General features: G+C 38.3%; 1 long non-coding RNA gene across 1 annotated transcript; it reads left to right on the top strand.

Moving 5' to 3' along the window:
- Positions 1 to 23,270: 23,270 nt before the first annotated feature.
- On the top strand, positions 23,271 to 66,248 carry LOC114680434 (uncharacterized). Its single transcript, XR_003732660.2, has 4 exons — positions 23,271 to 23,404; positions 48,825 to 48,887; positions 50,574 to 50,639; positions 66,035 to 66,248. It is a non-coding gene; the product is annotated as an uncharacterized LOC114680434 (long non-coding RNA).
- Positions 66,249 to 72,089: the final 5,841 nt, after the last annotated feature.

The raw sequence follows: 72,089 nt of genomic DNA, 5'->3' as shown, positions 1-72,089 counted from the left end.
TATTGGTTTGTTCAGGGATTCAGCTTCTTCCTGGTTTAGTCTTGGGAGATGGTATATTTGTCCAGGAATTTATCCATTTCTTCTAGATTTTCTAGTTTATTTGCATAGAGGTGTTTATAGTATTCTCTGATGGTAGTTTGTATTTCTGTGGGATCGGTGGTGATATCCCCTTTATCATTTTTTATTGCATCTATTTGATTATTCTCTCTTTTCTTCTTTATTAGTCTTGCGAGTGGTCTATCAATTTTGTTGATCCTTTCAAAAAACCAGCTCCTGGATTCATTCATTTTTTGAAGGGTTTTTTGGGTCTCTATCTCCTTCGCTTCTGCTCTGATCTTAGTTATTTCTTGCCTTCTGCTAGCTTTTGAATGTGTTTGTCTTGCTTCTCTAGTTCTTTTAATTGTGATGATAGGGTGTCTATTTTAGATCTTTCCTGGTTTCTCTTGTGGGCATTTAGTGTTATAAATTTCCCTCTACACACTGCTTTCAATGTGTTTGAGAGATTGTGGTATGTTGTGTCTTTGTTCTCATTGCTTTCAAAGAACATCTTTATTTCTGCCTTCATTTCGTTATTTACCCAGGAGTCATTTGGGAGCAGGTTGTTCAGTTTCCATGTAGTTGGGCAGTTTTGAGTAAGTGTCTTAATCCTGAGTTCTAATTTGATTGCACTGTGGGCTGAGAGGCAGTTCGTTATGATTTCTGTTCTTTTACATTTGCTGAGGAATGCTTTACTTCCAACTATGTGGTCAATTTTGGAATAAGTGTGATGTGGTGCTGAGAAGAATGTATATTCTGTTGATTCAGGGTGGAGAGTTCTGTAGATGTCTATTAGGTCTGCTTGGTGCAGACCTGAGTTCAAGTCCTGGATATCCTTTTTAACTTTCTGTCTCGTTGATCTGTCTCATGTGGACAGTGGGGTGTTAAAGTCTCTGAGGACTTGCTCTATGAATCTGGGCGCTCCGGTATTGGGTGCATGTATATTTAGGATATTGTTGAATTGATCCTTTTACCATTATGTAATGGCCTTCTTTGTCTCTTTTGATCTTTGTTGGTTTAAAGTCAGTTTTATCAGAGACTAGGATTGCAACCCCTGCTTTTTTTTTTTTTTCCATTTGCTTGGTAGATCTTCCTCCATCCCTTTATTTTGAGTCTATGTGTGTCTCTGCATGTGAGATGGGTCTCCTGAATACAGCACGCTGATGCGTCTTCATCTTTTATCCAGTTTGCCAGTCTGTGCCTTTTAATTGGGGCATTTAGCCCATTTACATTTAAGGTTAATATTGTTATATGTGAATTTGATCCTGTCATTATGATATTAGCTGGTTATTTTGCTTGTTAGTTGATGCAGTTTCTTCCTAGCATCGATGGTCTTTACAATTTGGCATGTTTTTGCAGTGGCTGGTACTGATTGTTCCTTTCCATGTTTAGTACTTCCTTCAGGAGCTCTTGTAAGGTAGGCCTGGTGGTGACAAAATCTCTCAGCATTTGCTTGTCTGTAAAGGATTTTATTTCTCCATCACTTACGTAGCTTAGTTTAACTGGATATGAAATTCTGGGCTGAAAATTCTTCTTTTAAAGAATGTTGAATATTGGCCCCCACTGTCTTCTGGCTTGTAGAGTTTCTGCTGAGAGATCCACTCTTAGTCTGATGGGGTTCCCTTTGTGGGTAACCTGACCTTTCTCTCTGGCTACCCTTAACATTTTTTCCTTCATTTCAACCTTGGTGAATCTAACAATTATGTGTCTTGGGGGTCCTCTTCTCAAGGAGTATCTTTGTGGTGTTCTCTGTATTTGCTGAATTTGAATGTTGGCCTGCTTTGCTAGGTTGGGGACGTTCTCCTGGATAATATCTTGAAGAGTGTTTCCCAGTTTGGTTCCATTCTCCCCATCCTTTCTGGTACACCTATGAAACATAGATTTGGTCTTTTCACATAGTTCCATAGTTTCTTGGAGGCTTTGTTCATTTCTGCTTACTCTTTTTTCTCTAGTGTTGTCTTCTTGCGTCATTTCATTCATTTGATCTTCAGTCACTGATACTCCTTCTTCCACTTGATCAAATCAGCTACTGAAACTTGTGCATGCATCATGTAGTTCTCGTGCCATGGTTTGTAGCACCATCAGGTCATTTAAGGTCTTCTCTATGCTGTTTATTCTAGTTAGCCATTTATCTAATCTTTTTTCAAGGTTCTTAACTTCCTTGTGATGGGTTTGAACATCCTCCTTTAGCTCAGAGAAGTTTGTTATTACCTGTCTTCTGAAGCCTACTTCTGTCAACTTGTCAATGTCATTCTTTGTCCAGCTTTGTACTGTTACTGGCAAGGAGCTGCAATCCTTTGGAGGAGAAGAGGCGCTCTAGTTATTAGAATTTTCAGCTTTTCTGATCTGGTTTCTCTCCATCTTTGTAGTTTTATCTACCTTTGATCTTTGGTGATGGTGACCTACAGATGGGGTTTTGGTGTGGATCTCCTTTTTGTTGATGTTGATGCTATTCCTTCCTATTTGTTAGTTTTCCTTCTAGCAGTCAGGACCCTCAGCTGCAGGTCTGCTGGAGTTTTCTGGAGGTCCACTCCAGACCCTGTTTGCCTGGGTATCACCAGCTGAGGCTGCAGAAAAGCAAATATTGCAGAACAGCAAATCTGGCTGCCTGATTCTTCCTCTGGAAACTTAGTCTCAGAGGGACACCTGGCTGTTTGAGGTGTCAGTTGGCCCCTACTGGGAGGTGTCTCCCAGCTAGGCTGCTCGTGGGTCAGGGACACACTTGAGGAGGCAGTCTGTCCATTCTCAGATCTCAAACTCCGTGCTGGGAGAACCACTGCTCTCTTCAAAGCTGTCAGACAAGGACGTTTAAGTCTGCAGATGTTTCTGCTGTCTTTTGTTCAGCTATGCCCTGCCCCAGTGGTGGAGTCTACAGAGGCAGGCAGGCCTTGTTGAGCTGCAGTGGGCTCCACCCACTTTGAGCTGCTTTGTTTACCTACTCAAGTGTCAGCATTGGGGGACACCCCTCCCCCAGCCTCGCTGCTGCCTCACAGTTTGATCTCAGATTGCTGTGCTAGCAGCAAGTAAGGCTCTGTGGATGTGGGACCTGCCAAGCCAGGTGCGGGATTTAATCTCCTGGTGTGCCATTTGCTAAGACCATTGGAAAAGCACAGTATTAGGGTGAAAGTTTCCCAATTTTCCAGGTATCATCTGTTACAGCTTCCTTTGGCTAGGAAAGGGAATTCCCCAACCCCTTGCACTTCCCAGGCAAGGCGATGCCCTGCCCTGCTTTGGCTCACACTCTGTGGCTGCACCCACTGTCCAACCAGTCCCAATGAGATGAACCCAACTGAGTACCTCAGTTGGAAATGCAGAAATCACCAATCTTCTGCATTGCTCATGCTGGGAGCTATAGTCTGGAGCTGTTCCTATTCGGCGCTCTTGGGATATCAAGAATAAATGTGTTCTGAAGGATAATTATTTGGTCACCTGATAGACTTTAAGCCCTGATGATATGAATGTATTATCATCTTCTTACATCTTTGTACTGCCTGACTCAAGGGTAGCCTACACTTGCCTCTATTGTCCTACACCACATTTATTACTCTTGAGTTGCTTAGAATTTAGATTCCATTTCCACCAGTTTATCGATGTCTTTAAAATTGCTCATACTCACAACGAACCATTAGTATTTCTTTTGTTCCTTTTTCTTTCTTTCCTTTTTCTAAATGTGTAAGCCCTCCATATTGTTTACTTCTGGTTGATTTTTTCTCCTGATTGGATAAAAAAAAGCTAATATTTGAAGACCATTTACTATGTGCCAGATATTGCACTAAGATCATCATTAGATGCTACTTTGAGTTCTTTCCCAGCCCAGATGAGAGCAAGGGGCCCTCTAGGTTTGGCTGAGGCAGTTAAGCTGATTCACTTTCCCTTGAAACCAATTCCAGGTGTAGTTCCATAATATAAAAAAGAACAGAGGAGCTTGCTTCCACAAGGAAAATCATTTCAATTATGCATATTAGATGTGTTGTTTACTATAGAATCACATTTGGAAATTATATGAGGAAGGAACATCTTTCATAACAAAGTATATGCCCTTGACTGTTATTAATATTTGCCTCCTTTTTCACCCTTCAGCTCAGTGTGAAGTGGATTTTTGGTCATCTGGCAAAGAATACTTTTGGCTTGAGTCATCTACTTATCTGTCCAACTGGTAATATTAACCAAACAATTATCTCTGTGTTGTGTAGAACTGAGTTAAAAATACTTTAAGAAGCGTCATGAAAAATTTTGCTATTCCACTGATAAAGGGAAATTTATTAGAGGAATTCAAAGACCACAAATATGGAAGGTGTAAAAGTGTTAACAAAAGACTTTTTTGTGTGTCCACTTCAGTGTACCCAAGGTTTGAATTGGAAGAAAGTAGGGACAGAAAAGGTGAACTGACATTCTGCCCAAAGACATGTGGTCTTATTCCAGGATAATATTTTAACTCAGTGTTTCATCTTCTGCCCTCTCTTGCCTCCAAGTTTCAGAATTCTCTGTCTTCTTTCTTCTTTTTATCTTTCTCCCATCTTCCCTTTCCCTTTCCTCCATTTTGCTTTTCACTGTCATTGAAGTCAGAGCAGAGCCAGAGTGTTATGACAATAGGTTAGAAAGAGAGAAGAGAGGTACACTGGTGTTTTTATTCCAACTCTATATCTTTTTTCACTCTCCCTTCCAGCAAGTGTTGAATACACACACACACACACACACACACACACACACACACACACACACACAGAGCCTTATTCTGTGCCAGAGCAGAACTCTGAAAATTGCTGCCAAGTGGCCGTCACCCAAGAGACCATAGAATTCCTGGCACCAGGTAGAATCTGTGGCTGTGGCCAAGTGATTGTTGCTGAACTTACCTGTGTCGAAAGGTCAGCCTTGCAGTGCTAAGGCTGGGCACAGGCACTAAGGCAAATTGGATTGTGAATGGAAGCCCTGAGGCATGTTCTGCACTTTGCAACTGGTCTGGCAGGCTCCACTCCTCCATCTTCTAAGTCTGCCACAGGCATGGGAAACACCTGGGCAGTGACAAAGGTGGTTAAGGCAGCTTCGCCAAGGTACAGTATCAACCACCTTTGCTTTGCACAGAAAACGTACAGTAATGACCACAGTCTTAACAGGTGATTTTCCAATATAGTGTCTTGATGGAAAAGCCCTAAATCTTTACATGAGACATTGACTTCAATACTGCCACACTAAAATCACATGTTATTTGAGTAGATACTTTACCCATTTTTAACTCAAATATAAATGTTACCAACTTGAGAAACTATTAATGAATCAGATTCAGATCACAGCCTGGAAACTGTTTTGTGTGCATATTTCTCAGTGTGTATGTACCTGTGGATTATGAGTGGGTTCATAGATTAAAAGAAGAATCATGGATTATCAAAAGGGATACATACAACCAAAGTTATTTAACCATTGACCATTTTTGTCCCTCTGTTTCTCCAAATGGAAAATGGATAAAAGAAAAAAATCCTGTTTAATTTACAAGTCAGAGGAATGAGTGAGAGAGTAACTTCTTCAGGAATAAAATAGAAGCCATCAGATTGGAACTCCTTCAATGTCCTGTGATTGATTCAGAGGCCAGGTCTCCACGCTCTTCTTCCCACTTGCTGCTGTGAATGATAAATCCATCCTTTTCATTGTATCATCAAAGCCTAATCTTACCACCATTCTTCTAGATCACCTATCTTTTTCCCTCCTCTGGAATTGTATTCTATTGCACTCTTCTTATTTATGTAACTTCAACATGCTTCTTAAGTATTTAAATGTGAACGAGTTTTTCTGAACTTCCAGGAAAACCTCCCTTCATTCTACGGCACCTTCCAACTCACTTTTATCTTTCACTGCCAAACTCATTTGAGTGTCGGGCACACTTACCATCTCTCCTTCATTCCCTCTCATTCTTTTCTCAGAACACTGAAATCTGGTGTCCGCAGTTACCATCCCACTGAAATGGCTTGTGTTAACCAGCAATTCCACTTGCTCTTATGAATGATTTCCATGACTCTCAGCCCAGCAGGGCATTTTGAATTTTTTGCTTATTTAATCATTCGGCATCACTTGCTCCTAATGACTATTTGTACTATTTGAGGTATTTCCTTTCTTGGATTGTGTGACATCACACTTGCAAACGTGTTTTCAGCCTCTCTGGACCTTTCTTCTTGGTCTCTGTTGCATATGTAATAGAAAGGTCACTCAGGTGGATTCTCAAAGATCTAGTATAATTATTGTAATCTGTTTTTCATAAGAGGATTAATATGATTATCAGTTAAGATCTTTGGGGTGCGAGTAAACTTTTGATGCTGAATTTTAAAGTCAGTTTATTATCATCATTAATTTATAGTAGTCTATGGACCTAGTAGGACCTATTGTTTGACTCCAAGCCTATTCTTGTTTCTCCCCACACCCCCCAGGAAATTCTGATTGCTTCCTAGCACTATTGTTTTTGTCTAATGTGATTTCTTGTGGAACAGTCACAGGATCACATCTAAGTTCATTTTAGAGTCATTGTAACAGCCTCAGTATGAAATACTCAGTTATTTTTAGTTTACATTTATTGAACACCTGCTATGTGCCATGTATGTAACATTTTCAATTATCTCAAGTTTGTTCTGGTAAAAGATGGAATATAGAAATAGCCATTCACTATTCTAGTCCTTAGAACAAGTCTGGTAGAGTTAGATAGTCTTATCTTTCAATAGCACATTGCCAAATGTGGGATTCACTATCCTAATAATATCCTAAAACCATGTTCTTTCTACTGTGCATACTTACGTTCTTTACTATAAAGAGCTTCACATTTCAAGATTGTCTAAATAATTAACTTACATAGACAATGGCTAAATAGTGGCTTCTCATCTGGTCCTTTCTGTCCCAAATCATGATTTTAAATTGCTAGAGATGAAGTCAACGTTAAAATCCTCAGACTCCAATTAAAAAAAAAAAATCGATTCAGGACTTCAGAGTTACCAGAAATGTTTCCAGGATTTCTTTTCTGAATTTCTTTCTCCCATATTGGTTATTGGATTCTGAGTCTGGCATGTCTTGGTACACACTGCCTATTACATCACTAAAATGTACTGCGAAAAGACAGCACACACTGATTGTTGTCCCCGGGGGCTGGCATGGTAATGAGATAGCAAGGACTGATGTGAAGAAGCTACAAGAGAAGAATAGGGAGAGTTCACTTGACAATTAGGCAACTAATTGGCTGGAGGTGGGGAGTGATTTTACCCCCTAGGAATATTTGACAATGTCTGGAGATATTTGGTTGTTACAACCTGGGGAGTGGATACAGCCACTGGCAACAAGTAGGTAGAAGCCAGGGATACTGCCGAACAGAGTAAAATGCACAGAACGACTCTAGCCTTCCTTACCCCAGACAAAGAATTTTCAGCCTCAAAATATCAATAAAGCCGAAGTTGAGAACCTCTGCTGTAGAGAAAGAGGAAAAAGGAAAAGGAAGGGTGACTTTGCAATTCTACATCTCTGTGACTCTGGACATGGAGATTTTGTTGAGAACAATTAGGAGCCCAGAAGTTTCTCTGAATTACTGGATAAGGGGATGAATCATTTCAACCAGCTTGAGCTTGAGGTTAATGGGAGAGACACAGCTGGCAGAACCAGTAGGCAGAAACGCTGTTAAACTAAAGCAAGCGCAAGAGGAAATGTGAATATAGAACTAATTCACCTTGGGGTGATAATTGAGACCACAAAAGTGGTTGAAATGTTCAAGGACATGTGGGAAAAGAAGAGCAAAGGCATTTTACTGGTACTCTGGAAACATAAATCCTTCGCATAAATGGTGAATTTTTAAGTGATATACTGTAGGAATTATTCCTGTTAAGCCCATCTGTTTCAACACAAGGAATCAAGATTTGAATACCAATCTTTCTAAAATAAAGGTTCCTGGACAGATTTGATTTTACTTGTGTTAACAGTTTGCTTCTTTTACCTCAATACCACTATTTTCTATTTGAAGCAGAGGTTATCAAGTTTAGTATTTATTTTTGCTTAGGATTTCCATATAAAGATTATAAGGTGTCGCTGGCAAGAGGGATTGAAGACATTTCAGCTGTAAAATCAAGACCAGAAAAAAAAGGATATCTATAAAGAGCGTGTAATCTAGGCTTATTTTAAGTTTGTCTTCTTTCTGCGTTGGTTAAAAAGTACTTAATAGTTTCAGTTTATAATTGCTAAACATGAAAACATTGAAACACCACACCCTTGTGTGACTTATAATAGTAATAAATAGTGCCTTTAGTACAACTATATTTTTATCAAAGCACCTAGAGACAGCCAGCCACACCGATTACATTATTAATCAATTACCTTCTAGCCCAGATTTACTTTGCAGAAGTTGTGGAGTAGGGAGTCCTCAGTTAAGCAACTTGCAACTGAATTATTTTAATGACCCAGCTGAGGATCACTCCATTGCATCCCTTCCTCCCTCCAAAGCAAGACTCATAATTATATTAAGAAGTTCTTATTTATGGATGCTTGTAACTTTATCTGATCCTAGAAAACTAGTGGTTTGTTTGGAAATGTTGCTACTGAAGAATCTGGTGTGGGCAGAGAGTACACCCACTGGTTCTGCAGAAAAATGAGTTGGCATCAACTGGGTCTCTCCAAGGTCTTCAGGCACAGTGAGGTCTGGAGTTTCACAGATTGGGGGAACCAGTTGGATTTGTCTTAGCTCTCTTATAAAAATTTCTTCACTTTATTACTTGTGTATGGTGAGTATTCATGGCTTCATGTGCTCCGTCTTTGAATAATATTTACAGCTTTGTTAGCCATGGCCTTAAAAACAGTTTTAACCTTATTGTTCAAATAGATGTCTCATAATGCTGAATAATGCATGACCCACACATGCTAAGAATACACTAGATAGTACCATGAAATCTTCCACCCACATTAATGGAAATGTATGGAATGCAAAACTGGAACCCAGCTGCAAAGTTTTCTGCAGGGATGGCTCTTCGTGTTGGTAGAGGAAGCCACCTACTCATAATTCATTAGAGGGTTCCGAAGTGTTTGTGTGGAAATTTCTCCCTCAGGCCTGCCATTGCATTTGAGATTCTCACCATTACAGTGAATTCTTTGCCTAAGACGTCATTTGAGTAAGAGCATATTTAAAGTGCATAGAAACATCCTGCAAGGGTAGGAACACTCATTTGAAATTTATTTTTATTTTAGCACAGATAAGATTGTCTTTTTTTTTTTTTCTAATTTTTATCCCTCTTTCTTAGAAAGTAGAGCTCTGAAAAAGTAGGAGTTAGGGAAATATTTTACCAAGATATGAAATCAGAAATGTTCAGGCATAATGGGCATTGCTAGTGGGGCCCATTGTGATAGTGGTAGATGGACGAGGGGGAAGAGCGTTGCTGTTGGTTCAAGGGTGCTACATGAGGAAGCATGCCTTAGGGACACGGCCTTTAGAGACCTATCCTTGAAGACATTAATGTGGCTCATTTCTAATAATAGCAACATGAATGGTAATATCAATAACTTCAAGTACTCTCCACTGGGTGTTAGAACCTAAGCTACATGTTTAACATTCATTATCTAATTCTCACAACAACTACAGATGAACAAGCTCAAAAAGGTCAAATCTTCTTAAGTATGAAGTTAGGTAGTGGAATTGGGATTTGAAATCAGGTTGATCTGATTCCAAGTTCATGATACTAACCATGATTCATATTGCCTCTTTACTATTTCTCCCTCTTAGCACATCTCCTCATCATCTCTTCAAATTTATGCTTCAGCTGTGTGTTCTTTTCCTTGTCTAGAGTATCTTAATCCTCTTTTACATCTGCTAGAATATTTTTGTTTTTTTTGATGACCAGGCTTCATGGTAGAATATCACCTCCTTAAAAATTTGTCTTTAATGTATGATTGATTGCATTAATTATTGTTGTTATTATTTTTATCAACTTTGATTTTAAGTTCCATGGTACATGTGCAGGATGTGCAGGTTGGTTACATAGGTAAACAAATGTCATGGTGGTTTGCTGCACAGATCAACCCATCACCCAGGTGTTAAGCCCAGGACCCTTTAGCTGTTCTTCCTGATGCTCTCCCTTCCCCCACCCTTGTGGACAGGCCCCAGTGTGTCTTGCTCTCCCCTATGTGTCCATGTTCCCATAGTTCAGCTTAACTTGTAAATGAGAACATATAGTATTTAGTTTTCTGTTCCTGCACATTAGTTTGCTGAGGATAACAGCTTGCAACTCCATCCATGTCCCTGCACAGGACATGACCTTGTTCCCCTTTGTGGCTGCATAGTCTTCCATGGTGTGTATGTACCACATTTTCTTTATCCAGTCTACTGTTGATGAAGATTTAGGTTTATTCTGTGTCTTTACTATTGTGTATAGTGCTGCAATAAACATATGTGTTCATGTATCTTTATAATAGAATGATTTATATTCCTTTGGGTATATACCCAATAATAGGGTTGCTGGATCAAATGGTATTTCTGCTTCTAGATTCTTGAGGTATTGCCACACTGTCTTCCACAACGGTTGAACTAATTTACATAACCACCAACAGTGTAAAAGCGTTTCTTTTCTTTTTCTCTGCAACCTTGCCAGCATCTGTTGTTTCTTGACTTTTTAATAATTGCCATTCTGACTGTCATGATATGGTATCTCATTGTGGCTTTAATTTGCATTGCTCTAATAATAAGTGGTGTTGAGCTTTTTTTCATATGTTTGTTGGCCACATGAATGTCTTCTTTTGAGAGGTGTCTGTTCATGTCCTTTGCCCACTTTTTAATGGGGTTGTTTATTTTATTCTTGTAAATTTGTTTAAGTTCCTTGTAAATTCTAGATATTAGACCTTTGTCAGATGGATAGATTGCAAAAAATGTTCTCCCATTCCGTACAGTGTTTGTTCACTCTGGTGATAGTTTCTTTTGCTGTGCAGCAGCTCTTTAGTTTAATTAGATCCCATTGTCAATTTTTGCTTTTGTTGCAATTGCTTTTAGTGGTTTCATCATTAAATCTTTGCCTGTACCTATGTCCTGAATGGTATTGTCTGGATTTTCTTCTAGGGTTTTTATAGTTTGGAGTTTTACAAATAAGTCCTAATCCATCTTGAGTTAATTTTTGTATAAGGTGTAAGGAAGGGGTCCAGTTTCAATTTTCTGCATATGGCTGGCCAGTTCTCCCAGCACCATTTATGAAATAGGGTATCTTTTCCCTATTGCTTGTTTTTATCAGATTTGTTGAAACTCAGATGGTTGTACCTGTGTGGTCTTATTTCTGAGTTCCCTATTCTATTCTATGGGTCTTTGTTCTGTTTTTGTACCAGTACCATGCTGTTTTGGTTACTGTAGGCTTGTAGTATAGTTTGAAGTTGGGGAGTGGCTTTCTTCTTTTGCTTAGGATTGTCTTGGCTGTACAGGCTCAGGCTTTGTTCTTTTTGCTTAGGATTGTCTTGGTTATCTGTGCTCTTTTGATTCCATATGGATTTTAAAATAGTTTTTTTTCTAATTCTGTGAAGAATGTCAATGGTAATTTAATGGGAATAGCATTGAATCTATAAATCGCTTTGGGCAGTAGGGTCATTTTCACAACATTGATTCTGCCATGAACATGGAATGTTTTTCCATTTGTTCGTGTCCTCTTTGATTTCGTTAAGCAGTAGTTTGTAGTTCTCCTTGAAGAGGTCCTTCACTTCCCTTATTAGCTGTATTCCTGGATATTTTACTCTCTTTGTAGCAATTGTGAATGAAAGTTCATTCATGATTTGGCTCTCTTCTTGTCTGTTGTAGGTGTATAGGAATGCTTGTGATTTTTGCACATTGATTTTGCATCTTGTGATTTTGCTGAAGTTTCTTATTAGGTTAAGAAGCTTTTGGGATGAGATGATGTGGTTTTCTAGATATAGGATCATGTCATCTGAAAACAAAGACAATTTGGCTTCCTCTCTTCCTATTTGAATACCCTTTATTTTTCTCTCTTGCCTGATAGCCAGGACTTCCAATACTATGTTGAATAGGAGTGGTGAGTGAAGGCATCCTTGTCTTGTGCCATTTTTCAAAGGCAATGCTTCCAGCTTTTGCCCATTCAGTATGATATTGGCTGTGGGTTTGTCATAAATGGCTCTTATTATTTTGAGGTATATTTCTTCAATACCTGGTTTATTGAGAGTTTTTAACATGAAGGGATGTTGAATTTTATCAAAGGCCTTTTCTGTATCTATTGCGATAATCATGTGGCTTTTGTCTTTAGTTCTGTTTATGTGATAAATTACGTTTATTGATTTGTGTATGTTGAACCAGCCTTGCATCCTGAGGATGAAGACTACTTGATTGTGGTGGATAACCTTTTTGATGTGCTGCTGGATTTGGTTTGCCAGTATCTGGTATTTGGTTGCACAGCTCTGTGCTTCAGACCCAAGGCCCTGGTGGCATGGGCTTGCAAGATCTCCTGATCCATGAGTTGCAAGGATCTGTGGGAGAAGTGTGGTTTCCACAGATCGGGTCATAAAATTACTCCTCCCTTAGCTTGGCGTAGGGGTAATCCTGGTTCTGTGCAGCTCATAGATGGGCTGTCACTCCACTCTGCTTTTCCTCACTCTCCATGGGCTGTGTTGACTGTCTAGTCAGTCCCAATGTGAGAACCTGGATACCTCCGCTGAAGATGTAGAATTTACTCATCATTTTTTTCTTCTCTGTGAGAGCTTCAGACTGCAGCTGCTTCCAATGGACCATATTGGCCTACCAAAACTATTGTATTAATTATTACAACTAACCGGGGACACATTACTTTGTTCCCTGCCAGACTATGAGACAGTTGAGACAGAAAAGAATCCTTTTTTTAATAATGTTTGTAGCTCAGAGCCTAACTTTATCACTTGAACATACTAAACAATCAATAGGTGTTTGCTGAATGAATAAATTTGGTTATAAGTGTCCTGTAAAAATGGGAAATAAGCAACCTTTATCCTAAATTTAGCAAAAAAAGATTAAATTATGTCCACAGGAATCTGTTTTAGAAGGCAGGAAATGTACATAGCACTTTTAGAAATAGTTTCTTTTTTAAAAGATTTTCATTAGTTATCCACATAATTTTTATCCAGGTCACTAATTTTATTGTGAATGGATAATTGAATTATATTGTATGTTCCCAAGTGATGTAAAGATGGAAAAAAATTATATACAATAATGTGCTACATAATGTTTTGGTTGACAACAGACTGCATATATGACAGTGTCCTGTAAGTTTTTAATAGTGTATTTTTTTACTGTACCTTTCCTATGTTCAGATACACAAATAATTAGCATTGTGTTAAATTGCCTATGGTATTCAGTAAAGTATTATGCTGTACAGATTTGTAGCTGAGGAGCTGATATGTTTGGCTGTGTCTCCACCCAAATCTCATCTTTAATTGTAGTTCACATAATCCCCACCTGTAGTGGGAAGGACCCAGCGAGAGATAGTAATTTAATTATGGGGGCTGTTACCTCCTTGCTGTTCTGGTGATAGTGAGTTCTCATGAGATCTGATGGTTTTGTAAGGGGCTACCCCCTTCATTGGGCACTCATTCTTCCCCTTTCTTCTGCCATGTGAAGAAGGATGTGTTTGCTTCCCCGTCTGCCACGATTGTAAGTTTCCTGAGGTCTCCCCAGCCCTGTGGAACTGTGAGTCAATTAAACCTCTTTCCTTTGTAAATTACCCAGTCTCGGGTATATCTTCATTTGCAGTGTGAGAACAGATTAATACAGTAAATTGGTACCAGGAGAGGGGTACTGCTGTAAAGATACCCAAATGTGTGGTGGTGACTTTGGCACTGGGTAAGAGACAGAGATTGGAACCATTTGGAGGGCTCAGAAGAAGACAGAAAAATGTGGGAAAGTTTGGAATTTCCTAGATATTTGAAGAGCTCAGAAGACAGGAAGATGTGGTAAAGTTTGGAACTTCCTAGAGACTTGTTGAATAGCTTTGTCCAAAATGGCAATAGTAATATGGACAATATTAGGTCCAGGTTGAGGTGGTCTCAGATGGATATGGGGAACTTGTTGGGAACTGGAGTAAAAGTTACTCTATCTATGCAAAGAGACTGGCAGCATTTTGCTCCTTCCCTAGAGATCTGTGGAACTTTGAACTTGAGAGAGATTATCTGAAACTGGAACTTATAAACATAAGTTTATAACAAAAGGGAATAAACAAAAGGGAAGCAGAGCATACAAGTTTGAAAATTTTGCAGCCTGATGATGCAGTAGAAAAGAAAAACCCATTTTCTGGGGAGAAATTCAAGCCAGCTGCAGAAATTTGCATAAGTAACAAGGAACCAAATGCTAATTGCCAAGACAATGAAGACTATGTCTTTAGGAAATGTCAGAGACCTTCACAGCAGCCCCTCCCATCACAAGCCTGGAGGCCTAGGAGGAAAAAATGATTTCCTTGGCTGGGTCCAGGCTGCCCCTGCTGTGTGCAGCCTAAGGACTTGGTGCCCTGTGTCTCAGCCACTCCAGCTGTGACTAAAAGGGGCAAAGGTACAACTCAGGCCATGGCTTCCCAGGGTGCAAGCCACAAGCATTGGCAGCTTCCACATGGTGTTGGTCCTGTGGGTATGCAGAAGACAAGAATTAAGGTTTGGGAGCCTCTGCCTAGATTTCAGAGGATGTATGGAAACACCTGGATGTCCAGGCAGAGGTGTGTTCCAGAGGCAGAACCCTCATGGAGAACCTCTGCTAGGGCAATGTAGAAGGGAAATATGAGATTGGAGCCCCTACACAGAGTCTCCACTAAGGCACTGCCTAGTAGAGCTGTGAGAAGAGGGCCACCATCCTCCAGACCCCAGAATGGTAGATCCACTGACAGCTTATACCATTCACCTGGAAAAGCCACAGACACTTCATGCCAGCTAGTGAAAGCAGCTGGGAGGGAGGCTGTATCCTGCAAAGCCACAGGGGTGGAGCTGCCCAAGGCCGTACATACACCTCTTGTATCAGTGTGAGACATGGAGTCAAAGGAGATCGTTTAGGAATTTTAAGATTTAATGACTGCTCTATTGGATTTTGGACTTGCATTGTCGTCTAGCCCCTTTGTTTTGGCCAATTTATCCCATTTGGAATGGTGTCCTCCCATTGTATCTAGGAAGTAACTAACTTGCTTTTGATTTTACAAGCTCCTAGTTGAAGGGACTTGCTTTGTCTCAGATGAAACTTTGGACTTGGACTTTTGAGTTAATGCTGGAATGAGTTAAGACTCTGGGGGACTATTGGGAAGGCATAATTATGTTTTGAAATGTGAGGATGTAAGATTTAGGAGAGGGTCATGGGCAGAATTGTATGGTTTGGCTGTGTCCTCACCCAAATCTCATCTCAAACTGTTGTTCCCATAATCCCCACATGTAATGGGAGGGACCTAGTAGAAGGTAATTGAATCATGGCAGTGGTTACTTTCATGCTGTCCTCATGATAGTGAGTGAGTTCTCACAAGATCTGATGATTTTATAAGGGGTTTTTCCCCCTTTTGCCTATCACTTCTCTTCACTCCCACCAAAAAAGAAGAAAGTGTTTGCTTCCCCTTCTGCCATGATTTCAAGTTTCCTGAGGCCTCCCCAGTCATGCTGAACTGTGAGTCAATGAAACCTCTTTCCTTTATAAATTAGCCAGTCCGGATATGTCTTTATCAGCAGCATGAGAATGGACTAATACAGGAGCAAAAAGCTATACCATACGGCCTAGGTTTGTAGAAAGGTATACAATACAGGTTTGTATAAGTATACCCTATGATGTTTCCACAATGACAAAATTGCCTAACGACTCATTTCTCAGAATGCATTCCTGATGTTAAGCAATGCCTGACTGTGTACACACACACACACACACACACACACACACACACACACACATATTCTGATTACACCTTTGAGGATCCGTAATTATGAAACCTTTGCCAAAGGGGAACGTACCATAATGCAAACACTATAAGCATGAGGAAAATAAAACACTTGCCAATTTATTATCTGAGGAATCTATGAATAAATAATATAAATGTGTATAAAAAGATACAAATATGTATCCTACAGGTGGCAAAACACCTTATAAATAACTTTAAGGGAGACATATAGACATGCTGTAAGTGTGGGAAACACACCACATGTGATCCTAGAAACAGAATGTGCAATATCAGCGAAACAAGTGGTTGCTTTTTGTGGTCCTGGGAACTCAGAGATATGTGTGTATTTCTTCATTTGTAAGTTTTCCTTTGAATGCTTTAATAGTACTGAGCTCTTTAAAAAATAAAAACAAGATAAATATATTATTCCACCTATTTATACATTTTAAGACAAAAATTATGTCTGTTTTACATGTTTCAAAATCAAATATAAATTGTAAATGGAAATAGTTCTGAAATGGAGAAAGTTTTATCAGAGAGTCATCTTATCTTTATAGTTAAAGATCTAAAAGGGGGTCTGTGGGATGAGTTTTAATAATTCTGCTAAGTCAAATCAGCCAAACTGTGAGAGAGAAGGAGTGGGGGGGGAGAGAGAGAGAGAGAGAGAGAGAATGTCTTACTTTACTCTTTCTTAAGAGCCAAAAGTAGTTGATAGCACAATGAGAAGCTTAGGATAGAAACACAGATAGTCTGCATTAATGTGCAACTAAGTTTCATGCAACCTAGATTGCTTCCATGTGCAGGTCACAACAGGGTTCATGCTCCTATAGAATCTAATGCCACTGCTGGTCTGACAGGAGGTGGAGCTCAGGCAGTAATGCTCTCTTCCCTGCCACTCACCTCCTGCTATGTGCCCTGGTTCCTAAAAGACTATGGACTGGTCCTGGTCCACAGCCCAGGAGTTGGGGATCCCTGTGTTATTTGGGTATTTGCAGATTGCATGAAAAATCTTTGTGTTAAAAGCAAGTAGCACCAGCAACTAACCTGATCTCGATGGTCACCATCAACAGTCATAGCATGGGGCTTTCCTAAATGATTTCTAAGTCATTTGAAGGACCTTATATTTCTGATCTAGATGTTAGACAGGTAGAGATCACCAGATAGCATAAGAAACAGGCTCCAGTTCTCATTTTATCTGAAGATAAAACATGTAAAGATCCTAGTTTTACACCATTGTATGCACAGAGAGGAATGATTTGTCTGTTTCACTCTGTTTATCTGCTCTAATTTATGGGGCACTATTGTGTAATGATTATGCAGACAGCCTTAAAGCTGGACTTTCCATGTTCAGCACTTAGATCCACCATTTACTCACTGCATGGCTTCAGGCAAGTTATTTAACCAGAGTCCATTTTCTCAACTGTAAATGTAAAATAACAACTGAGAATAAGAGTATTGTGTGGACTTAATTAATTGATGCATGCAAAGTAATTAGAGCAGTGCCTGGTACATAGGGGTGCTATTATTACATTACCAAGTTTTTATGGCACTTGTTTCTGCTGAGCCCAAAGAAGACAACAGACTCCTTAATATAGCTCTCTGTAACCACTGCCAGTTGGTTGGATTTGGCATGTGAGGTGACATTAATTTGTCATCTTCATTCTATATAGATGTAAAAGATCTTTAGTTTTTACTATTAGTAACCTGCAGAGATGTCCTCTGAAAATTCAGCTCTAAGCAGTTTTGTGGGACATTGCTTTTATTAATCTGTCTACTGATCCTTTATTGGAAGGCACCTCATAACTCAAGAGTAGTATCCCTCTCGAAGTTATTTGCTTTTTAACAGAGACTTATTGAAAGTATACATGGTTTCATAATCTTTAGGTATAATTTTCTGATGGTGACTTTCCAGGCATCAGAATAAATAATGAGGGAGCTTGGACCTCCAAGGATGAGCTGAGACACTCAGCAGAGCTAAGTAGACCTGGGTCAGTTGCATCCCTGGCTATTTGCAGGAGCAAATCTTTCCTGCAGAAAAGTTTCCCCAGTTCCCAATGATGTACAGGAATTATGCAATTAAGATGAAATGAGCTCACAGTCAAAGATCCTTAAACGCATGAGGAAGCAGCCACTCTGATTTAGATTTCTAGGACCGATGGATAACAGATTTAGGCTCCTAAGATACTTGAGTTTTTCAGACATAGTATAGACATATAGTATATTACGTAGAGTATTCTATGTACCAACTGTATATGTAACGAAGATGTTAAAATGCAAAGAGTTTACTAATCAACAAAAAATTATTTAAAAAACACATTAAAATGAAAAATGAAAAATTCTAAATTTAAAAGATATTGTTGAAATAATAAAAAATAAAACCTAAAAGAGTGTTAAGTAGCTTATTAGACCAAGGCTATAATGAAAAAGTCTGACATAGAGAATGGAAAAGTAGTGATAATGGATGTGAATTATTAAAAAACTGATTAAACTGATTAAAAAACCCATAAATCCTCAGATTTTGAACCCATAATGTATCCTAAGAAGAATAAATAAAAATGAAATTCGTGCCTAGACACACTTTCCTGAGATTACAGAATGTTGAAGAAGAAAAAAACAACAACTTGAAAGCAACCAGGAAAAAAGAACAATTAAACTAAAACAGGAAGTGAAATGACAGCATCCTTGTTAGCAGTGGTAACAGAAGTAAAAAGACAATGGAATACTGTCTTCAAAGAGTTGAGAGGAAACGATAACTCTCAGCTTAATTTTATACTTAGCACAACTGTCATCCATTAGTGAGAGCAAAATAAAGATTTTTCAGAAAAATTAAAGTTAAAAACTAAATTTACTACCAAAGTCCACCAAAACCATGGTTTGCAGAAAACTTTAAAGTAGTGCTTCCCAAATATTTCGGTCTTTAGCCCTTTTCATGCACTTCGAAATTACTGAGGGGCCTAAAGAACTTTTGTTTATGTGAGTTGTATCTATCAATATTTACTATATTAAGTTTTATTTATTTACGTATTTTTTATTTTTTATTTATTTTTTTGAGACAGGATCTCTCTCTGTCACCCAGACTGGAGTGCAGTGGTGTGATCACAGCTCACGGCAGCCTTGACCTCCCTGGGCTCAGGTGATCCTCCCCCTCAGCCTCCTGAGTGGCTGAGACTACAGGAGCACACCACCATATTTGGCTAATTTTTGTATTTTCTTGGGCAGAGATGGGGTTTCACTATATTGCCCAGGCTGGTCTTGAACTCCTAGTGGGCTCTGGTGATACACCTCTGTTGGCCTCTCAAAGTGTTGGGATATCAGGCATAAGCCACCACACCTGGCCTACCATATAAAGTTTTAAAACTGAGAAATTAAAAATATTATTTATCAATTCATTTAAAATAATAGTAAACCTATTACATGTTAATTTAAATGCAATACATTTTTCTGAAAATTATATATTTTTTTAAAATAGTGAGAATGACATTGTTTTATATTTTTATAAAATAGCTTTAATTTCTGACTTAGTAGTAGACAGTGTAATTCGCATATCTTATTTACACTCAATCTCTTTTCATATCCTATGCCATGTACTTCTGGAAGACTTCATGAACAGAGTAAGAAGTGAAAAGGCAGATAGTTTTTGGTATTCTTATGAAAATGGTTTTGACCTCACGGATCCATTGGTAAGGTCTCAAGCACCCACAAGGTCTCTGTATCACACTTTGAGAACTTCTGTGTCTACCATATGCTCTGCAGGAAAAAAGACCATGATCCTTGAAGGAGATGTGATATATAAGAAGTAATACTAATAAGAATAAAGTGGCAAACATGTGTAAAACTTCAAATTAATATTCTAAAATATAAGAATAATGTTTAATTGGGAGAGTGCATATAAGCATGAATGATGTGTGTTTAGAATAAGGAACAGATAGTAATAATAATAACAACAGATGTTATTTATTGAAAACTTCAATGTGCCAGGTATTATGTTAAGCACCATCATTTAATCCTGACACTAACCTTGCAACATGGCTACTCTTATGATCATCCTTTTGTAGTTGAGAAAATCAAAACCCAGAAAAATAAAGCAGCTCATCTATGGTAACAAAGCCAGAAAATGAAAAGGCTGTGGTTCTAAATCTTGCAATCTGATTCTAGAGACTTCAGTGAAATAGAATAATGTCTAAAGTTAGAAAAATATTAATGGAAATGTAGTGGTTTAACTTTGCTAAGAGGATAAATTCATATTTAACATGTGCCTATTATGTGCTTAGTTTAACACTAGACACTATAGAGTATTTTAAAAGTCCCCATTCTAATGAAGTTTACAGTATTATGGCAATAAAACATGTTAGATGGAAATGTATACATTACAGTAAAAAATCGTGCTGATATAGCTATGGGCATTTCTAAGTAGTGACATTGTGGAAAAGGATTTGACATCATCTTGGAAGGAAAGTGGACTTGGATCAACAGAGTAGTAGAAAAGATTTCGGTGAACATCTGAGCCATGGAAAGTAGAATAATCATGACCTATAAAGGGAACCATATGAAACCTATTTGACATACAAAAAATATTTGTTTAGGGGAAGTTTAAGTTAGGCAACACCTAAGTTTGGATCAGACTGTGAAAGTCACTGAATACAAAGATGAGCTGAGCCTTGAAATCCACAGAGAGAAAGCAGAACTTGTGCAAAATCCAGTACTGCAAAAGTGGTAAATCATCTAAAGAAATAATTATTAGACAATGCTAAGTGATTTAATGTTGTAGAGACCATATTTGAACGATGAGTAGCCTGTCATGTGTGATATATAAAAATGAAAGTTATTATGGACAGTTTCAAAGTTTGTGTGGATCCTCTCCTGTGAACCCCAGATTCTTCAACTCTCTGGAGTTATAATAATCTCCCGCCTGTGTGGTCTTCTGTATTTTTTCCTCATTGTTATCAATTCTCTATATTCATCTGGTCACCAAATTTTCATGTGTGTCTTTGAGTTGGGTTTTACGTTGTTGAAAAATACTCGATGTTGCTGTCTTCAGGAAATAAATCCAGTGTGGCAAGGGAACAAATACTCTCAAGACCAGGAACAACAAGACTTTTTTTGACCACTCTATTGATTACACATGACCTGAATCAGCTCTTTAATTCTTCAATCTTTACATCTCTCAACTGGGGCGAGCAGCCAACATTAATACTAGATAATGTTGAAAAGCATTGACTCTTCCTGATAAAGGAGGATTATTAGAAATCATTGACTAACATCTCAAAACTTTGTATTGCTATTTCACTTTAAGCAGCACTGTGCCATACGTTGTATTTTAATTACTAACTAGATTGCTAAATGTAGATTGTAATTTGATAAAATATCTGTAATGTAGGCAAGCTACTATAGCTAAATACCCTTGCCATTTGCTTACACATATTGTATATATACACGTGTGCCATATGCACACATATGGTGAGTTGCTATGTGGCTGTAAGACTTGGACCTGTATTTTCAGCAGTTCCATTTGTGGAGGTTCAGAACAGTGTTTATAGTAGTAAGAAACTTTGGCAAGAATCGAAATCTACAACTTTTCTTCCTTAGCCATTTTAGTCACAGGCATTCTATTCCTGACTCTGATAATAGTCATAGTTCACATGGATATAGTGCTTTATTGTTCCTGAAACACTGTTGCATAATTTTCACTGGGATAGTAGAGCACTTAAGCATGAGAACAAGGCCAGTGTGACAACAGCACGTGAGCAGTGGGAGTGCTGTGAGGAGATATGAGATGAGTCTATGAGCTAGGCAGCATCTAGATAGCAGGACAAGTATTTGGTAATAAGGAGTTTGGCCAGTGTAATATATGCAATGGGAAGTCACTGAAAGGTTTTAAGCAGGAGAGTGACATAAATTAATTTACATATGTAAACGTCTCCCAGGGTGCTGCATGGAAATAAATTATAGGAGAATAAAGAAGAGTGAAAACACAGAAGGCAGTTAGGAAGCTACTAAAATAGCCCAGCTGAGAGGTGGTGGTGGCCTGGATGGGTTTATCTTGAAGCTAATGAAAGCCCCCTTGCCTACATAGACCTCTTCTTAGGCTAGGAGAAGAGCCTTAGTGATGTATTCATGGGTCATATATCTTTGTGATATTTGCAAAAACAAGACATTTTAGCTGCTAACTGTTAAGACAACTGTTCCTTTCTATTCTGACTCTGCCACCCACCCATGCTTCCACTTGGGTGGGGTGATAGTGGAGGGGTTGTGGGTATTTTGGGGATCCTGTCAAGGGGAAGGTGAGTCAGCCATATGTCATTGTAACTATGACTTGCAAAGATGCTATAGAACAGTTCCATGAAACAAATGAAGTGAACTCACTTGATAATCTTTACGTTTATTGGACAGCCAAAGAAATACAGATTGGGAAATAATGAGATATAAAACAAAGATATAAAACATTCAGAATTGAATTGTGTAACCCCAAATTTTCAGATTTCACTAATTCATTAAGAGGAAGAGATAAATGTTGAGAAGTACAGTCAATTCTTTTATCTGTGGGTTTTGCATCCACAGATTTACCAAACACAGATCAAAAATATTCAGGAAGAAAAACCAACAATAACAATTAACAATACACCAATAAAATATATTAAAAAATAAAACAATGTGGTATAACAATTATTTTCATAGCATTTACATTGTATTACATATAACAAGTAATCTAGAGATGATTTAAAGTATACAGGAGGATGTGTGTAGATTATATGCAAATACTATGCCATTTTATATGAGGGACTGGAGCATCCAGATTTTGGTATCTGAGAGGGGTCCTGGTCCCAATTACCAAGAGATGACTGAAACTGACAGTTCATTGATTGCTTGATAATCCAATTAATGAGGAGGAGCAGATCATATAAACATATTGGCAAAATATTTAAATTTTTTGCTATTTCACAAGATGAAAATAACATAAAACTACTAACACACCATTCTCAATTAGAACATCAACAACAAACTGCTTAACGAGTTTTGCTGATTCAAAGAGTATTTAAGATTAGTCATTTAAATTAGTCACTAATCACCTCTGTAACTATGATTAGTCATAGAAAACTTGAAATGCTCCTAAATCTTACAGCTCATCTACGAAAGAAACGAGCAAGTAGTCTTTCCAAATTTGACAAAAATCTCTAATGTTTGCATAATACTACAATAACATGTAAAGCTGAAATAAATACTTTAAGCTTTTAGTGATTGATATTGTTTGGCTCTGTGTTCCCACCCAAATCTTATGTGGAATTGTAATCCCCGTGTGTCTAGGGAGGGAAGTGATTGGATTATTGGGGTGGTTTCCCCCATGCTGTTCTCATGATAGTGAGTGAATTCTCATGAGTTCTGATGGTTTTATAAATGGTAGTTTTTCCTGTGCTCTCGCATGCTGTCTCTCATGTGCCACCATGTAAGATGTGCTTACTTCACCTTCTGCCATGATTGTAAGTTTCCTGAGGCCTTCCAAGTCATGTAGAACTGTGAGTCAATTACACCTCTTTCTTTTATAAATTACCTGGTCTTGGGTAGTTCTTTATAGCAGTGTGATATTGGACTAACATGGTGATTATCCTCAACTTGCCAGAAGAAAGATTGTATTATCTATTTTAAAAAGATAAAACAATAAGAAAGATTGTTTTATCAAAAGCTATTTTACAAAATTTTTGTCCTAAAGAGGTGATCAAAGAATGTGCAGCCAAAGCATTCAGGAAAAATTATGGAGGTGTGTGAACATGTCAAGTAATAAACACGGTGTATTATTTTTCTTTATTTTTATAAAGTTTGCAGTATTTCAAAACAGCTTTAAAAATTTGTTTTCAAGCAAGTACATAATGTTTTTTAACCTAATTTTGTATTCTTAGCTTTGTATGCCCTTTCTTTAAATGTGGCCTCCCAAACTGCACAACCCCTCAGGCCTCACAAAACCTGGATCTGCCCCTTAGACTTGGGTTGAGGCTGTGCAGATGGAAAAATTGGACACATTTAGGGTGGATTTTGAAGGTAGAATAAATGCTTATAGGATTGTCTTATTTGAAGGACTAGAGCCCATTTCTGAAGGGTGAATGAGTTAAAACTGAGAAACACAGCCAGTCTTCAAAAGTTATACAACTTGGAACTGGGTAACTAGGATTTGAATCCACATGTGTCAGGCTCAGATGCCTCTGCTTACTGTCACATGCAAAGCATCATTTTCCTTAGGGTGGTTCTGAAGATTCATTTAGACGAGGTCTACAAGGTGTTTCACGTGGCGTCTGGCATAGTGTTGAGTGTTCTTGGGGTGTTGTTATGATTCAGATGATAAGAGGTTTATTCTTCACATGTGCATGGTTTTTTAAAATTGGGAACATTTTCTCTACCTGCCAATCTCTCTGCAGGAGTCAGGCTACTTTGCTGTAGGTTTCCAGTTTTTCAGGGAATAAAGGAATCTCTTCATTGCTCCCTACTTGTTACTTGTCAGCCAGCCAGCGCCCAGTGCTAGGAGTGTCTGCTCACAAACAGCAGAGTCCTTTGGCTGACCAGCCTAGGAATGTCAGCAGAAACTGTACGTGCTCCATTTGGGGTGTTTGTGGTACCCTCAGTTTTAAAAGAGATGGGAGAAGAGAGTCAGATGTTTCCTAATGAGGCAAGAACAGGATTAACCTTCAGGACTCTAAAGAGATTCTCAGATAACCTGATCTAGCTTGTTCAGAGTGTATCAGGCAGATTTAAGGTGAGGAGTGAGGTGGGATGAGTCTAATTTTTATATAGCAGGAGCATTCTTGGAGTGATTTGTTTCAATGTCTGACACTCTTCTAATTAATGCTTTTTAGATTTCTCGATTCCTTCTGTAAAACTTATTTTTATCATCCGTTAAATGAGAATAGTAACATTTTATCTCTTTGGGAACTAAAATTTCATTAATGCTTTTACTTTCTAAGTGTTATCTTAATTAGTTCTTACTTTATCATCCAACCAGCCCCTAATCCTCTTTTTGTTTTAAATTTTTATTTTTCATTTCAAGAGGTAAGAATTGAAGGCTTTCGGATAAACAGACACATGCTTAAACGTGAACATGAGCTGTTTTTGCTGGGGGAAAATGTGAGCTCTAAAAACAGGGTGTTTTTCTTAATGTTCCATTCCATATCCGTGTCGCAAGGACTACTGCTTCTGTTATCCCAGGCCACCACACCCTTAATTGATCATAATAAATCCTGTGGGCTCCCAGCCGCCAGTGGTTTGTCTGAAGAGATAGCAGCTACCCTTGTTAGTGTTTCATTTGCTGGTAATTCTGCTTGGCTTCTGCATTAGGATAGTGCCCGATACAGATTTCAGTTGTAAGTTGAATTCTGTCCTTTAATTACTCTTTCTCCACCCCCTCTTAAATAAATGTGGCATCCTCACATAAGGGCTGGAGCGACTTCTTTTTCTTTCCTTCAGCAGTCCCACATCTCGCTACCCAGAGTTCCACGTCACTTTTTCTCTGGGAAGTGAGACAAACCAACCAAACCATTCTTTCTGGGCCTCCCCAGTGCAGCACTAGAAATTACATAAGAGATGGGTCCATGAAAGCAAGAGGAATATTAAAAGAATTGAGAGATGATTCAGAATTAAAGAAGGATTCCATCAGAAGCGAGACTTGTTTTGGACAAAACTTTATTTCTTGATTTTCTTCCCCTGGTATAACTTTGTTTAAAACACATGATGAGATCAAGCAACATGGGTTTTTAAAATAGCATTAAAAATTAAATTTTTCTTGTTCAAATATTATGGTAGTAAGCAAGTTATTTTAGGAACTGAATGGTGAACTTCTATTTTCAGACTGAGAGACCATTTGGTCTGTTTCTCGTTCAATACAAAAAAAAATAGTTCAATTTTTATATTGGTTCAGTACAAAAGTTCAAGACAATTCCATACAGAACTACAACATTTTTTTTTTTACATGGAAGCTTTTATTTCTTGTAACTGAAAAGAATAAATCTGGTTCTGAATTTCTAACGAAATTATGTTTTTAATTTACCCCATGCCCCTTTCTAAAAATACACACAAACACCCTTACCTATGTCAACATTGTGTCTGCATGCCCCTACAACTGTGTTTATATTTACAGAAACAAAATGTATGGCTTTTTCCCCTTTGGTCTGATATCGGTATTTTTTAATTTTATTTATTTATTTATTTATTAGCTACAGCTGAATGAAAGCCCCAACAGGAACAAAAAGTCATGTCACTTTTCTTTCTTTAATGCAGTATGTGCAGACTGGCCATAGTGCTGCCTGCAGTCTCCATTCTGGTCCGTGAAGAAATTAGGGAAGCCAGAGTTCTAGATCCCAATGATAAACATCCTCCCTTTTCCTGTGATAGTCTTGGTTCAAGTGTGATCACTTTAGGTGAATGTGGAAATGACAGTAGGTAATCTTGCAGCCAATTTCTCAAGCTTTGCATTGCTTCTTCCATAGAAAACAGGGGAAGTTTTCTTTGTCACTGCTTTTCATCTTATTAAATGCCTAGTGCTAGATTAATATTGTAGTCTCTTAATCACAATAGGAAAATGAAGGAGTGGCCTGATTAATGCATAACTTATCAGTTATTATGCCTTTGGCTCTGTCTCCCTCTTCTCCCTTCTAGCAACCTCCTCAGGACAAGCTCCTCCTCCTAAATTACTGTATCCAAACATTCGAGCCTGACCTACTTATTGAAGAACATGCCCAGAAATTTGATGCTGTAATTACTCCCAGAATTAGCAAAAAAAAAAAAAAAAAAAAAAAAAACAACCCAGAAAACAAAAAAAACCCCACAAAAAACTACAACAGAGAAGCCCAAACCCCCAAAGATAACTTGTTCATCCTACATCCCCTTATAGTAGCTGTTCAAAGTATAAGCAGAGAGTAGACTTTGATGAAGTGCTAGGCTTTTTTGTTTAAATAAACAAATAAATACATATATCTGTCCTTGCCACATCGTCAGAAGCTTGATTTGGTTTCACAGTGAATGCAGCTACACGCCTCAAGTGACTGCTTTTAAACAATTAAGTCCTGTCTCCACCTTAACATTTTATTCATTAGTCACCGTTGAACCTTTGTCCCTACTTGTCAGTATCTGAGAAAACATAACACTTTAGATCAGGATGTGTACACATTCCCTCCATCAGTGTGATAATAGTTTCCTAACTCATGGCCAACCTGTAAAAATGGAAACTCCATATCATGGGTGGCGTTGAGAAATCTCATTCGAGCTATGTCTGGGTTACTCCGTTAGTCTGGATGAAACAGAAAGCAGAAATCTGGTTATAGATAGTGGATTTTTTTTTTTTTCATATATCTGGGTGTGTAACATCTTTTAGATTAGTGGTTTCCAAATTTTTAAATTATGGTCCAGTAAAAAGAAAAGAGTAAAAAATGTAAAGGGCCTCTATGGGACTGCCTCTTTGTTCTTTTGTCAAGTAAAAAAGTAACAAATTGTCTCTACTTTTGCCACCATTTTGTGAAAGGAAGGGTATCGAATACTAAAAAAGCCACAAAAGTTGTAATCTCAGATTCAAAGGAAATTCTTTTAAATAAATACTTTTAGCTTTGTTGAAAATGCACTGTCTGGTTTTCTCATTTCACTGTAGACCTGTGAGAATGCTGTGCTGGAACAGAACAGGTCTGAGACGTGCTCTGGGCATATGGCTCTGTGTGCATTTGGTTGCCTGACATCTCAGCAGAGACCCTGGATGTCTGTCAGTGTAGGAGTTTTACCTCCCTGGTTTTTTTTTTTTTTTTCCTTTCTTATCAGCATGTTGGGATGGTTGCTTTATATCTCATGTGTTTCTGCCTACTGGGTGTATCCTCACGTGGATGGCTTTGAACTTCACGTTATTTCTCTGGGAAGATAACTATGCTTGTGGGCTTAGTGAAGATTACTCATTTTGAAACAGGATCAGCCTTACACTTACGTAGAGTAGGCAGTGGCTTATGTGGCATGATTTGTGGGGTGCTGAAAAAGCTTGAAAATAATTCTTCAACTCAGTTGACACACAGTGTAAAATCCAAAACACAGATTTTTATTTCTGGGGACTCCCCTGGCAGCCCTTGTGACTCCTTTTCTCTATCTACACACTTCCCTTAGGTGATCCCTGTCATTCTGAAGGCTTTCAATACCACTGTTATGCTGACAATCTGTTATTTTTTAAATTGACACAATATTTGTACATATTAATAGAGTAATTATCCTGATTTGATCATTGACAACCTGTTTTTAAAATGGATCTGTTTTTGAACGGGGTTGGGTGGGGGTTGTTTTTATCGACAGGTCATGAGATGTTTGCCATTGAAGGTAGTTTGTTACACACAGTTCTCAAGAGGAAGGGGCGTGCCATAGCACACAGGGCCACACGGGCAACACCAGGGTCGGTCAGAAGGCAGAAGAAGCAAGAAGAATGGGCCATAACCCTTATTGTGATTTTCATGGGAAGGAATGTGCAAGGCAGGGTAAGCAAGCTGAGCAGGTTTAGGATTAGACTGAGTAATTTCAGTGGACTCTGCACTCTAGGAGTGGTCTCTAGTTGTCTGCTATCTGGGCCTGGGTTGAATATGGCAGGGGAATATTGAGAGCTTTAAAAAGGAGGTAGTTGGAGGTGTGGGTTCTGGATTAGTTGGTTTGCATATGAAAGGCGTGCTCCACAGGGAGTCATTTGGTATCTCTGGGGATTAGCTAGCCCTGGGGGGGCAGTCTCTCCCTTGTCAGTGAGGCTCTGGAAGCCAGAGCATCAATAATACAGAAAATAAGAAAATAGAGTTACTTGGCATGGTCCCTTAGATGTTTTAGGGCATTTCAAAATTAACCTGCCATTCTGCCTGGCAGGAGATGGTATCTCAATATGATTTTGATTTGCATGTCTCTAATATTCTCTCTTATAAGTGGGAGCCGAACAATGAGAACATGTGGACACAGAGAGGAGAACAACACACAATCGGGGGGGAGTGGAAGGAAAGCATCAGGATAAAGAACTAACACATGTGGTGCTTAATACCTCGGCGACGGGGTGGTAGGGGTGGCAATTAATACCTAGGCGATGGGGTGGTAGGGGCGGGAAATACCATGGCACACTTTTACCTATGTAACACACCCACACGTCCTGCCCATGTATCCTATAACTTAAAATAAAGTAAAATAAAAATTAACCTGCCTTTCAGTTCTACCTCCAGAATATATCTTGTATTTATACACTGTTCCTCATAGCCATTGCCACCATGCTAGTCTAATTCAACACTTCTTATCTCATCTTTAGACTTCCAGTCTTCTCAATGTGGAGAAGACACAATGACAGCTAACAATCATTAAACAACCTAAAAAAAGGAACAAATGAATATAAATGCTATAGAAGTGTAAACACTATCCTATTCTTCCATTCTTCTTAATCCCCCACCATCACTATCCTGCAGCACAGGACATAATTTATTATGCAGTTACATGCTAGAGTAAACCTTTAGTAATATTAAGTAGAGCATGTCACTTCCTTACTTCAAACTCTTTAGGGTTGTAACATTTCCAACATGTGCATAATCAAACCCTCCTTCCTATCATGGGCTAGGATTCCCGCAGGATATGACAGCTGTCTAGCTTTCTAACCTCATTTCAGGCCACCTTCACCCTCACTCATTATGCATCATAGCCTCTTTGAGGTTCTAGAACATTCTAAACCCTTTCCTAAGGAAGTTGGCAATTGCTGGTCACTCTGTGCAAGTTTCCTCCTAGGCTTTCTGTGTGTGTCTCCTTGTCTTATAGTATCTGCTTAATAATCATCTCTTTAAAGAGGACTTCTCTGATCATCCTCTGTAACTATACCCCTCTGTCATGTATAATATCAAGTTTCTTTCTTTTATAATGTTTATATTGATGTCTGTTTATTCATTGTTGGTTTGTTGTTTATTGTGTCTTCTCTGCATGAATGTAAGCTCCAGGAGGGCTGACCCTCATCTGCCTTTTTATTATTATAGTCCTATTACCTATTAGAGCCCCTTACCTAGAATAGAGGTTTGATTAATGTTTTCCGGAAAAATAAATTGTTTGCATAGGCACTCTTTTCTCTCACAACTCCTTCAAAGTTCAAGGCACGTCTCTTAAGAAGACATAAAATCATAGTGAAAATTAGTTTATCAGTTTATCCTGATTTCATAAAAACAATATAAGCCCAGAGAGTGGGAGGAAGAAGAATGAAAGCTGGCCAGATTTATACAAAATGTATGAAGGTATGAAGAAAAACTCATGTGGAAATGTCTGTTTTGTGGGTTTTAGGGTTTTTTTTTAAGCTACCATCTCTTGAAAATATACTGTGTCCCAGGCTGTGGTAAATATTTTTAAATATCACTTATTCATCACAACAACTATACAACGTAGGTATTCTTCTCCTGATACTACAGATAAGGTTTATGAGGAGGATTTGTAAGATGACAAGTTTTATCTGGTTCCTAATTTAGTGTACTCCATAAAAATAGAAGAATGTAAGCTCTGAAGCCACAGAGTAAGCATTTTCATTTCTCACTGCACCATTACTAACTGTGTGACTTTGAATATATTACCTAGCCTCTTTAAAAATTGTTTTCTTGGCCAGGCACATAGCTCACACCTGTAATCACAGCACTTTGAGAGGAAGAGGAGGGTGGATGGCTTAAGCCCTCCTTCCCAGGAGTTTGGGACCAGCCTGGGAATCACGGTGGGAGCCCTTCTCTATAAAAAATACAAAAATTAGCTGGGCGTGGTGGTGTGCACCTGTAGTGCCAGCTACCTGTAGAGGCTGAGGTGGGAGGATCACCTGAGCCTGGGAGGTCGAGGCTTATTTTAAGTTCTGGGATACATGTGCAGAACATGCAGGTTTGTTACATAAGTAAATGTGTGCCACGGTGTTTTGCTGCATCTATAATGAACACATTAATAACAGCTAAAGGATCAACCTCATTTGCGATCACATTTAAAGAGAATAGCTCCTCTCAATTTCTGTTCTTTGAACTTTTTATAGTATGATTTTGGTATTAGGGTTGAAAAAGATTTCAGTTGTTCTCCTCCTTTCAATTGCCCTTACCTCCTGCCATTGTCCAGGTTACATAAAATTTCTTTTAATCATCTATTTACTAAGTGGTTGTCCAAACTTGTTTTATGGGAACTCAAGTAATGTAGCTGCTCCTTCTCCTTTAGCAGCCAGCTCCAATGGTCAGCAAGGATTGCCTGATGCCATGCCTTCATTTTCTCTTTCATAATGCAGTCCTAGTACTCTTAACCAACACCCTTTGCATTATCCAAAGTAATTCATTTCTTTCCCTCATGTTCATGCCCTTTAGGTATTTGTAGACTGTTATCATGACCCCTCCACCTTTAATTGTCACTGAGTCAGGTTATACTTATTTCCTCTTTTCATCTCTCCCCATAAGTCCATTCCCCCAGGCCTGTAATCATTTTGTTACTTTTCTTTGAGCCCTTTCCAGTTTGCTGCCTCTTTCTGGAAATAAGGCTCCTAGAAATGACCATATCACCACAAATGTATTCTCTGTAGAGCTCCTTGGAGCCCCACAACTGCTTGGTTCGAGAAATGATACTTCACCAAGCCAACTTCACAATGAGATAGTGCATTTAAAGCACATGTTGGCTGGGCGTGGTGGCTCATGCCTGTAATCCCAGCACTTTGGGAGGCCAAGGCAGGCAGATCAAGAGGTCAGGAGATCGAGACCATCCTGGCTAACACGGTGAAACCCCATCTCTACTAAAAATACAAAAAAGTAGCCGAGCGTGGTGGCACGTGCCTGTAATCCCAGCTACTCTGGAGGCTGAGGCAGGAGAACTGCTTGAACCCGGGAGGCGGGGGTTACAGTGAACCGAGATCACGCCACTGCACTCCAGTCTGGGCAACAGAGCAAGACTCCATCTCAAAAAAATATAAATAAATAACAAATAAAAATAACATGTTGCATTCTACTTTGTATTTGCTTTTGTACATGACTAATTGTCTTTCCTAGATTTCAAGTTCCTTAAGAGAAGCAATCACGCACAATTTACTTTTTTTGGATGGATAAATGCCTTAAATCTTGGCTGCATATTGGAATCACCTGGTGCTCTTTAACAACTTACTGACACCTGGCTCCCCTCCCCAGGCATTCTGAGTTAATTAATATGGGATGTGACTTGGGTATCAGAATTTTTTTAAAACTCCCTAGATGATTCTAATGTGCAGCAAAGTTTGGGAACCACACTTTAAAAACAGGTGCTTACTAAGTATTTGGCAGGTGAATGAACAAATGAATACTGTATCTTTTCATCCATTAATACCTCCAAGTATCTCCAAGGGTAATTGTCTCCCAGCTTCCTGCTACTAAATAAGATTTATCTGTGTTTTATATTGATATTTCAAACTTTTCCAGGTCACCACTCATTGAATGGGATTTTTGTCAGAATTTCTAAAAGTCTTAGAGCAATTTTATCGTGTGTCTGGCCTCTGCTTTCTGACAGCCTTCTCGGTTTAATAGAGCTCTCACATTTAAGTGTCTCATTTCACATCCTTCCACGTACTTGTGAATGAAATATCAGAACTGTTCTTCCCCACCTTTTTTCCATTCATTCTTTGCTATAACACTCAGAAACCCAATGAAGACCTACTTTATTGAAATGGCTATAAGCTTTTTCAGTAATTTTCTCTGGCAAATTTTAATTCAAGAGCACACGCCTATCCAGATGAAATTAGGTAACTCATATTAGAGAGAATTTAAGGGTGCAGTTTAGCATATTCATAAATATTGTGTCAATTCAGTAATAGATTTAAATAAATTAATAGACTATACTTTTTAGACCAGTTGTAGGTTTACTAAAAATTCAACAGAAAGTACAGAGAATGCCCATAGAGTTTTTTTTTTTTTTCTGTTTTATCTGGGATGGAAGCTCAAGCATCATATTCCGGGAAATGTCCTTTGGATCTTTGGCTGACGCTCTAAATAGTAAATGTTACATAGGAAAGTAGTAAAGGTTACAAGAATATGAAATTGTACTGTGTTGGATTTTTAATTATAATGATTAGAAAAATGGGGTTTACCTGGTATGATTTGGAGTTTATTCTTTTTTTACGTGGATCCTTCAAATATTTTCACTTTTAGCACAATCAAAAAGAAGACAGCCAAAATGCAACTCCCACAGCAAGACCGCACGAAACCAGCATTCTTATCCTAAGAAGCCTTCCTTTTAGGGATAGCTGAGTTGCTGAAAGACAGACAGGTCTCTAGAATGTGGGGCAAAGAGATCATCACCAAAGGAGCAGCTTGTCAGAACAAGCAATTGACCTTTAGTAGCTATACATTCTTGTCTTTACCACTGTAGAAATTCTTTCCTTGGGGCTTGCACAAGACTAAAATTAGAGCTACTGCAGGTAGCTCTAATTCATTATTTCTTTGTCTTCTACATCCTGCTTTTACCAAACACAGAGTTTCAAAAATCAAAGAAAACATATACTTACCGATTTTCTCAGCCCATCATGGTAATATGTTTGAGGTCGGAGAAAGGTCTGGGTTTTGATTAACCCCAGTAATGAACAGAAAGGAGAGAAGCAGGTCCAAAGAGATTCTCACTCAGCAGCCCATAGCACCAGAAAAATGATTTTCAGAAGTGAAGGCTCCAAGTAACCAGTTGTCCAATTACTTTCATTTTATAAAAGGGAAATAATAAAGTATGTGAGAATGACATCTTTATTAAAACTTATGAAGCCATATTCAGTAACTTTCCTGTGGCTAAAACTCTGTTTTCTTAATATTTCTATTAGTCAGCCAGGTATTACATCTACATGCTTTATCGAGCCACATAAGAGACCTGAAGCACTGTATATCTTTAGACTTAGAATATTTCTTGAATTCTTCCACCATTATGGTAAAAAGTGCAGACGACAAAACTTTTCAGGATGCTTGCCAAAGGAAAACATCATAGTAACCTCTTAGTTGACATGTTTAATTAATGCAAAATTTGTTAATAATCAGAAAGAAACCATTCTAAAATATTTTTGTTCTAAAGGTAATAAATAAAGTGCAGCAAAATCTCAGGTATTGGCAATTGGGATATGGTGGTTAGCTATGTGATACTATAGCAAATTTTTGAGAAAGGACTTTTGGATAGCATTCATCTATGAAGTTGTCATTTTAACAAAAGCAATAATGAGTTCATTAAACTTTGTTTACTAACCCAGTAAAAGCAGAAAAAGTTTATATTTCATATCATCTAAAGAGTGGTTCAGGAACTCTCTGCCTGGGTCTAACCATAAACCCACTGCAGTAGGTTCTCTTTTGGTGGTATCGGGGTGGGGAGGAGCAGAAGTTGGCATTATAAACATGATCCCTAGCTGATTCTTAGATGCCTTGGAATTAACGTGTTTGCCAAACACTGAATGGGATGGGTCACAGTATGCTCTGTTCATTTTGCTTGTTAATTGTAAATTGAAACAGAAAATGTAAATTAGAACTACAGAAAATCTGGTAGTGAATTCTCCTATGCTGAAAATTCAGCTTTAAATAATTACAGACATAAAGACTCCAAATTCTTTGCCTTTAATATTTTAGCTCTTGAGCTAGCATGGATTCTAGACAATGAAAAAGGAAAAAGAATTAAAGGCAAACACTTTGGATAAAATTAATTCCCTAATGGGGAAAATGGAATAGAATTAAATTCAGATCAACATTGCAGTTAAAGGTGCTTGTTAACTGAAGTTTACTATAGATGCTTACATTTAAGCTAAAAATTCGGTTCTGTTATTTGAGTTCAGTTCCTTTTAGTTCCTCTCTCCCACTCTTTTATAAAGGTCTGGTTAAAAAAGTTTCAGGTATTGTTAAGGAGAAATAGCTCAATCTGTTATACCTAACTGATTTTACTTTTTTCCTCATGGAAGTGATCCCACTATAGAATCTGACTGAATGAAATTCCTCCTATTCCTGCCTCAGTGTGTCATAGATAACACTAAAAATAAGAAGAATGCAGGCAAAATTACAGGGGGTTATTTATTCTCATTTAAGAGACAAAAAGATTCTAAGCAATTCAAGTGCACCCAGTACATTGTATATTCATTTCAACCATCTTGCCATTGATTAAAACAGTTCAGAAATTTCAATTTTGAATTTTTTTGCTAAGACCAAGTGAGTTTATTTGAATATTTTCCAGGGTGGCAAATCTTTATAATTTGAAAGTGGCTTTGATTTGGGGGAATAACCTGATGATGTGGTCATCCATTTTAACACCTCTTTGATCAAAAACTACATTGCAACTCTAAAATAATGAAACTGATTTTCCTCTATGATTCATAAATGGGTTCCAAAGGTGATTCCAAAAACAAAATTCTACTAATACTTTGAGCTTAAACAGTATTACTGTGATTGACAAGGAATTTAATGTGACAAAGGTGAAATAACCCTGGTGATGGAGTATAAGAACTCACTTAAATTGTAGCTCTGAAACTATTACCTGTGAAACTTCAAGCAGCTTACTTGCTCAAAGTTTCACTTTTCTCATTTCTAAAATGAAAATTAAAACAAGCTAAGCCATAGGTTACAGTAAGAACTAAATAAAATATGTGAGATAGTGCTTTATTAAATATAAATACAAATATGTTGTTATTGATAAGCATATTTATTTCTGAGCTGTTTGTTTTGAAGAACAGCTCAGCTTGGATTAATGAGTTTTTCTGTCTTAAAGGGGTTCATATTTTGGTGGTTACTATTCAGTTAAGTATTAGTAACTATGTTTATTTAAGCAAATATTATTTATTATATATTGTTTAAAGTAGATTTCCAAAAATCTCCATTTGGCAGCACATTGGTCTCTCCTAGAAGATGCTGAAAAATAATAAAACAAATTTTTAAATATGGAATCTTAAGTCTTCCATATTTGTTTTTATACAAGTAAATTGGAACATTGAATTTCACTACTCAAGGCTTTGAGGAGCTAGTGTTTGTAATGAAGAACTAGTAAGTTAAGTGTGAGATATAAATATTTTTGATGAAAATAACATATTTATACCTTCACCCTAAATTTCAAAAATAATTCTTAAAAGACAATAATCTTAACTTTTAGTAATTATCATTTTTTAAAGAAAATCAATCTATCCATGTGTGATAATGGGAAAATGACATTATTAGTAATCATAATCCACAGAAAATTTTTGAAGCATTTCAGACAATTTTTTTCCCCATACTTTTTTTATAAGTGGAATTGGTTGACTTTTTATAAATGGAATTGGCTGATTTAATATGAATCTTTGCTACCTATTCTTTTCTATATCACATCAAAGTTTTCAAATCCAATGAACGAAAAGAAGAAGGCCAAAAGAGGTTTGTTATCTCCCCAAGTAAAAAGCTTAGCCCTGAATAATTTTGGTGGCCTCTTTGAGATATCAAAAAGATTTTGACAATGTTAAATATAATGCTGAAAGCCTCAGTACGTTTTCTTAATTCTTCCCTGTTTCATCTTGACATTACATGTCTAGTTCGGCCCTAGCTTTTGGGTAAGAGTTCAAGTGATATGGTTAAACTCTTAACCCTCAACAATGATGACTTTTCTACAAAGACACTTTGACACCATGGTCACAAGCCCTGCACATTTGATTAAGGGAATGACAAAAGCCACAGGATGGCATGAAGGAAGACCTTCAGGCTACAGGTTAGGATAATATCATACAGTTAACAACGCAACATATTTCAAATGCTCACGAATACCTTCTGAAGATTAATTCTGCATTAAATCTGTTTTTCAACCTTGGCCACAAAACATCTTATTCTTTAGAATTCATTTTCCCCGTCTTACAGTCTCCTGTGCTTATTTCACAAGAATCGAAGTCAGAGACTCCCATGTGGAATCCATGCTTGTATTCCAAGTCAACAAAAAGTGAATCCAACATATTACTAATTACCTTTAAAGGAAGGAAACCATCATTTTAACCAGACATTTAAGAAGATATATATATTTTTTTCTATCTAGTCCAAAACCAGGAACAAGACAATGGAATGTATTGAGCTAATTTAAGAAATTACTTCAAAAATAAATAGATGGGTCAAAAAAGGGCCTGCTGTATTAAATTTTAATGCTTAACTTTTCATATACATTTGTAGTTCTTTGTCAGGTTGAAAAATATATATGTATATGTATACATATATATACACACACACATATATATAAAATATATATTATATTTCATTAATTTTTGTTTTCTTTTTAAGATATTTTAAGAGAACGGACTGTATTTTTGTCACTGGTGGCTTCCCCAAACACACACAATAAATGCTCATTCTTTTGTTGAACTCATGTTTGTGTGAAGCTTTGAGAGGGTACCAGCAAAGTTTCCCAGCCTCTGAATACCAATCCAAATACAGCATCTTCTGTCAACTCTGGGAGAGAGCTTTTTTTTTAAGCCTTCGTCAGTCTACGTTTTAACAAGTCTTGACAATGGTAGCAATGAATATCGAGTACTTAGTTTGTGCCGGGTTCTGTGCTAAGTCCCTCACCTATATTTTTAACTCTTGTTAACCCTTTGAAATGTAAAGCACAGTTATTACTCCCATTATTCAGAAGAGAAAGTGAAAATTTGAATATCATGTTCAAAGTTACTCAGCTAGAAAGCTGTAGAGTCTGGGACTGTCTGTCTCCAAACTTCCTTGCAACTTAAGCATTGGCAGACACAGGATATCAGTGAGAGCTCAGCTTGCTGATAAGAAGATTAAAAAAGTGCCAAAGATGTTAATCTTCATGGTTTTGTTTAAGCCACCCTGGAATCTCCCCCGACTCCACAGCCGTGATGACAGCCCACTGGGGGAAATAAACAGATTCATCCTTTCCTGGCATTGCCCTTTCCTACCTCTGGAAGCCCCATCCTGCTGCTTCTCTCCTTCAATGCTTTTTGGGCTTCTGCTCCTGGATCTTTGCTCTGCCGGCTTCATGAAGGCAGCTCCACACAGCAGTGATGCCAGACTCCCATGGTGATTAATGCTATTCTGTGGACTCCTAGAATTCTAGAAAACTTGTGTGTACCAGCTGGGGTGATTCTAATCTCTGCGAATCTAGTCTAGGTCTCTCTAGGTCTAGTGAGTGGACTCTTCCATTCTATCCATTTACTTCCGTGACTCTGCCTGCTGTTTTAAAGCTGTTCTTACCTTAGCTCTACTATCTCTTTACAGACATTTCTCCTCCCTCTCTTTACATTCAAGCTTGATGCGTCTCTGAACATGCTCCCTATCATGAACATGAAGCTTCCCTCTTTCCCTTCCTGCTGATGGACAATTTAACCCCGTAGCAATTTGCAGGCATGAAACAGTTTAGATGGGACCTAGTAAGGGGTTAGTAGCACAGGCTACAGTGCTTGCCTGCATCACACAGCCGAATTACCTGCCGTGCAGTAACTGCTTTGTTTATGGAACAGCAGATACTATCTTTGCTTTTTCTGGCAGTCTTTATTTGCCAGGGCTTTCCCCAGCATCTCAGAAGTACAAATTCCTACTAGAATAAACCCTTGGAAGGGAACTCAAATTTACAAACCTGATTTTTAAATGATTCAGTTTGATTGCTTGCACTGTACATTTAAAACACAGACCTTTTGGGAAAATAAACTTCATGAGTATTCACTTCTCTTTTGCAGATTCAGATGCCTCATTGAGCTGCTATGCACTTGACTTCTCGAGAAAACAAATAGAAATTAGTTGATGCATTTTGTCAGGATGGACAAGTTCTTCTACCTTTTCTTTTTTTTATAAAACAAAAACAAAAAAACAACTTCTTCAATGTCTCCAGCTTTCTTTATTTTTTGTTCTTTCAGGCGTTCTTCCTGGAATCAGAGGCAATTTTGAAGTGATTCTAAATTTAGATTTTCATACTCAGCAAAGCTAGACGCTATATTTTTGCATATGTGAGGTAGAATAAAAGTCTCTAAAAGTTGCCTGTGGCATACGTACTATCCCATTTAAACCTGAGGGTCAGGTCTCCATCGATGATTTCTGTAGTTGTCACATGGTCCACAGAGGTTCTGACGGGCCTTCTGAACCATCCTCAGCCCAGCTCTGCATGGGACAATGCCTGGCTGGGTATTGAGGGCAAGGCACTTTATCATCTCAGGGTTATTTTGTCTCTGTTCTGTAACCTGGGTTACTCTTCACATACTTTTTATTATTTTTATTTTACTTTTACCTACAAGGAATGAAATTATAATGAACAGTAGGAATGAGTTTGAAGGAATCAGGAGATGTGTGGATGGTGAATACAATGAAAGTTGCCCTTTTATGTTGGTAATGGGAAAGTGGAGTGAGGGATTTTGAGTTCATTGGTTAGAAGCTTCAGGACATTTCTAGCACAGCCCGCACCCTCTCTGAGTTCCTGTCTAGTAGGAACATTCCCATTCACTGTACCACATGGCCACTCTATGTTCTTCATGTTCTTCACTCACTTTGTCCTGCAACTCCCCCCTTTTTTTTTTTTTTGACAGAGTCTCACTCTGTTGCCCAGGCTGGAGTGCAATGGCATGATCTCAGCTCACTGCAACCTCCACCTCCTGGGTTCAAGTGATTCTCCTGCCTCAGCCTGCCGAGTAGCTGGGACTACAGGCGCCCACCACCACGCCCAGCTAATTTTTTGTATTTTTAGTAGAGACAGGGTTTCACCGTGTTATCCAGGATGGTCTCAATCTCCTGACCTCGTGATCTGCCCACCTCGGCCTCCCAAAGTGCTGGGATTACAGGCATGAGCCACCGTGCCCAGCCTTAGGCTTTCTTCATCAGTCTCCTACTTTCTTGATTCCTTGCTTTACTCAAATACATAAATTAAACAGCAGAGTCATTAGTTCACTGCTACAAGTTGCCCAATTCTGTGGGCCATGAGGAAGTGCTGCACTTCTTTCTGTCACTTTGACCTGATGAGACACGATTATTTGCTATATTTCTCCAATAGCATGTTATTAATAAAATTATGATCTTCCTGATTATGTCTGTAACCAAGAAGGATATTTGGCCAGCAACAGAACATAGTAGATTTTTAAAATTTTAATTTATAGACTTTTTTTGATTTTTAAAAATTTTATTTATAGACTTAGGCGCTCATGTGCAGTTGTGTTACATGGATGTATTGCATAGTGGTGAAGTGTGGGCTTTTAGTGTATCCATCACCTAAATAGTGTACATTATACCCAGTAGGTACCCCCCTTCCACTCTGCCACTTTGTGGAGTCTCTTGTATCTATTATTTTACTCTGTATTTCCATGTGTACCCACTGTTTACCACTTCTAACATGCAGTTTTTGACTTTTTGTTTCTAAGTCATTTCACGTAGGGTAATGGCCTCCAGTTCCATCCATGTTGCTGTAAAAGATATGATTTCATTCTTTTTTATGACTGAGTAGAATTCCATGGTATGGAGATATATACATACATACACACACACACACACACACACACACACATCTAGATATCTAGATCTATACAGATGTATGTGTACATGTACACATATCTAGATCTATACGTATACACCACACATTAAATCCAACCATCCCTTGATGCACACTTAGGTTGATTCCATGACTTTGCTGTTGTGAATAGTGCTGCGATAAACATATGAATGCAGGTATCTTTTTAGATCAAATGATTTCCTTACCTTCAAGTAAATACCCAGTGGTGGGTTTGCTGGATTGTAGTCCTATTTTTAGTTCTTTGGAAGCCTCCACACTGTTTTCCATTGAGGTTTCAGTAATTTACATTCCAACCAGTAGTGTATAAGTGTCCGCTTTTCTCCACAACCTCACTAACATCTGTGTGTGTGGTTTTTTTTTTTTTTTTTTTTTTTCTTTTTTTTACTTTTTAGTAATAGCCATTCTAACTGTACAAGATAATTTTTAAAATCAGAAACATGTTTCAACATTCCTGTTCAGTGCTCCTCAGATATCAAGAGAGGTGATCACTGTAAATGTGCCAGAGCTGTGACCATCATCATTCACTTCATCTGCTGTGAAATAAGAGGCACGAGTGACGGCCACAGGCATAACATTCCTTGAAAGGTGACATGCTTAATCCTAGAAATGGGGGACGTGCGTTGTCCTTACAGATGGAAACGTGTCTCTATGGTGACTCTGGTGAAGGGAGGTGGCTGGGGATGGCTGGGGAAGTGTCTGAGTATTAACGCCTCAAACAAGCCTGAAGAAATGGAATGATGCCCCAGTAGCAGACACTTGGAGCCAATCTCAGTCAGAGGAACAGTGTTGTGCAAGTTCCGAATGGAAGATGCCTCAAAGGCCTCTAGGAACAAACAGAATTTCCTCTTCTATAAGCCCTGGAGATTAACAGCATGCCTGGATCAGTAGACTGGGAGCCAGAGTACAAATGTGGGTCTGGCATTGTCATTCCATCCCTGGTGATTGATCTCTGTGATGTTCCCTTTGCTGAGATGGCCCATAAGTTAAAAGAGGCAGAGTTCTTTGGACAAAGACTCAACTTCACCAGCACCAGGTATAACTGGCCTTTGATATGGGGGCAAATCTGAGTTCATTCTCACTCCATCACCTGCTGGCTGTGCAGCTTTGAAAGCATTCCTTAACCTCTCTGTGCTATTGTTCCCACTTCTGTAAAGTGAGAATAATGATCTCTGTGTACTAGGCTTGCCGTCGTCGTCAAGTCACAAGGAGGCAGGCTCGGTGTTTGACCCTGTGTGTTTAAATCTTAGTTCAGCCACTTGTCGGCTGTGTGTGATGTTGGCATCTGTCTCTAATGCTTAGTCTCCTCGTGTGCGAAAAAGGAATGATGACTATATCTCCATTGTGGGGATTTTGCAAGGATAAAACGTACCAGTGCATGTAATGCTTTAACCCTGGAACTTTTTCAGCCAATGCTCAATAAACCTCAACCATTATTAACCCAAACAATATCAAGGGCTGGGCTCATAGCCGGTGCTTACTACCGGTTAGTTTTTCTATCTTTAGAAGACTCTCCGTTGAGGAGCTTATTTATTTATTTATTTATTGCCTGCTAATAAAAACTTTTCTGACTAGGGAACTTCTTACAGATGCTAAGTTTACCTTTGCTTAAGAGAATACATACTTTCTCCCTTGAAACTTTGTGACCCTTTTTCTGTGGGAGCCTCAGAGGTCAGCATCATTTTGGGATACGGAACTCTTTGTCCTAGATATTCTCGCACAAAAAAGAGGACAGGCCATGACTGATTTTTACCAGCAGTTAAAGAGAATTGGCACAAAGATTTGGGACGTACGACAGGAAGAAGCACAGGCTGGAATCAGAAGGGATGGGTGGAATCTCAGCATCACCCTCTTTTTAGCTGTATGGCCTTAGGCTACGTTTTTTTCTTTTTTTAAAAAAATTAACCATCTATTCATTTGGAGAACTATAATGAAAATAATGCTTATATGAAAGGCTGATCAAATGAAATCATTGATGTGAAAAGTTCCTGTATTCTGCAAACTATAAAGCACCATCCACAGACATTGGAGGAAATAAAAATCAAAAGGAAGTTATTTCTGTAGTTTTAAGTTTCCAGAATAGAATAATTTTGGAGATAAAAGGGCAAATCAGCAGCATTGTTTTAATGAGTTGTGGTAACACAGCAAATTGCTTGCTTAAAGGAACTTTTTTTCCAGAAAGCAAGGGCAAAGATCAGAAAAAAATAGGATTTAAATTTGGTTACTGCTAAACTGCTTCTATAATTAAACCTTATGTTATGATATATTGCATTTTAGAGACAGATCATGGGCAGGTATTCGGAATTTAGTGCAATTTCAACATTCCAAATAGGTCATACCATAAAACTTTAGGTACACAGAAGCAGACAGTGAGGAATGACATTTGATATGGATTATTCCCTGTATGATATGTCATGGCTATGGAAAAACATAGCTACATAACATTTCATTTCTTAGGTTGAGGGTATATAGAAATTGTTGCTAATAGCATGGGCTTTTGGAGTGCAGTAGATGTTTTGATGCTTGCCAGATATTTTCAGGATTCCATATCCTGGACATAGAGTAATATTGCAATTCCTGTTCTCTTTCCATTTGCCCACATGATTTGTTTTGTCCAAAGAGATGTGAGGAGAAGTTACTCTGGGCCACAGAATTTTAATGCATTGTTTTAGCAGCGACTAACCTAACTTATGTCTTCCATCATTCTATCAATGATGAAAGAAAATAAAGCCTTTGGGAGGCCGAGGCGGGCGGATCATGAGGTCAGGAGATCGAGACCACGATGAAACCCCGTCTCTACTAAAAATGCGAAAAAATAGCTGGGCATGGTGGTGGGCGCCTGTAGTCCCAGCTACTCGGGAGGCTGAGGCAGGAGAATGGCATGAACCTGGAAGGCAGAGCTTGCAGTGAGCTGAGATCGCACCACTGCACTCCAGCCTGGGTGACAGAGCAAGACTCCCTCTAACAAAAATAAATAAATAAATAAATAAATAAATAAATAAATAAATAAAGCATCTTAATGCTGATGGCATCTAAATTGCATCCAAGTTCTGGGATCCTATGATTCTAATAAAATAGTAATATTAAAAAGAAATTTTGTAAGAGACACTCAGATTCATTTTCTCTCATATAAAGAGACTGACAACATTGGAAATGGTGGCTGCTCTGTCAGCTGAGACTCTGAGTAACCAAGAAAAGCAGAGAACCCCTGCTGAGGTGTGATGGACCTCTAGTGTAAGGGGAAATGTACCTCTGTGACTTTAAGCCAATGGGCTTTGGGGAGTTATAACCTCATCTATCCTGACACAGAGACCGACAGATCCATGTTTGGATTTTAACTCACCCACATGCTGTGTGACCGTGGGCACATGACTTAGTTTTTCTAAGCCTCAATTTCCTCATCTGTATTACAATTGTATTTGTAGATTATAATAATGCAAAATGGATAGGTTTGTTGTGAGAATTAAATAAAGCAAAGTAGGTAAAGTACTTAGGATAGAACCTGGCATGTGGCAAACATTAAAAATGCATTTCTTTTCATGATCACTATTTTATTAGAATGATAGGATCATAGTATTTGAATACAACTTAGATGTCATTGACATTAGCATGCGTTTTTAAAATCATTGATGGAAGATGGGCTAGTCAGCTGCTAAAACAATGTTCTTAATATGTAGTGCATGACTTCTGAAATGGTACGATAAACTTGTGTGAATAGTGTTCCCAGTGTCCATCAGATGCTCAGTGGAGTTCACCCCCAACCAAGTGTTGAGCATCAATTCTATGAAATCTCCACTGATTCTGATTTTACAATTTCAAATGCCTTGCTTAAATCAAGATACATCCATGCTATCCAGAAAAAGAAATGAAGTTAGCTTGGCCTGAGCTTTTGCAGATTGCCTGTTCCTTTCCCTAATGGCCCTGGGTGTAATTTCTCAGTGTTTGGAGGCTCCTCTGCCTTAGAGGGCAGCTGTGTGACTACTGCTGTGTAGGGCATTGCCTCATAGCATCTTCCAGCATGGGCTGTCTTGAGGCAGGAAAGCATGCAGACAGCATGCTGGATAACTGGGGCAAGAGTGTCTGGTAATAAACAGGAAGCAGAAACTGATGCATTCTCAGGAAGAGGTGACATTAGAGAGGAGTAGATGATTGTAAGAAACATCCCAGTGAGGGTTGGATAATGGTGGTTCAATTTTAAATTGGCACAACACCAAAGATGGAAAGTAAGAAAGCATTTTAGGGAGGGGTAGGTATAGGAGTAGTAGGTGCAGACAAGGCTTGGAAGATTCTACCAGCGGTCCACCCACTTATGTGAAATGGAGCTGGAAGGAAAGAAGATGCAGTGAGCTAGGTAAAGTATGTGATTGATGCCACTTATGATGACAGTGAGTGGACAGATGTGTAGACTTGGCCTTATTTGCTTTAGAGGGAGATAGGATGGCTGTCAGGTTGCTAGATGAAGGTTACATATATGTGGAGAGAATTAGCAGAGATGGAGATAGTCACATGGCAGAGTCTTTCATTTGACATCAATTTTTTTGTTCTCCAAATATATACTAAGCTTGAATTAGGTGCACTAGTTACTCTGCATCTGAAGTGGGGAACGAAGAAGACCCCATCATGAAGGAACTCATATTCCAGTTGGGGAATACAAACAAATAAACAGTGTCATTCTGTTTGATAGGGCAGATATTTCTGTTTTCTAGCTGATATCAGACATTACCTGATTTGCATCCCCAAGTAGGAGTGTTTTTCTTGTTCCCCATTCTCTCAAGATAGCTGCTAAAGCTCTTTAATATTTTCATGAACATGTTTTTGCAAGCTTGGGCCTTCCTTTATTGCTTTCCATTGAAGCCACTCTTTCAGACCTGTGTGGACTCCTTTAAAAAAAATTCTAAGCTTATTTTTTTTAACAAAACTAGAAAAAAAAACACTCTTCTTTAGATGTCTCCACCTTCACTTCCACTTGAAAACATAAGTGATTATGTTGCCAGAATTTTGTTTTTTTTTAATAGTCTCTCATTTATCCCCTTTGGAGCTTCTTTCCTTTGAGAACGTCAACCCAGGAAATTATAGTCAAGTCTTTAGGCATTTTGTTAAGGCTCACACTCATTGTTATTCACGTTTAAACCCTCAATTGAAATATTCTTGTTCCTCCTTGTCTTTGCAGAGTGCTTTATGTTTTCTTGAGTATTATTATTTTTGTGACATCTTAGGTAAGGCATTTTACAAAAGAAGAACTTGAGATCTAAGATACAGACTTGGCTTTGTTTCCTGGGCAACAGCATCATGGATTGTTAGGAGATATTAATGAATAGCATCAATGACCTGGCCCAATTTCTGGTCATCTGTGTTTGTAAATAGCCACTTCTCTTTGATGCTTTGAAGGATAGTGTTATGAGAACTGCATATGTATAAGTTCAGCTATGGATATGAATAAAGAAAAATGAAGGGCCTATTGAAATAATATTAGTATTGGTGATAGAAGTCAAGCAGGCAAGCTGGCAGGATCCATAGTGAGAACTATTGTTTCTCAAGTAAATATGCACAACTAAGTAATTAATAACACACTCTCATAATTGCTTCCCAAATGGCCAAGGCATTTGGTTTTCTAAAACAGGATTCTGAGAGCTCTGATATATGTGTTCCATGACATATATTTGCTCACATTTCCCTCTCTCCCTGCCTTGTCTTTGAACTTCTGTACACAGAAAATTGTTTCATTTATTCTCTTTGTCTCTCTGTTTTTGGTGTTTGATTTGTAGCTTCTTCTCATCTCTTTGCCACTTTACATGCCTGTTCTCCCACTTTGGAGTTTAAAATTCTCTTTGTCTTTTTGCTGGGTCAGACTTCCATCCTTGTACAACCACGTGTCTCTTCAGCAAAAGCCCTCAGATTTCTACAGAGATAGGAGTCCTATCAGATCCAGTAAGGAATCACTGGAACCTTGTGGGCCTTGAGGTTTGAAATGACTTCGAACTTTTCAGGGATCAATTTTTATGTATGACTTGCCAAAAGGTTTTTATTTCTAAGAGGGGGAAGGCATTTCTCCACAAAAGCTCAAAAGACTGGGACATCAAATAACTCTTACAAAACAACATTTTGATGAGTTAAGTGTAAATGAATCAGAAACATATGGATTGAATTTCCCTTAAAATACACATGGGTTTAAAAATTAAGGGGAAAAGTGCTTGGCAAAGTTCTCTTTGGGTTTGGCCAAGTCTGATTCCTTTGAAAACTAGTTCAAGACATGATGCCAATCTCAAAATGCTTCTGGGTTCACACATCTCTGGTTCAAAGTGCTCTCTTCTCAGAATTGTCTATTTTCCCCCTCTTTGTTCACTGTTGTCAGGACTGTGTTCCTTTAATAATCCCAATCAGAGTGACATCTAAGAACAGAAAGTTTATGTGAAAATCTTCTCCTATTCAGGGACTGGTAATTACCAGACCTTTGTGGAGTGCATTAAATAGGCCCATTAAGATTCATTGACTTCCCAATCATTTATTGAAAATGTATTATGACCAGGCACCTAAATAGCAAAAATGAGTCAAGTATGGTCTCCCTACTTAGGAGATTCATAGCCTTCGGGTAAATCAGACATATATTACGATAGAAGGCAATGAGAGATAGATGAATGTCATATGGGCCAGAGTCCTGGCGGGCCACAGAATTTACTCCAGATGGTTCATCTAGCTCTTTCTCCTTAGTGGCTTTCTATTTCACAGGCTTATGAATTTAATGATGAGTCTGCTTGCAGAGATGCAGATAGGGTTAAGGAAAAATTAAAGCAAAAGACTATAGCAACAGTGGGTAACCACTGTCACTCTAGGGCTAAACGAATAATGGTAAAATGGAGTTATTAGAGCCCAGGGAGAACTGGAACCACAAAGAGAGGCCACAATTTGGGACCTGTGGCCGTGGATGGATGCAGCTACTCTCAGAGACACAGCATTAGAGCAGAAAGGGAATAGGAAAGAACTTAAAGGGAAAATCTGTGATGCAGTCAGTGGCATTGAGCAGGGCATAGAATTGGCCAGGAGATGGCCAACAGAGAAACTCAGGTTGATCCTCACTGGCATTGGCATGCAGTTGAAGGAGAAATCATTTCTGCCTTTGTGACTGAGGATGGCAGTGTAGATAGAGCTCAAGATGCCTTAACTGCACTTTGAAGAATGGGCTATCAATTTGTTAAGTGAATTTTGGGAGAGCAGAAGCATTTTAGGTGCAAGGTATGACATAAGAGAGTACAAAGCACAAAGCATGTTGGAGAAAGGTAACTAGTCCATATTTACAAAAGGACTAGTTTGATGAAACTTGAAATTATAAAAGGAAGATAGTGGAAAGGAGCCCCAGAAGAAATTTAAATGAATGCTAAGATTGTACTTTATTCGCTAGATGAAGTGGAACCACTGATAACTTTTGAGCAGAGGTGCAACTAAACCAGCATAGTGTTTGGGGAATGTTAGTCTGGTAGCTTGTGTAAAATAGATTGAAAAAGGGGAAGTTTGGGGATCAGGCAACTAGAAGGCACTTTTTATAGTTCAGATACTAAATGCTAAAGGCTAGATGAAGATGGGAATATAAAAAGAAGACCAGATTCCCTTTTGCTTTACACATCAGAATTTTTCAATTTTAAATAAGGCATGTCTTCCCTGTATTTGAGGCCCTAGAGTAAATTTCTTTGTCCTTTTAAATCAGCTAATACACATAGAAAACTTAGAAGAGGGCCTGGAAATTTAGAAGCACTCAATGGATATTTATTATTATTGTAAAGATTCTTATTAAACATTAAAATCTGTTCTGTAATTTATTTTAAAGGATCATTCTCCCCTAGCAGCCCCAAATTTTGGTAGAACTTTGAAACTAAACATTAGAATTTTTATAAGAATAATAGATGCTATATTTAAAAATCAAGCAATACTAAGAGGTGTACACTAGAATACAGCAGTCGCTGGCCCAGTCCTTCCTCACATCCCAGTTGTATCTTTCCATTGGAAACCATTTTTAACTCTTATCAGTTCCTTCAAAATATTATCCCTATACAAGTTGATGTCCTGATTAATCTACTTTGCACAATATTTATTAATTTCTTGATGATCAATGACATTTTAATTGTGTTAAATCATATCAGTAATTGTATTATCATGATTTGTAAATATTGTTTACTGCTGAGCCAAATAGTGTACCAGAATTTCATCTTTTTCTTATAAAGCACTTTGTTTTTCCTGGAGTTTCTAACTGGGTCAGTTTTTGCTTGCATAATTTCCCAGCCACAAAATTTTAATCATTTTCAAATGTTCATCATGTAATTGTTCTATCGAATTTCTGTTTCTCTTACGATCTGCCTTTCAGTATCTCAGTCCTCCTTCTCCAATTGGACTGGGTTTTATCCTAAGAATTCAGTTTTGATTTTTCTGGGAAGGATTCTTTGCTTTCTTTTTCTGAAATTAATCCCTGTCCCCACCCTTTCTCTCTTATTTTACTGCTAGAGCACTAGGACCAAAGTCCCAGCATTAGGACAAGTCCTAATGGGCTACCAAGAAGAGAACATGGTAAGTTAATTTTCTGCTTATTTGCATTTATTTCTTCTATTCTACGTTTGGCTAATAGCTTCATTGACTTCAGAATATTTAGTAACTTCCCTTTCCCTCTGAATTTTGAAGACTGTTGCTGATGAGAAGTCTGATGTCATTTTATTCTTGAACTTTTGCACTAAATCTGATTTTATTTTTTTCCTCTGGAAGCTTCTCAGGTATTCCTTTTTAGCATCCATGTTCTGAAATTTCACAGTGATGCACTTTGTTGTAGGTGTTTATTAATTCCTGATCCCAGGCAGTCAATGAGTCTTTTTCAATCTAGACATTTTGTATCCTTCAATTCCATGACATTTTCCTGTGATAATTTTCTTCTCTTTATTTTTCCATTCTTTCATTCTGGGATTAATATTAATTGGATATTAGACTACCTTCATTAATCTTTTAAATATTCCACCTCTTAGATTTTCCTGTATTTTTATTTTTTGGAAATTTCTTTTACTTTATCTGACTTTACCTTTCAACTTCCTTTTAAAAATAGTATTTAAAATTTTGAGAGTGGTTTCTTGTTTCTTTGAATTTTTCCTTTCTCAAAGTATTTTTCTCTTGTGTAAGAGAGAAAAAAAATTCTCATATCTCTTTGATAATTACGTTAAAATCTTTTACAAAGCTTTTTTCTGTCCCTTGATTTATTTGTTCTTCTATGTTTGCCCCCCTCTTTCATTTACTATGTTGCATCTCCTCTGTTTTTTTTTTTTTTTCAATATAGGAGACTTTTCTTAAGTGTTAGCTGATCCATTCATATTTAAGACTAAGACATTTTACATTGTAGCCTATTTGTATAGTGGCATACACCTCAGATATAAAAAAATATATATATATACTACTCATACAGAGAACACCATCAATGAATCTCAATAACATTATGCTAAGTGAAAGAATAAAAAATATATACCATACAATTCCAGTTATGGGAAATTTTTGAAAAACAAAACTCTAGTGACAAAAGCAGATTAATAGTTGCCAGAAGCCGGGGACTAGAGGAAAAATTTGACTGCAAAGGGACATGAGGGAAATTTTGGGGTAATGAAAATGTTCTGTATTTTTATTGTGGTGGTAGTTATATGATCATATACATTGGTCAAAACTCATTACATTTTACATATAAAATTGATGAATTTTATTGTATGTGATCCCTCAATAAAACTGATTTAAAAAGAAATACATTGAATTATTTGGGGCTGGAGATTGTTGAATTGTGGTCTTTTAAGTGTACTTACCTTATGGGAAGCCATCCATTTCATTGGGTGTATCCTACAAATGGCAGTATGTGGAGTTCTTGTCTTCATAGCTATTGAGTATTTTCAGAGCAAGAAACAGTTGACTGGTATTCTACATGTGTCGTGCTATTCTGTATATAGATTTCCGATTATTCTATCTGTTTTAATTATTACCACTTTTCACTCCGTCCACTGCCTTTAAGTCCTTAGATTTTTTTAAAATTTCCTAGATAAGCAATTTAAAGGCAAACTTAATTTGAATCTTGAGATATCTACCTAAATCTATAGGTAGTATAGATTTTCCATGAGGAAACAAAGAAAGAAATTAAAAGCTGAAGAAACTGTGTATCTATGTACATATCTTTTTATTTAGGATTTCACAAGCTATGGGATTGGGGTTTGAAATAATTCTTTTTAATCTCAGGGATTGCAGAGACCTTCGCTGACGTTTAATATTCGTGGAATGCACACGAAGAAGCACTGGCAGTATGTAAGAAAGCACTTGCCTATGGTATAGTTTTGGGTTTTTTTTTTTTTTTTCCTGGGCTATTATATCTTTAAGATATTTGTGAAAATTATCAAATATTTCAAAAAGAAAAAGGTACAAAAAATAACAGCAGACTTCTATGGATCCATTACTCAATTTTATTTATTTATTTTCTGAGACGGAGTCTCGCTCTGTCCCCCAGGCGGGAGTGCAGTGGGGCAATCTCGGCTCACTGCAAGCTCCGCCTCCCGGTTTCCCGCCATTCTCCTGCCTCAGCCTCTGTAGCTGGGACCACAGGCGCCCGCCACCGCGCCCGCCACCGCGCCCGGCTAATTTTTTGTATTTTTAGTAGAGACGGGGTTTCACCGTGTTAGCCAGGATGGTCCCGATCTCCTGACCTCGTGATCCGTCTCGGCCTCCCAAAGTCCTGGGATTACCGGCGTGAGCCACTGCGCCCGGCCAATTACTCAATTTTAAATGATGCTATCATTCACCATGTTTTCTTTAGAATTTTCATAAGATATAAAGTTACTTTAGATGTAGTTAAACCTCTACATTATTCATTAATCCCTTTGCCTCACTTCCCCGTTCCTCTGCCAGAAGTAAATATCCTTCTGATGCTGGTGTGACATCTTCTTATGGGTTTTGGTACTTTAAATTATTAAAGACATGAGTAATACATATACCTTTCTTTTCAGTTTAAAAATGTACATGAATAACATCATAAGGTGTAATCTTTTGCCATTTGATTTTTTTAAATTCAACGTTGGTTTTGAATTTTATCCTTATTGATAGACAGAACTAGTTCGTTCATTCCAATAACTGTAAAACAATCCATGGAATGAATACCCCAGAGTTTATTATTCATTCTTTTTATGTTTTTCAACTTTTATTTTAGATTCAGGGGATACACATGCACGTTTGTTATCACGGTATATTGCATGATGCTGAGGTTTGGGTATGAGTGAGTCCTCACCCAGGTACTGAGCATAGTACCCAGTAGTTATTTTTTCAACCCTTTTGCCCCTCTCCCTATCTCTTCCCTCTAGTAGTCCCCAGTGTCTATTGTTCCCATCTTTATGTCCATGAATACCTAAGGTTTAGCTCCCACTTATAAGTGAGAACATGTGGCATTTCGTTTTCTGTCTCTGTGTTAATTTGCTCAGGATAATGGCCTCCGGTTGCATTCATATTGCTCCGAAGGATGTGATTTCATTTTTTAAATAGCTGTGTAGTATTCCATGATGTATATGTACCACATTTTCTTTATCCAGTCCACCACTGATGGCACCTAGGTTGATTTCATGTCTTTGCTATTGTGAATAGTGCTGTGAATAACATGTGAGTGCATGTGTCTTTTTGGTAAAATCATTTGTTTTCTTTTGAATAAACAGCCAGTAATGACATTGCCAGGTCAAATGGTAGTTCTGTTTTAAGCTCTTTGAGAAATATCCAGACCAATTTCCACAGTGACTGAACTAATTTACATTCCCACCATCAGTATATAAGCATTCTATTTTCTCCACAGCCTTCCAGCATCTATTATTTCTGACTTTTTAACAATAGCCATTCTGCCTAGTGTGAGATGGTATCTTATTGCAGTTTTGGTTTACATTTGTCTGAAGATTAGAGATTTAGACAATTTTTTCATGTGTGTGTTGGCCAAATGTCTGTGTTTCTTGAGAAGTGTCTGTTCATGTATTTTGCCCATTTTTAATGGTGTTTTGTTTGTTTGTTTTTTCAATTGTTTAAGTTATTAACACCAACTGTTTAAGTTTCTAATCAATTCTGGATATTTGACTTTTGTCAGATGCATCGTTGGTGAATATTTTCTCCCATTTTGTATGTTGCCTGTTTACTCTGCTGATAGTTTCTTTTGCTGTGCCAAAGCTCTTCAGTTTAATTAGGTCCCATTTGTCAATTTTTATTTTTGTTGAAATTACTTTTGAGGATTTAGTCATAATATTTTTTCCCCAAACTGATATCCAGAATGGTATTTCCTAGCTTCTCTTCTAGGATTCTTATAATTTGAGGTCTTACATTTAAATCTTTAGTCCATCTTGAGTTAATTTTTGTATGTGGTGAAAGGTAGGGTCCAGTTTCATTCTTCTGAATATGGCTAGCCAGTTATCCCAGCACTGTTTATTGAATAGGGATTCCTTTCCCCATTGCTTATTTTTGTTGACTTTGTCAAAGATCCAATGGCTGTAGATGTGCAACTTTATTTCTGGATTCTTTTCTTTTCCATCGATCTATGTGTCTATTTTTGTATCAGTACTCTGCTGTTTTGGTTACTGCAGCCTATGTTTCCATTCTTTTGAGAGGATCAGCTGGGTGGTTCATACCTTTTTTTGTGATTACATACAATACCTCCATGAACCTTCTTGTACATGTCTTCAGGAACACATGTGTGAAGGTTTTTCCAGCTTTGGTTGTGCAATAGAATCAGCTGGAGTGATTGTGACAACACAGATTGCTGGCCCCTCCCGGAGACCTACTGATTCAGATGGAATGTGTGGGTCCAAGAATCTAAATTTCTAACAAACCCTCAGGAGATGCAACTACTGGTGCAGAGGCCAAATTTTGAGAATTGCTCCACTAGAGTTGATATCTATGGGTGAAATATTTGGCCATTGATGTGTATATGTTTTCCACTTTACTAGGAATTTCTAAACTGCTCTCCAGGGTGTTGGTACCAATACAGACCCCCACCATCAGTGTATTCCTATTTCTTACTACCTTGCCAAAAATTAGTGTTGTAAGTCTTTAATATTGTTATCAATCCAAGTGATATCTCTTGTTTTATTACATTTTTTGATTTATGTTGACATTGGGTGTAATTTCTTATATTTAATGGTCTTTGCTTTTTCTTTTCTGTGAGTTACATATACTTTGTTTTGTTCCCCTAGTAAGGCTGTTTATTTATTTATTATATGGTTTGGTATTTATTAATTTTATTGTTTTCTAGAATATCTATGTATTCTGCTTATTAACCCTTAATCTGTTATTTTTCATTTTGTTTCACATATATATGTGTGTGTGTGTGTGTGTGTGTGTGTATATATATGTATTTTTTTTTTTTTTTTGAGACAGAGTCTCCCTCTGTTGCCCAAGCTGTAGTGCAGTGGTGTGAACTCAGCTCACTGCAACCTCCACCTCCTGGGTTCAAACATTCTCCTGCCTCAGCCTCCAGAGTAGCTGGGACTAAAGGCGCCCACCACCATGCCCAGCTGATTTTTGTACTTTTAGTAGAGGTGGGGTTTCACCATGTTGGCCAGGCTGGTCTCAAACTCCTGACCTCAAATGATCCACCCACCTCGGCCTCCCAAAGTACTGGGATTATAGGCATGAGCCACTGGGCCTGGCCTGTTTATGATATTTTTGAAGGTGAGAAGTTTAAAAAGTTAATGGAGTGAATATCAATATTTTATTTTGTGATTTTTGCTTTTATAATGTTTTAAGAGATTTTTCCCTACCCTGATGTCATAAAGATATATATTTATATACTAAACATTTCTACTTTTTTCACATTCAGTTTTTAATTTATTTGGAATTTTTAATTTATATATTTTATAAGGTAAAAAGCTGATTTTTGGAGAACCCTGAAGAAACAGAGGGTGTCTTCATTGTATGTGCCTGGGGTCCTGGAGCAATTCTAATCCCTGATCTTTCAGAAGAGGAGCCAAGATGGTTAACTAGACATAGCCAGGAGGAACATCTCCCACCAAGAGACTGAGATGTCAGTAAGACTGGTACACTCTGAGCAGATCTTTGGAGGGAAGGCATTAAGAGTGGATGGAAGGATGATGCAGACACTGGGCTGAAAAGGGAGGAAGCTGGGAACCCTGTATAGGACTACCAAGCACCAGGACTTGTTTCTGGCTCCCTGCTACTCCTGGAAAAGGGGTGAGTTGAACAGGTTAGAAGTGACCTGCTCTTGCCACTAATCTCTGGAATTCAGGCAGCAGGAAACCCCATAACACCCATGGAGAGCTAGCAGGAAGAGCTACTTAGAGTGGTGGTAAGGGCAGGACTCCAGTCTGTGCAGAGCCCAGAGGTTTGGTGCAGGAACATCTGTGAAGAAGCATGGGCAGGGATGCCCATTCCCCAAGGCCTGCCATTCTCCTCTAGGAGATTTAAGCCTTAAGGGGACTGTCAAACCTGCACTGAGCCATGGCATGGTCTTGCTTGTGAAACAGAGTCAGTCTGATATGAGTGACCCCTGTCTGCTGGCCTCTCCCAGGGCCGTAGCCTGGCCATCCATACCTTCTTGCAGCACAATCTTGGATGCCCAACCAGGGTGCTTCCAAGAGGCCTTCATCATAGCTCCTTCAGTGATAGACCTCACTTGACCATGGGAGACCTCCAGCAGACTGGCCTCCATCGACACATACCACAGCCCACCCACACTCACCAATCACTGCAGCCTCCCCAAACCCCCCCCCCCCGCCCTACCACCTTGCTGCATTGTTAGCACACACTCACACACAGCCAATGCCCACTGTTTTGGTGACATACACCCATATGTGGACGTTGCTTCCCTTCCCTCACCAGTGTGCATGGGTGCACACACCCCACTGTGCCACTATCATCAGCACAAGTACACACCACATCCCCTCCCTACCCTGCTGATGTATGGGCACCTGGTCATATTGCCATTGTCTGCAAGAAGGCATGCACAGATACTGGCCCTGCCTCCACTGTGCTGTGGGACTGAACATGCCAGACCCCACTGCTTCTGTTGGAGTGAGTGCAAGCACAGACACCAGCAAGTCAGCCCCAGCCAACTCCCTACTCCTGTCCTTGCCAAGCTCCATGACTGTTGGTGCAAGCAGTATGCCCTTCTCCCACTGTTACCGTGCCCCAGCTGACATGTATGCAGGCAACCACACTACTGTGGCTGCTGGCATGAGTGAGCAAGCATGGATTTCACTTCCCTTGCCCTGACAAAGCATTTTGGCCTGCACCATGCATCAGCACTACCCAACAAACTAGCATCCATTCTGGCCAGCAGATGGGGGATATCTTAATACCTCCAGTGCAGCAGGTTTCTAATCTCAATAGACCAGAGAACAAAGCCAGTAGCCTGGTACCAGCCCCAAGAGTTAGAGCACACAGCCCTGGAGTGCTGAGCTGATACTTGATTCCCTAAAATCTTCCAGAAGCAAAGTCAGTTGAATGAACCCACATTATTCCAGGTGAACTTCCAAAGACATCAAAGAAGATTAAAGCATAAAACTCCACCCAGAGGACAGCGACTTCAAAGATCGAAGGAACATCAGCCCACACAGATGAGAAAGAACCAGAACAAGAACTTTGGCAACTCAAAAAGCTAGAATGTCTTCTAACCTCCAAATTACTACACTAGTTCCCCAGCAATGGTTATTAACTAGGCTGAGACGTCTGAAATGACAGAAATATAATTCAAAATATAGATAGGAATGAAGATCATTGAGATTCAAGAGAAAGTTGTAACCCAATCCAAGGACAGGAGCTGAAAGACAAAATGGGCAGTTTAAGGGACAGCCAAACTGATTTAAGCTGAAAACCTCACTTCAAAAATTTCATAATGCAATCACAAGTATTAGCAGAATTAACCAAGCTGAGGAACAAATCTCAGAGCCTGAACACTGGTTCTCTGAAATAACTCAGTCAGACAAAAATAAAGAAAAAAGAATAAAGAAAAATGAACAAAACCTCTGAGAAATACTGGATTATGAAAGGGACCAAACCTATAACTCATTGGTGTCCCTGAAAGAGAGGGATAGAAAGCAAGCAACTTGGAAAATATATTTGAGATTATTATCTATGAAAAATTTCCCAACCTTGCTAAAAAGGCCAACATTCAAATTCAGGAAATGCAGAGAACACCTGTGAGTACTATACAAGACAAACATCTTCAAGACATATAGTTATCAGATTCACCAAGGTCAAATTGAAAGAAGCAATACTAAAAGCAGCTAGAGAGAAGGGACAAGTCACCTACAAAGGAAACTCCATGAAGCTAATGGTGGAACTTTCAGGAGATACCCTACAAGCCAAAAGAGATTGGGGGCCTATATTTAGCATTCTTAAAGAAAAGAAATTCCAACCAAGAATTTCATATCTACCCAAACTAAGCTTCATAAATGAAGGATAAATAAGATCCTTTTCAGACAAGCAAATGCCAAGGGAATGTATTACCAACAGACCTTCCTTACAAGAACCCTTAAGGTATACTAAATATGTAAAGGAAAGACCACTGGTCACCACAAAAACACACTCAAAATACATAGACCATTGGCACTATAAAGCAACTACAAAAAAGAGTCTGCATAACAGCTAACAGCATAGTGATAGGATCAAACTTGCACTTATCAATATTAACCATGAATGTAAACAGGCTAAATGCCCCAAGCAAAGGCACAGAGTGACAAGTTGGATAAAGAAGGAAAACCAACTGTATGCTGTCTTCAAGAGATTCATCTCACATACAATGACACCCATAGACGCAGAGTAAAGAGATGGAGAAAAATTTACAAAACAAACAGAAGAAAAGAGGGGTTGCTATTCTAATTTCAGAAAAAGCAGACTTTAAACTGACAAAGATCAAAGAAGATAAAGAAGGACATTACATAATGGTAAAGAGTTCAATTCAACAAGAAGACCTAGCTATCCTAAATATATATGCACCCAACACAGAAGCACCTAGATTCATAAAACAAGTTCTTAAAGACCCACAAAGAGACTTAAATAACCACACAATAATACTTGAAGACTTCAACATGCCACTGACAGTATTTAGACAGATGATTGAGGCAGAAAACTAACAAAAACATTTGGTATCTAAACTTAATACTTGACCAAATAGACCTAGCAGACATCTACAGAACTCTCCACCCCAAAGCAACAGAATATACATTCTTCTTATGTGCACATGGCACATCTAAAATTGAAAACACAATCAATCCTAAGACAGTTCTCAGCAAATTCAAAATAACCAAAATCATACCAACGACACTCTTGGACATCAGCACAATAAAAATAGGAAGCGATATTAAGAAAATTGCTCAAAACCATATAATTACATGGAAATTAAACAACACGCTCCTGAATGACTTTTGGGTAAACAATGAAATTAAGGGAGAAATCAAGAAATTATCTGAAACTAATAAAACAAAGATACAGGCTGGGCGTGGTGGCTCACACCTGTAATCCCAGCATTTTAGGAGGCCAAGGTGGGTGGATCACCTGAAGTCAGGAGTTTGAGACCAGCCTGGCCAATATGGCAAAACCCCATCTCTGCTAAAAACACAAAAAAATCAGCTGGGCATGGTGGCACATGCCTGTAGTCTCAGCTACTCAGTAGGTTAGGACAGGAGAATCACTTGAACCCAGGAGGTGGAGGTTGCAGTGAGCTGAGATCACACCACTGCACTCCAGCCTGGGCAACAGAGTGACACTCCATCTCAAAAACAAAGATACAACATAGCCAAAATCAGAGCTAAACTGAAGGAAATCCAGACAGAAGAAAACATACAAAAGACCAATGAATCCAGGAGTTGGTTCTGTGAGAGAATAAATAAGATTGATATAGTGCTAGCTAGACTAATAAAAAAAGAGAGAAGATTCAAATAAACACAATCAGAAAAAACAAAGGAGACATTACCATTGACCCCACAGATATACAACAATCGCTTACAAATGACAACAAACACTTCTATGCACACAAACTGGAAAACCTAGAAGAAATGGATGAATTTCTAGGAACATGAAACCTTCCAAGTTTGAATCAGGAAGAAATAAAATTCCTAAACAGACCAATAATGAGTTCTAAAGTTGAATCAATAATAAAAAGTCTACCATCCAGAAAAAGCCCAGGACCAGATGAATTCAGAGCCAAATTCTCCCAGATGTAGAGAGAAGAGCTGGTATCATTCATACTGAAACTATTCCAAAAAATTGATGGGAAGGGACTCCTTCCTCCCTCATTCCGAGGCCAGCATTATCCTGATACTAAAACCTAGGAGAGACACAACAAAAAATGAAAACTTCAAGCCAGTATCCTTGATGAACACTGATGCAAAAATCCTCAACAAAATACTAGCAAACTGAATCCAGTAGCACATAAAAAAGAAAGATAATCCGCCACAATCAAGGCTTCATCTTTGGGATGCAAGGTTGATTCAACAGACACAAATCAATAAATGTGATTCATCAAATATACAGAACTTAAAACAAAAACCACATGATCATCTCAATGGATGCAGAAAAGGCTTTCAATAAAGTTCAACATCCCCTCATGTTATAAACCCTAAAACTAGGCATTGAAGGAAAATACTTGAGAATAATGACCATCTATGACAAATCCACAGCCAACATTATACTGAATAAACAAAAGCTTGAAGCATTCCCCTTGAAAACCAGAACAAGACAAGGATGCCCACTCTCACTACTTTTATTCAACCTAGTACTGGAAATTCTGACTAGCCAGAGCATCAGGTAAGAGAAAGAAAGAAAAGGCATCCAAATAGGAAGAGAAGAAGTCAGACTATCTCTATTTGCAGATGACATGATTCTATATCTACAAAACCCCACAGTCTGTGCCCAAAGCTTCTAGATCTGGTAACTTCAGCAAAGTTTCAGTATCCAATGTATATAAATCAGTAGTATTTCTATACCCAACAATGTCCAAATTGAGAGCCAAATCAAGAACACAATCTCATTCACAATAGCTACAAAATGAACAAAATGCCTAGGAATACAGCTAACCAGGGAGTTGAAGGTTCTCTACAGTGAGAATAACATAACACTGCTCAACAAAATCAAAGAAGAGACAAACACCTGGAAAAGCATTTCTTGCACATGGATATGAAGAATTAATATTGTTAAAATGGTGATCCTGCCCAAAGCAACGTACAGATTCAATACTATTTCTATGAAACTACCAATGACAGTCTTCACAAAATAAAAAAAAAAGATTTAAAAATTCATATGGAACCAAAAAGATCCTGAATAGCCAAAGAAATCCTAAGCAAAAAGAACAAAGCTGGAGGCATCACATTACCCAACTTCAAACTACACTACAAGGCTGCGGTAACCAAAACAGCATGACACCGGTACAAAGACAGATGCATAGAGGAATGGAACAGAATAAAGAGCCCAGAAATAAAGCCACACACCTACAATTATCTGATCTTCAACAAAGCTGAGAAAAAGAGGCAATGGAGAAAGGACTCCCTATTTAATAAATGGTGCTGGGATAACTGGCTAGCTATATGCAGAAGATTGACACTGGACTCCTTCCTTACACTATATACAAAAATCAACTCAAGATGGATTAAAGACTTAAATGTAAAACCTAAAACTATAAAAACCCTGGAAGATAACCTAGAAATACCATTCTAGACATAGGCTTTAGCAAAGATTTCATGATACAGATGCCAAAAGCAATTTCAATAGAAAGAAAAATTGACAAATGAGGCCTAGTTAAACTAAAGAGCTTCTGCACAGGAAAAGAAGCCATCAACAGATTAAACAGACAACCTACAGAATGGGAAAAATATTTGAAAACTATGCATCTGACAAAAGCCTAATATCCAGAATCTGTAAGGAACCTAAACAATTGAATGAGCAATAAACAAGCAACCCCATTAAAAAGTGGGCAAAGGATATGAATAGATACTTTTCAAGAGAAAGACATACACATGACCAAGAAGCATCTGAAACAATGCCCAACATCACTAATCATTAGAGAACTGTAAATCAAAACCACAATGAGATAGCATCTAATACCAGTCAGAATGGCTATTATTAAAAAGTCAAAAAATAATGGCTATTATTACAAAGTCAATACTGCTGTTGGAAATGCTGGCAAGGCTGTGGATAAAAGAGAATGCTTATACACTGCTGTTGGAAATATAAATTAGTTTAGCCATTGTGGAAAACAGTGTGGCAATTTCTCAAAGAATTTAGAATTACCATTTGACCCAGCAATCACATTACTGGGTATATACCAAGGGAATATAAATCGTTCTACCATAAAGATACATGCACATGTACATTCATTGCAGCAGAATTCACAATAGAAGAGACATGAAATCAACCTGAATGTCCATCAGTGATGAATTGGATAAAGAAATCCCCCTATACACCATGGAATAGTATTCGGCCATAGAAAAATAATAAGATTATGTCCTTTGAAGAAACACGGATGAAGTTGTAGGCCGTTATCCTAAGTGAACTAATGCAGGAACAGAAAACCAAACACTACATGTTCTCACTTAAATGGGAACTAAATATTGAGTATACATGAATGCAAAAAAGGGAATAAAAGTCACTGAGGCCTACTTGAGGGTGGAAGGTGGGAGGAGGGTGAGGATCACAAAACTATATATCAGTTACTGTGCTTATTATCTTAGTAACAAAATAATCTGTACACCAAAGCCCTGTGACATGCAATTTACCTATATAATAAACCTGCATATGTATCCCTGTACCTAAAATAAAAGTTTATTTTTAATCTGATTTTTTCTTTCTGTTTTGAGAATCAGTTACTACCTCTGTCATAACCAAATTTCCATACATTTTTCATTGTTTTTAGACTACTTTGTCTATTCTGTTGATCTTTTCTCTATTTCCAGAGCCAATACCATACTTTTTAGTTACTCAGAATTTCTGGAAAATTTTGATATTTGATAGAGAAAGTCTTACCTTGTTCCTCTCTTCAAAATAATCTCATCCCTCCTTGGTCCTGACAGGGCTTAATTTGTCAAGTTGGGTTTACATTTCTGTTGGCTCTCTTTATTTGTAATTGAAATGTTTTTCTGTAGTATTATGTGTGCTTATTTGGAATTCATTCCTTTTTTGTAAAAATATGAGGTGGATTAAGAAAAAAAGACCAATGAAATAGAAATGAGAGAGAGAGAGAGAGGAAGATTGAAGGTAAAAACAAAACAGAGAAGGAAAGTATGCTAACCATTAAAGTCATAAGATGATTAGAATTAAACATAAAACTTTCTTAAAACTTTTCTAATAAGGATGAAGAGGTATGTCTAACAAGTATTTGAGTCCACTGACAGAAGAAAACACATCAGTTTTATGATGGAAAACATTTATATTTGAATACTAAACTCTGTCAGAAAAGTCTTAAATGAAGCATTTCATAGGAAATATTTTAAAACAATGTCTTGAAAACTAATTAATAATTACAGAAATGCAGTTCTTATGGTGGTAGTGAATAATATTTTAATGTTATAAAACTTGATAATAAATAGCTAACATTATATCATCTACCCTTTCCAGTGTTCCACCTTGATTCATAGATGGAAATGAGAATACTATCAAAGGCTTTAAGTAGATAGGATTTTTCTCTAACTTGGCAGTTGGCAAAGTAGAGCTCTTGGGTTGAATCCACCCCACCTGTTTTTGCAAATAAAGTTTTATTGGAAAGCAATCACAGTCATTCATCTGCATATTGTCTATGGCTGCTTTCCTGCTCCTAATGGCAGAGTTGAGTTCTTGTGACAAAAACCATATGACCCACAAAACCAAACATATTTACTATCTGGCCCTTTCCAGAAAACGTTTTGCCATCCCCTGGTCTAAATTATCAACTTTTAAGTTATTTACTCTGTATTTACTCTGGGTACATTCCCCCAACCTCCTTTATAGCACCTGAGAGTTTAAGCCAAACATGTAATGTGCACATGGTGGAGATGAGGCCCTTCGTCCACATGATAACTTGATGTCTTGACTCAGGAAGAGAATGTACTCTCCTCTCTCCACTCTTCCTACCCAGGAATTCCATCAACCTAAGAAAAAATAACTGAAGGAGCACAAAGATATTCCACATCCTGAATTACAGAAATCTTCTATTAGCCTCAGCACCATGTTTTTGTTGTTGTTGCTGTTTTCTTTTACTATGCCTGGAGAGCAGTTCTGGCTCCTACCTTCCATGCTTCTCTTGGTCTCTTAGCCTTGGCAGTCCTTTCTGGACTCTTAGTGAGCAGGCCATGGCCATCCTGAGATGGCACCTTTCTCTTCATCAGGGCTTAAGCTCTGGTCAGCCTTGTGATTTCTGTAACTTATTTTCCCCGTAGGCCCAGTGCTGAATTCCTTTCAGCTCCCTGATGTTAAGTCAGCTTTGTTAAAATATTTTTTAAGGACTGGTTAACTGAACTGTCACAACTCCAAGCTGGCAATATATTCCAGTGGAAAAAGTACAGAATTTAGAGCTAAAAATCCCATTTTTGAGTTCTCAACCTTGATGCTTACCAGACAAATGTCCTTGGACAGCTTGCTTAAACTCTGAGACTCAGTTTTCTCGTCTGCAAAATGAGGACACTAACAATGCTTGCCACACCTATCAGGGTTATTGTGAGAAACAAATATGTGAGATATGTGAAAAAAAATTGAAACTACAAAATTACACACATGTGTTCATCATTATCACCAGTTCTCAAAAGCTCTCTCAACAATTTTTCCTAATCTCTAAAGACATTTTACTTGTGTTCAAGAATGAGTCCATTAATTCTCCATTGCATCCTATGTGCCAAAGGGCCTCACCATTGCTTTAGCATCTGTGTTTTTTTTGGGGAATGCCCTGCTCTTCTGGCACAGCCACTACTCTAGGAATTACTACTCTTGGACCTGAGCATCTCAAATCTGTGGTCTTTGGTAGTTTGAGGGTGAGGGTCAGATAAAAATGTTTCTCTTGTTTCTCACGAACTCCACGTATCATTTCTTGTGGCCCTGGACCCCAAAGAGATCCTGATCATGTTTAGAGAATCACATGCTCATCAATGAGTTTAATTTCTTGCCCAATTCTGTCTGAGCTCAAAAACGGAAGATGGAGGCAAAAGTGGGAATGGGGATAAAAGTACTATTGCACCCCAAAACAAATACTTCCCAGTATCTTCGTCCCTCCAATTTCTGTTCTGAGTACTCAAATTTGTGTCCAAAATGTCCTTCTTCATGAGACTGGGTCTCTTTTCCCATTTCTTTATCCTGCCTCTTTTCTAACTCCTTTAACACCTAGGAGGAGCAACTGGTAATTGAATTCTCATTTCAGGACATAAACAGGGTCACTTGTATGACTGAGTAGGGTTACTCTCTATTAAAAGATAGGTGAGGTTCTTTAGTTTTTATTTTCATTTTTTATGCATGTCATTTTGAGCATTGTTTCTTCATCTATCTCCAGTATCATGGAGTAAGCTCCGGAGTAGTCAAATTACAAGATTTGGATGTGAGCTCAGGGGATGGCAGAGACCCTCATTGGCTTTTAGGAAATGCTATCTATCACAAGCCGGCTTTACTAGAGCTCTGCGTTGCAAGTTGGAATAAGATTAAATTAGATAAGAGATAAATGAAACTCCTTTGCTCTTAGCAATTGCTCCTTCTGTAGCTAATTCCCCCAGGACCCACATAGAGGAGGAGCAACTCAGATGTCCTTGTGCCAGCAATAGCTCACATAGCTTATATTTATGCATTTATGTAAATAAATGACTAGAGTGGTCACTGGCCCATTGGTTTCTGCAAATGGCTGCTTTCTGTGTCCCAGGTTAGGCTCAACTGGGACACCATGTTATAAGCTGTAATCCAAATTTTCTTTAATTTTGAACTGCTTTCTACCGAAAGGAAAAATGAAGATTACAAAAAAAAAAGTGGACCGTGATATCTTTGCCAGATAAAACATAATTTGCTTTATTTTTCCCCTTTGCACCATTAAGAGATTTATTATCTTCTATTTATTTTCAGCACTTCCCTTCATTTCTGGGAAGTCAGACCTGCCTAAATCATTATTGCATCTGAACAGAGTTTTACAGACAGATTTCCAGTAATGGGCTCAAATAATAGGCTCTACTTGGCATTTCATAATGGCCCTTTATGGCACATAGAAGGGCAGTTCTTCTTATGTGTTTCCTGAGAAGCAAACATGAGTGGCCCCAGGGGCCTAGTGGCATTGTTGAAAGCAGTCCACCACAAATTTTAAATTTCTTTGTGATCATATATTATGGAAAATTTGCATTCTACATAACGATATATTTGTTTTTCTGTATATATAAAATGCCTTAATATTTCAATTGACATTTCAGGCAGGTGTACCATTTTTATCCTGGCACACTTGGGCTGACTACTGTTTACTGTTAGGGGGTAGATGCATCCCCAGTTTGAGATACGTATGGCTTGTATGCAGGAAAACGGGACTTGAGTCTTGATTCTTCCACTTTTAGACATCTGTGAATGTGGGTACTTACCCTCTTAGAATATAGATCCTTCCCTATAAAATGGGCTGTTGTAATGGGGGAGTCCACAATTGGGGATTCTTTTTTTGTTAAGTAATTGCTTAATGTTAAGAGGGAAGAGCTGATTAGAACTAATGGGGAAGTCTGAACCCCAGACCATTTTGAAGATAATGAAGGGTGGACATTTTCATGAAACTTAAACTGCTGTCATTTTGCAAGAGCTATACTTTATCGTATTTGTTCCTTGGGGATTTTTATAGTGCTTTTCCTCATAGGAGTGCCCATGTTAGGAACAATAGTTCTCAGGAAACTTCTAAGACGGCTACCAGCCCCAGGCTCTCAGAGTTGCCTCTCGTGAACCCAACTCAGTAAATGATTAGAAATGAGCTTTTCTATTTCCGTCACTCACCAAGCACTATGGTATATGAAAAAATTGTGAGCTATGGTCCATGCTGTCAAGGATTTGAAGTCTTGTTGGAGGAAACCTATAAAGCAGTTGTAAGAATTCTTCAATAATAGCATAAGAATATGTAATAATGCAATATATAAGAATATAACAGTGCACATATATCAAGGACCTACTGAATAATTAGCACTTTTTTTTTTAATTCTCAAAACAACTCTGAAAGAAAAAAAAATATTGTTTCTGTTTTGCTGATATGAATATCAGGGCTCTAGCTCAAGACTGCACCATGAAGTGCCAAAATGAAAAAGTAGATTTAATAGAGTCATATGCTATCTGACATATCCTCCTGCATTGAGTTATTCTCTGTAAATGGACTTTACTCAAACTGATTCTTGAACTGTAGTATTTGGGGCCAAATGGAGATAAGAATGATAATAACTGCTCAGTTTCCAGAAGCAAAGCTGATGTGAGATATACTCAGTACTTGCTGAATTGACCAAAGAGGTTGACTGCTGTAAAAACAAAACAAAACAAAACTCTAAACTCAGCATTATGGCTTACTACTTCTTTGCATCACCTTCTGACATCTAGCATAGTGCCTGGAACACAACCAAAGAGACAGCAACTATTAATGCTCCCTTATATCCATGTGCTACTTCACCTTCCTCAGTCTTTGCATTTAGATCAATCGCCTGACTATTCAGGCTGATGGAAGGACTGAGGTTGTTAAGAATCTTCACCATCTTTCTCTTTCTCTCTTCCCCCAGGGTTTTAGCCAGATGATACCAAAATGACCCCAGAACCAGAAGATGGCAGAGCCACAAAGTGAAAAATACTTGGGTCTCTGAGTCATAGCTTGGAGGAGGGCTTCCTGGAAAATCATCCCAACAGAGACATCCACATTAAACTTTGTGTAAACAAAAAATGAATCTTTCTTGTGGTAGGCCACTGAGATTTAGATTGCTACAGCAGCTAACCGGTCTGAACAGTACAGCAGGTACTGAATACCAACTTACCATGGGAGAGACATTCGTGTGCTTCACATTAAAGTAACTTGGGAAATTAAAAAAAATCCTGACATTCAGGTTAAGAACCTATTAAATTAGAATCTTTAAGGACCAATTAAATTAGAATATTTAGGTGGTAGTATCAAGATATCAGTTATTTTTTAAAAACTTCCTAGGTGATTCATTATATAGCCAAATTTGAGAACTATTGTGTTGTATCAGTGCCAGTTAAAAGGTATGGTTTGTGGATCTTGTTAGAAATAACAAATTCTTAGATCTCCAGACCTTTGGAATCAGGTTCTCTTGGAATTTATATATTAGCAAGTTTTAATGGGGAGGGGTAGCGATTCTCAAGTATATTAAAGCTTCAGAAGTATTGTGCTACAATATTATGCTCTAGTGATTCTCAAAGTATTGTCCTCTGACTATAATCAGAGTTGTCTGGAAATGCTTCCTTAAAACGGATTTCTGGGCCTGATCCCAGGACTTCTAAATCATGATCTCATAATGGAGGTGGCTTGATATCTACATCCCTAAAGAATTTTCTAACTTTGGGAGGCCGAGACGGGCGGATCACTAGGTCAGGAGATCGAGACCATCCTGGCTAACACGGTGAAACCCCGTCTCTACTAAAAAAATACAAAAAACTAGCCGGGCGTGGTGGCGGGTGCCTGTAGTCCCAGCTACTCGGGAGGCTGAGGCGGGAGAATGGCGTAAACCCGGGAGGCGGAGTTTGCAGTGAGCTGAGATTCGGCCACTGCACTCCAGCCTGGGCGACAGAGCCAGACTCTGTCTCAAAAAAAAAGAATTTTCTAGATAATTCTTGGTTCATTGGAATTTCCACTTATCAGTTACTGACACCATTGCCCTTTCCCTAGAATCTCCTGCTTTCCCACAACTCCTCCCACCAACCACCAAGTCTCTTTGATTCCACTCATAAGATTCAAGAATGGAAGGGCAATGACTTTTTATTTTTAATCCCTGTATTTTCTTTAAACAGAGAATTCCTCCAGTGCTCTCAAGTGTTTTACAGACCACTAATTATTAAATGTGGAAGCTCTGGAGCAGAGAACCTTTCAACCGAAATGATGACAAATGATGCTGGCTGAGGACAGTCACACCTGAAAAATTAGGAATCCCTAAAATGACGTCAACCTATAATTCCTATTACAGAGCTCTGATTTCTACTGATCATTTTTAGGAACCATATCTACCATATCTATGTGAAAAAAGCTGCTGGTGGGCCTAATTTAAATGAAAAGCAGAAAGGCCTTAAAAAAGAAATGGGAAAGGAATATACAGAAGCAAGAAGATGATTGAAAAAAGATGGCAAGTCATGTGGGTTCATTGGATAGGGTCTGGTTTGGGGAGTGTACTTTGGTTATGGCTAGGGAATTTGCAGGATAAAGAGAGAGACTCTATAATAGGCCTTTTTGATCCGAAAAAAATAAAAATCTCATTCTCTCCCAATTTCTCTTTCCTCTTTCTCCTGCTCTCTCATTTCTTGAAGTAAATGTTGGGAGGATATGTGGGTAATTCCTATGGCTACTAAAGAAGCTGACTCTAAAACTACAGACAGCAGTAGACTTTGTGCCTTCTGTTTTTGCCCCCATTTCATGTTGTCCTTATTCTTTCATTTTTAAAATATCTACAGGTACTTGTTGAACACCAGTTCTGAGCTGCAGAGCAGGAGGCACAAGATGTAAATAAAAAAGTCTCTGTTGTGGTCCTAAAGAAGCCAACCATCTAGAAAAATGTATGCACGACAGGTCCAGCAGAATGGGCTTTGTGCTGATGAGGGAAGCAGGAGGAGAGCATGGGCTGGGAAAGGAGATGAGCAGGTTCACTTCTCATTTCTCTGTGGAAGAACCATGGCGAACACAGAGTCAACTCACAACTTTCATTGGAATTTTTCCCACTTGACTCCTTTGCAAGTTGGAATAAGGGGTTTGGAAAGGGAGGATTTCTTCATATAAAAATGGTCTGGGTATATCCATGCAAAACTAAAGGGAGTGGAAGAGACCCTAGGTCTACACATTTGATGGGATAGATCCTTGGGGCTCAGCCTCACCTGCAGGTACTGAAGGAAGCCTTAGTCTGCTATACAGAGCACTCTGCACCATGGGGGAGAAGATCAGTAAGCTAAACTTGGGTACTAGGCCTAAATCTTAAGAAGTGACCTCAAACCTAGGAAGATAAGTGAAACACAATAATGGGCAATAAGCAGGCAGTTGGGCCAGGAAGTCACTCTGGTAGAGTTGGAGGTTGGTTTCTAGTCCCTGGGAAGAGGCATGAGAAGGAGGCTGTATAGCATGGTAGCTGGAAGTTTGGAATTTGGAGTCAGTTGGACCTAAGTTTAGATCCTCATTCTATGGCTTTACCAACTACATGGCCTTGGGCAAATTACTTGATATGTTGAAATTTCTATTCCTCCATCCTGAAATGGTTACAAAGTGTATTTATATACGTACAACTATACACACATATATACATACATACTTTATAAGGTAGCTGTGAAGAGTAAATGAAACAATGTCCTTAAAGGACTTGGCAGGGTCCCTGGCTCAGATGAAAAAGCAATTATCACTACTTTTCATGAACCATGTGGCCCTTGGTGGCTAAAAGTGAAGGGCAGGGATATGGAGAAAATATTCCTGAAATACTCTGCAAATTATAAAAAAAGGACCAAGAAAGAGTCCCAATTTTCCATAATGCATAGAACTACAACACACAAATCAGGCAGAAACCCAGATACTTAACCAGGCACCCAGACAGGAGCATGGTGACAGTGAGGATAACTTATTGCTCGCCCATAGCAGTGTGGTTAGAAAATGTGTAAGGTTTGGACCCAGATTTCAATCCTATCTCTGTACTGCACTAGCTGTGTGATAGGTTCAAGTTAGTTAGGTTACAAAAAGGGAGAGCATAGTGTGGAGATAAAAATGCTTGCCTTTCATTACTGAAGTGAAGAACAGACACAGATGCCTATGAGGCAGTACATGGTTGAAACTCACAAAGTGGCATTATCATTGAGCAGGAATGGGGCTGAGCCTCCACAGGGGCACCTACTTTCTCAAGCCTTGGGAAGAGAAGAGATGTAGAAGCCTGCAAGGCAAGCAGGGTTAGCTTTAGGACATAGAAATAACTAAGACATTATTTCTGTATTTTCCAATGCCTTCCAGGGTTCTCAGTATACGCAGAAAAATTTGTCAACTGCTATATATATCTTCCTTGAATATGCAAACAGCTTGGATTCCACACCATGGTGAAGACCATACACTACTTGCAATTCTGACTTGGCTTCCCTGTGTTCTCTACTGTATACCTAGCTTCGAAAGCTATTCTTCATCCCTACTGCCTCCCAAGTTCAAGCTCAGGCTCCAGTATATAAGGGCACATCACTAAACAGTGCTTTTCTTTTTTTCTTTTTTTCTTTTTCTTCCTCCTAGCTGACACAGGGGCTTAAGAGATTAATGCATTAGTCCTTAGTACTTTCTCCTTCTAAGGCCTGGTTCGAGTCAGAGCTCTTTGATTAGCACTATCTCTTCCAGTACTGTACTGAGCTAGTTTGCATTTCAGTTCTTCTGGCATTTGTTCCTGAGAGGGAGGTGAAAAGATTAAAAAAAATAAAAACAACTTACAGAGTTTGCAAGATCACATCATCTAGTGATAAACCATTTAAATGTTCACATTTTCTGACTGGGCAAATATACATGATCAGTTTCCCACACAAGCAATTTATTTAAGAAGAGAAATATATATGTATGCATATAAATACCGCGGCTGGTGGGTGCTAAAGAATATGGTTTATTTCAGCAATAGGTTCTTGAAACTTAGTAGTTTCACAGGATTATTGGTGTAATAAATCCCAGAGGTTTGTTATAGCATTAACTGCCCACTATGTACTTCAAGCTATTAATCAATACACCAGCCATTAGTTACTGGCAATTTATGATATTTTAAGGGTCACTAAATATTTTTTAGTTACAATTTCTATCTATCTTTTTTCTTTTTTTGGCTGCATTTATCAGAAAGATAGACATCTCTGGCTGATCAGATGTGTTTTCACATGCAGAGTGTCACTGGGATTTAATAGTCAGAGATTTACTTAGGAAAAAAAAATTTCTGTAAATCAACCAGCCAGAAAAATATCCTTCTAACTATTGAAGAAGGAAAAGTGAAATGTGAGTGTTTCATAAAGTGGCTCTCCTGCATACCTATGTCTTCTTCCTAGGTGCCTTGTTTGTAAATGCCACTAAGAATGGCAAATGGATGACTATAAAACTGCCTTCTACAAATGTCCTTAGCGTAATCTGAGGGCATGCCATTTTGTAGGAAGTGTTCCCCAAAGACACGATCCTCTGAACCTTGGAAGTTTTTCTTGTCTTAATGTTTGCGTTTTTTTTTTTTTTTTTTTTTTTAAATCTGTATTTGGCTCTGTTTCTTTCCATACACTTTGGCATGGTCTCTGTTAGAATAACATGGAGTTTATGCTTAGCTTGAGGTCACGTTGACTATCAAACAGCAAGTCAACAGGGCAAGTGAAATAGCTGTTCAGCCCTGCTTTCTGGAGAAGAACAGCAAGAGCAGAAACTTCATGTTCCCTGGGCAGCAAATAGGCCATTTCTTATCATGAGGGAATTTCCTCCTAAAGAAACGTTCAGTAGGTTCACGTGTGCTAATTCTGTGTTAGGCTGTTCAGTCTCTGAATCTGGTCAAGTAATTAAGTACTTGTTCTCAGGTGGAGTTTATTCCTTCCCTCCTCTGACTTTTTATTCTGTTTAATTCATAATCACTTTGGTGGATTTTGCCACAGAACAATTCCTTTATACCATAGTGGTTACTGAAGTGTTACCTCTTTGACTAATAGTAATATTAGGCAGTTGGTTAGAAATAATGGTACACCTGATATATCTTAGTGTTGATGGTCTCTTCTTCCAGTGGGATTTAGGGAGCTACTGCAGTTTCTTTGCTATTCATTTCAAGAACAAATCTATTATGCATTTGTCCACCCCAAAAATTAAAAATGAAGTTAGCAAAAATGATTTTTGTTTGTTTGTTTGTTTCCTAAGTTAATTTCTACAAAGTCTTTCTCTCCTTCATTATTTGGCTCAATGACTTAAGAATGTCTATGTCTAGTTTCTTCTGGAACAGAAAGTTTGGTTTGTCTCACTTTGCCATTAAATTGAAAACATTGAATAAATATTAATAATAGTAAATTAATGAGTAAGAAATCTTACACAGAATTAAATTGCCACCAGAGCATTTTTTTTTTCAGGCTTTTAAATTTGGAGATAATGTTACCAATAGGAGATAAGATTGGTGATAAAGGATGGACAACAGGCACTTAAGAAACTCACATAAACTTGAAACATAATGCTAATAGAGCCACAGGAAATCCACAAATTGGAGGGCAAGAGTGTGGGGGAGGTGGAGGAAAGTGAAAATCAGCATCTAATATCTTCAGTTTAGAGTCCTGATGTCAACAGGTGTAATTTGAAGCAAATGCCCCAATGTGCATCTCATGGGATGAAATACTGACCCTACCCCTGAGGCTTAAAGGAAATGGTGGATTGTCAAGGTGGTGGTAAATGGCTTGCAAAGTTCTCCATGTTACCAGATGTTTTAATCAGGATTCCCCAGAGAAATAAAACCAATAGGAGATATCTATTTTTATAGATGCAGATACAGGTATATAGGAGGAGATGTATTATGGAAATTGGCTTCTGTGGTTACAGAGGCTGAGAAGTTCCACCAACTGCCATCTGTAAACTGAGAACTAGGAAAGCTGATGGTGTCAATAAATCCAAGTCCA

This window comes from Macaca mulatta, chromosome 8 (assembly GCF_049350105.2).
Source record: "Macaca mulatta isolate MMU2019108-1 chromosome 8, T2T-MMU8v2.0, whole genome shotgun sequence".
NCBI lineage: Eukaryota > Metazoa > Chordata > Mammalia > Primates > Cercopithecidae > Macaca > Macaca mulatta.
Note: the sequence above shows the minus strand (reverse complement) of the source record. Positions and strands in the feature narration are given on the sequence as shown.